Genomic DNA, 72,089 nt, shown 5'->3' with positions numbered 1-72,089 from the left:
ATTGCGCTCATTTTTATACACCCCTCCGGACCTGCCAATGCTACATTGAGGGGTACTAACTGTAGTTGTATCCTGGAGGTGACTCGCCAACTGCTGTAGCATCTCAGAGGAGTGGCAGGCGATATTGCCTTTAGGACAGCGTAGTCTACGTGCCTCTACATTTTCTGTGCAGCAACATCAGCAACATTATTTTGAGCTAAGTATCTTCTTCTCAGTTACTTTATTAGTAATATACCCAACAATATCAACACCCATAGCAACCCAATTTATTAAGATGATGATATAGCTATTGAGGAAGTTGGATCTGATGGTAACAGAAACTTAATGGAGTTTCATATGGATTATCAACACAATCATGGGGGAGAGAAAAATTGACAACTCACCTATGCAAACTGGAACAACAAAGATTCAACATGGAGATCCAGTCAATTGTGTGGTCATTTTTACAACCCTAGAAATTTGCCCTAGTTTTGATTTTAAATTTAATTTCATAAGTTATTTCTTGTTTATCATTCACATCTTGTTAAATTCTGTTATTACTTTACAACTAGAATTTTGTTTTCCTAAAATTGAGTTTGATAGCTGTTATTTCATCATTTAATGGTTTTATTTTGGAATTTGCTTGCTATTTATGCCCGTTTGTCTTTAATATAGAAAAATAAGAATTATTTCTTGGAATGTCCAATGATATGGTAACAAAGACACTAGAGCTCATCTTAATACACTAGTTTAAAACTAACGATCCTGCTATAATTTTCTTAGCTGAAACCAAATCCTACTATAGGAAGATGAAAAACCTTATTAGACACTTGAATTACCCAAATAATTATATGGTTAATCCTATTGGGATATCTAGGATTGTTTGCATAATGTTGAGGATGGATTGGATTTTAAGATTATTAATTCGGCCTATATAATGTGATAAACTGTGAACTTAAGATTGATGCTAGAGATAAAAATTTTCTATCTCGTGTCTATGATGCTTTGGCTAATGGAAATAAAGATGCTCAATGAGAATTCATAAGGCAAACTAGTCAAAATTTTAATGGTCCCTGAGTTTTGGTAGGAGATATGAACATTATTCTTGACAGTTCTGAGAAAGAAGGTGGTTTTCAAGTCTCTCAATCTGTTTTAGATAAGGCTAAAGATTTTTATTGATTCTTTTGGGTTGTATGGAATTAATTTTTCTGGAAATCCTTTTTTTTACTTGGTCTAACAAGAGGGATGGTGATGATTTCATTTAACAGAGACTTGATAGGGCACTAGTTAATGATTCTTGGTTTAATTTGTTTAAGAATTCTCATGTTTATCACCTTGTTCCATTTGTTAGTGATCATAGTCCTTTAGTTATTACCACCTCTAGAGATACTAATCATGTTAAAAGACCTAAGAAATTTAATAAGTGTTGGCTGAGGGATGTTGGTTGTAAGACTATTGTTGAGGATCACTGGAGGGTTAATATTCGGGGCTCTAAAGCTTTTAAACGTAATTAAGCATTCACTAAGACAAGTTAGGCAGGAATTAAGACAATGAAACTTCACTAATTTTAGTCATATTCAAACAAAAATTACATGTTTGAATGCCAAACTTGAGGATCTCCATGTTCAAGGTATTGTTGATCCAACTGATCCTAAAATAGTTAGCACCTTAGCGGATCTGAACCACTGGCAAACTATATATAGAAGAGGATTTTTACAAACATAAGGTTAAAGATGATGCTCTTAAACTGGATGATAGGAATACTAGGTATTTCCATTCTGGATCCAATTATAGGAAAAGAATGACCCAAAATGAAGCTTTGCAAGATGCTACAGGTGTTTGGATAACAAATAGGAATGAGCTTGCTGAAAACCTAAAACAACATTTCTCTAAAATAAGTAAAACTAGTAATCCGGTCTCTGTGGATAATTTCTTTGATTGTATCTATCCTTGTATTGATAATATTGATAATGAAAGACTCTAAAAAGTCACTTCTTATGATGAAATAAAATCTATTGTTTTCAAAATGAAGCCATAGACCTCTCCTAGTCCAGATGGATTTCCTCTAGGTTTTTACAGCAGATGTGGGACATAGTTGGTAATTACATTGTTGATATGGTTCAATTCTTCTTTCATGGTTAGTTTATGCTTAGGGAGAATAACCATAACTTTCTGTCTCTGATTCCTAAGATAGATTGTCCTAAACCAGTTGCTGATTTTAGACCAATTAGTCTTTACTAAATAAGATAATATCTCCTTATCAAGCTGCTTTTGTGCAAGGAATATTTATGATAGATAACATTGTAATGGCTCATGAACTTGTGGATACTATTAAAAACATAAATCTCAGAAAGGTTTAATGGCTCTTAAGTTAGACATGTCTAATGCTTTTGATAGAATAGAGTGGAAATTTTTATTGGATTGCTTAGCAAAGCTAGGTTTTAATTCAGATTGGTGTCAACTCATAAGTCAATGCGTTACCAATATTTCCACTTATGTCCTCCTGAATAGTGCTCCAGGGGAGCATTTCTCACCTCATAGGGGTCTCAGATAGGGAGATCCTTGTCTCCTTATTTGTATGGATGTTTTTTCTAGAGCTTTGATCTATGCTGAGCAGCAAAATATTATACAAGCTATTAAGGTGACTACTTCTTGTCCTAATATCTCACACTTTTTTTTGCAGATGATTGTCTAATATTTTCTCAAGCAAGAAATCTTAACTCTATTATTGAGGATTTTAGTAAAATCTCAGGTCAACCTATTAATTTTGATAAATCTGGATTGGCCTTTAGTCCCAAAACTAATAGTCAATCTATCAATAATGTTATTAATATTCTTAATATAAAGAGAATGGGGATTAAAGATAAGTATTTAGCAGTTCATTTGTTACTACAAAGGAATAAGACTGAATCCTTTAGTTGCATGACAGATGGATTTGATTGTAGATTAGGTAATTGGAAAGCAAAGCACCTGAATCTACCTGCTAGATTTGTTCTCTCATACAATTTTAGGATATCTTTCTACTCACCAAATGTCAGTCTTTCCCATGGCTAAGAAGCTGACAGATAAACACTATCCAAAAAAGGTTCATATGGAACAAAACTAATAGTACTAGAGGTATTACCTTAATCCCATGGACATCCACTGTTGGTCTAAAATGTAATGATGGACTCAATATTAGGCAGTCTGTTATCTTCAATAAAGCTCTCTTAACCAAACTTGCTTGGAGGCTTCCTAATGAACCAGGTAGTCTGTGTTTCATTGTCTTTAAGCATAAATATTTTATTGATTGTGATCCTTTATCTAATGATTTAAGCACTCATGATTCTTGGTTGTGGAAAGGTATCTGTCAAGGATTAGAAGTTATTAGAAATCATTATTGTTGGAAATTGCTAAAGGAGAAAATGTTCACATTTGGAAGGATGTTTGGATCCCAACACTGGGATCTAGAGTTGATGCTACCCTTAGCAGTTCGGGTATGAAAAGTATTAGCCAAATCATAAATAGAGGTGTCAAAAATTGGAAATTGAATATATTAAATACTCTTTTCTCTGTTGAAACTGTACAGGAAATAAATAAAATTAGGATTCCTATGATTGGCAAAGATCAGATTAGATGGAAAGGTTCCAAAAAATGGTCAGTTCTTTGTTAAATCAGCTTATATGGTCTTATTGAATGAAATCTACGCTAGGTACTAGCTCTGTGATTAATAATTTCCCATGGAATAGATTATGGAAGATGCAATTGCCACCTAAAATCCAATTCTTGTGGAAATGTTTACATAATGGATTACCAACTAGAGATAGATTTATCAAATATTTGAATAATATTGACTCTGTGCGTGCTCTGTGTGGCGTTCATGCTGAAACTATGAATCACTTGTTTATTGAATGTGACTTATCTAAGCGAATTTGGTTTGCCATGGATAACAATCTTGTTGTGTCTATGAATAATATTAATATGCTGGACTGGCTTCATCAAATGTTCATGTCACATATTTTCTTTCATAAGGCTTTACAGGGGAGATTCAGGTTTGTGTCTTATATAATTTGGTATATCTGGAAACTTAGATGTTCCATTGTTTTCGATAAAAAAAAATTCAGACAGGTTGGATTCATTTCCTTTTTACAACAATTCATAAGTGACTGTGAAACTTCAATTTTACCAACACAACAACATACAAGTAATGTTAGCAGAGATTCTGAAGAGATCAGATGGAGTCCTCCTCACATTAATTTTGTCAAATAAACTTTGATGTGTCTTTCATAAATGATTGCGTACCAAGTGGAGCTGGTCTAATTCTGAGGAATTGTGCAGGAAAATTTGAAGTAGCTAAAGGAGAAAGGATACAAGTAGTCAATAAGGAGCAAGGAGAAGAAGCTCTTGTTGCACCGGAATCCATCAAATGGGCTAACGAGCATGGAATAAGAAATGAGCTAAGGAGCAAGGAATAAAGAATTCGATTTTAGAGGGCGATAATAAATATGTAGTTAGTGCCATAAATGGAAACTTAAACTACATCAGCTGGACCAGAATCCAGGAGTGTCTTTTTCCATTAAAAACCTTTGTCAATTGGCCTTGTTTTTTGTTAAAAGAGAAATGAACTCTGTAGCTGATACCTTGGCTAACATGTTAGAACCAATGATAATGGTCTTTGGTACACGGTAACTCCAAATTTCCGTATCGGAGATTTATCAAAAACACTGATACATGTAATCTCCCTTTTGATATAAAAAAAGTTTCTTATCTAATAATAATATCAGGGGAAGAAATTCTTTAGATGGCTACTTGCCGCAAATGGTTTTATCGTCTGGTTGTAAGAGCCGATTCTAAAGATTTTCATCTGTAAGAATATTTCTTTTTGTGGGTGGTGTCACATGCCCCATTCGGTAACATTAGGCCAGTTCGAGTCAAAACCTAGGTAGCCAACTTTAGCGGAAAGCAAAAATAAGTAACCCGTTATAGGGGCGGCATGGTTTATTAGAAGGGCGGCATTCTAATAGGACAAAAAGGGTCATTACATGATCATTCAAGGTGTCCCTTATCAAAAAACTGGAAACGACAAATTAAACCTCATAATTGATAACCTAGTTTAGTGATGATAATCAAGTTTAATGTTAATGATTAATTTCACTTATATGAACTCAAAATCAAATTTTAGAGTTTAAAATTTATTTTTGGAGATGGTAGAGAAGTTTTAACCCAAGGTGAAGGTCAATCTCAATCAATTGAAGAAATTAACCAACAAAGTGAAAACTCAATGCCTGAAAATGATCAGGTATACTTCTAAATTAATCCCAACTAGCTTTTTGTTGCTCAAATACGTAAAAAAATTCAATTTCTTACATTTTCAGAGCTAATTAGGGTTGACATTTTTCCTCGTAACCAACCGTAATTCATAGTTAAGGTTCGTAAAAGATGAACTACCAACTGTAACTGGTTAAATTTGGGGAAAACCCAATTGTAAAACCAGTTACGGTTGGTAACCAAATGCTCGATACGAACCGTAACTGAGTTACGGTTGGTAAATAAAAATGGTTACCAGCCGTAACTGAAGAAAATTCTCAGATATAAGAACATACGGTTGGTAATTGAATTATTACCAACCGTAACAACATCAAATTCCCCAGTTACAGTTCGTAATAGAGTTAAAATCAACCGTAACTCACATAAACCCAGAAATTTCAATTTCAATTTTCACCTAAAACCCTTAATTTCTGATAGAAATTAAACTTAAATCGAACAAAATAAACTAAACCCTAACTGGGTTTTTCATAACATACCTCATATAAGTCATTATACTTGATTAATTTTCGAATCGCTGGTTAATCGAAGACGATGAAATTTTGAGTTTTAATGGAAGTTACGGTTGATGGGAGGAGAAGAGAAGAAGAAAGAAAACAGATTTTCAATTTAACTTTGATTTAAGTTAAAACATGGAGAGGGTAATCTAGAAAATTTACAAAACCATTTGGACACCTCCTAACCAACTAGAGGGACACTATTATCACACTGCCGTCCCTCTAATAAACCATGCGGCCCTGTAACAAGATACAAAAATAAACAAACAAACAAACAAAACAAAAAATCCAGAACTAAACTGAAGAATGCTTTCTTCCAACCAGCAAAACCCTAACAGACCTATAAATGAACGCATCTTATCAGTATTACAGAAATCTAATCATATCAACCATCTCAAGCAACTCCAATCATTCCTCATAACAACTGGTAATAGCCAGATACAATTCATAACATTCAAACTCGTTTGCTTCTGTATTATCACACTGTCAAATATTGATTACGCACGTCTCATTTTCAATGATCTACACTCCCCCAATGTGTACTTATACACTGCAATGATTACTGCTTATACTTCGCAGTCTGATCATAAATCAACTCTTCTTTTGTACAGAGATATGGTTCGCTCTGAACGAACTCGTCCCAGTGAATTCATCTATCCCCATGTTTTAAATGCATGTCTTGACGAAACCCATGGTGTTAAATCTGTTCATAATCATATTATGAAATCTGGGTTTGGTGGATACTCTATTGTGTTGGGTGCAATAATCAAAAACAAGGAAAAATAAAATAAGAAAAAGTTATTGATACTTAGCTCCTTTATAATGGAAGTGATCGATTTGATGAAACGGACGAGCTCCCCATATCTCCGCAACAGCAACAAGGCAAAAATTTGGAAAAACAGAGTGAGTCACGTGTTCAACACGTTGCCCTTAAGACATTAGCGCCCGACTACACTCAAGAGTGATGCTATAGCCCTCACAGGACGGATATCTCCAGGATAAAACACCCTACTACACCTACTAGCATATGTAGTAGATGCTCAACTTGAGCTTGGAAACTCCGAAAAAACCATAAAGGAAAATATCGAACACTTGAGAGAAGAATATAAATTTTTTTTTCCCTTAGGGGTCCCTCCAAATATAGAGCAACCCCTTTCCCATAGATTTTACAAAAATAGTGAATTTGCTTATATAATTGCCAGATACAACTTAAGAAGAAAAACTCCCCGATGTGGGACTAAAAGGTTTATATAGTTTCTTAAAACTACTAAAAATTGGAAACTCCACGATGTGGGACTAAAAAGTTTCCTTCACAAAATAAAACAATAAATTATAATTTTTTATTAAAACTTTAAAAAATTATTTTTTTATTAATCGTTTTCCAACAATCCCCCACATGAATGAAAACTCAATAAAACATGAAAACACAGATAGATCTTGGTAAATCAACATCCCAACCTCACGATCCAAACAGACTGATCGTGCAAGTGTTGAAATCATACTAGTCATTTCTACGTCCTCTCCCTCACACAAAAGTGTGTTGACCCCAGGGTCATACTATGGATTGCATAAATCATAATGGTATTGAGAGCTTTCATCTTTAGTTCTCACATGGTGAGACTATAGGTATCTTTCACCAAAGTGAAAAATCATGAACTAGTGAACCTTTAGTGACCTTTAGGTCCTAAGTTCCAGTAATACCAAAACCATCAAAACGAAAATCACATAAAAAGCGCAGGAAATACCATTTTAGGCAGAGGTGTCCATGAGATCTTGAACCTTTGCTTAGTGAGATATTACCAGAATTACTTACTAGAGACAATGAACTATGTATTGAACTGCTAGCATTTGATGTAATTCGCGATAACAACCACGGTTGATGTCTCCAAGGTTGCTGCCAAGCTCGTGCCATTTTGTCCAATTTGGCCCTGGACACATCCTGTTTCTCAGAATGCTCTAGAGAATCAAAGCTCATATTCTCATAGGAAGCGGTCCACTTCCTCATTCAGAAAGGTGAGTTTCCATAAAGAGTGTTACTGCTACACCCCACTTCGATCTTAAATTGAAACTATATAACTCATTAAGACTTCTTAAAAGTCATCCTTCACATGCAGTCACACTATCACGTCTACACCATAAGGAAGGGACAGAGAATAAAATTCTCTGATAGAGTTTACCTTTACCCACCATAAGTTAGTTGTCTCATTCGAAACCTTGATCTTGGCATCTCCAGTCAGCAAGGTTGAGTATCCTTCAAGTTTAATTCATGAGCTTAAGCCCCTTCCCCCTCGATGCATTTCTAACTATCTCTTGGGATAAACCTTTCGTCAAAGGTTGCGCAATATTCTCCTTGGACTTTATCCAATCAATGGAAATAACGCCGATTGAGATTAGTTATTTTCAGCTTTAGCTATTATAGCTTGGCTAACACAATGTATAGATATAGCTGGCACAGGCCTATGCCAGAGAGGAATGTCTTTTAAAAAAGCATCTTAGGCACTCGGCCCCCTCTCGTGCTTTATCTAACTCAATAATCTCAGATTCCATAATGAATTGAGCAATATATGTTTGTTTGTAAATCTTCCAAAAACAAACCCTCATGTTAGAGTGAAACATATCCACTCGTAGACTTAGACTCCTCTGAGTCAACTATCCAGTTTACATCACAAAGTCCCTCAAGGACAACAAGATACCTTTTATAAATCAAATAAAGGTAATAGGGTATTTTAGGTACCATAATACTCTACTCAGTGCATCTGAATGCTATTGCTCTGGACTACAATTATATCTACTTAACTTACTCACAATATAGGCAATGTCTGGACTCTTACAGTTCATTAAATTCATCAGACATCCTATAACTCTTGAGTATTCAAGTTAAGATACTCAATTACCCTTTTTTCTTGAGTCTACAAGAATAATCGTACGGAGTACAAGCAGGCTTACAATCACACCGATTGTATCTCTTAAGTACAAATTCAACATAATGAGAATAACTAAGACTACATATGTTAGATTATTTTCTAATCCTCATCCCTAAGATTACATCAACAGGGCCCAAGTCTTTCAAGTCAACGTTCTCATTCAGCGCATGTTTTTAGTGGAATTAATCACATCTATGTTTGTATCAAGTATAAGCATATCATCAACATACAAGCATACAATCACACAGGCATCCTTAACAAGTTACTTGTAAATATACTTGTCAGATTCATTAACTTAAATCCACTACACATTATCACATGATCAAATTTTCCATGTCACTGTTTACGTGCTTATTTTATAAGCCATACAAAATTTTGTAACTTACAAACTTTGTCATCATAACCTTTCACTACAAAGTCCTCAGGTTGGTCTATGTAAATTTCTCTATCTAATTCACAATTTTAGAAAAGTTGTCTTAACATCCATCTGATGTATCTCTAATTTGTTTATGACAGCAATAACAATTAGCATCTCAACGGAAGTAAATCTCGTCACATGTGAATAAGAATCAAGGAAATATACACCTTCTTTTAGTTTATAGCCTTTAACTACCAACTTAGCCTAATATTTTTCCACAGTTCCATATACCTAATGTTTCCTCTTAAAGACTCATTTACATCTCATGGTCTTACTCTCTGGAGGTAAACTAGAAACCTTCCAAGTCATGTTCCGACGGACTGAGTCCATTTCACTAAATGAAGCTTCTTACCAGAATGGGATTTCAGTAGATATCAAGGCTTCTTTACAAGTCCAGGGCTTAGACTAAGCTAGACATGTTATGAAGTCGGTTTCATAAGAAGTCTCAAGTCTAATTGTTTTACTTCTCTTAGGCTCAACCTTAACTTCATCTTCCTTTAAGATAAGTTCTGACTATTTGAAAATAAATCTAGGGGATCAACAACACATCTCTAATGAGGTACAGGTTTAAGAATAAACATGTTCAAAGAACTCAGCATCCCTAGATTATGTAATAGTATTCACAACAAAGTCAGAAAAATCACACCAAAAGTATGAAAAATCAGAACACACAACCAAAAATCTATATGTAGAAGTATACTCAGCATACCTTATATGAAGACACAATCACCATTTTTGGTTTCTATCTAATCTTCTAGGAAGAGGAATGACAATCTTAGTCAAACACCCCCACACTTTGACATATTCATAAGAAGGTCATCTACCTTTCCATAAATCATATGGAGTTTCATCTGATCCTTAAGGGTACTATATTCAGGATATACTAGTTAAGAGGACTTCCTCCTCCCACAAGACCGCAGGTAATCCTGAACTAATCAACATGGTAATTATGATATCCTTAAGGATACAATTAATATGTTCAAGTCTTCTAATTGGTTATCAACTTCAAGTTTATACATCTTAAGGCTTCTAAGGCATCATCCTTATCCCTAAGCAATTATACAAGATAGTACCTCGTACAATCATCTACGGAAGTTATAAACCATCTTTTACCATAGTGGTTTTGGGTTGAACTCATGTCAACTAGGCCTAACTGAATTAAATTCTAAGGGATTAGAATTACTATGAACATTTGTGCTAAAAGATTTTGTAGCATATTCATTTCACTTTTGTGTTCAAGATCCAAACTAAATTTGGGTACGAAGCCTATGCTAGGCAGTTTATACATTGACTTATAATTTTACGGTTCCAAGTCTACCATGCAAAACATTCAAAGACACACAAAAGAAAGCACAAGAATCAACTATGTTCACTTCATCAGATTTTCTTTCAAACTTATATAAACCCTAAGTCCTATAACTGTTTCCTAAAAAATCAATACCCTTAGTTATAACAAGTTTTCCATATTTAATTAAGATCTTCAATCTTTTACCATCTTCAAGAGAACAAGATACAATATTATTTCATATGCTCGGAACATGAAAACTTCATTCAGTGTGAGAATATTACAGATATGAACTTATGCTCGACCTTTCCCTTTTATGCAACCTCTGTCGCAGATGAGTTACTCATATAGAGTTTCTCGACATCCCTTATCCTCTGATAAGAGGTGAACATGTCTCTGTTTCAAGAAACATACTTAGTGGCTCCAGAGTCCACCCACCAGTCTCTCACATTGGTTATTAAAATAACTTCCGACATCATGGTTCATTTTGTTTCAACTAAATTAGCATTAACTTTCTACTTATTAAGGTTTTATGTTGTCTACACTTTACTGCCGTATGGCCAGGAATTTTACAAACATAACAATCACACTTAATTAAAGTAATGCCGGATTCAGTTTTACGAAACATACCTTTATCATGAAGACTATGCTTAGAGTTGTGTTTGATGTTCTCTCCTTTGTCAGCTTTGGAAGACTTTTGTTCATCCACATGCGCCTGGTAGCCATATTCCTTTTTAATTTCATGTCACAAACTTCGTTTATACTCTGACCACGGACACGGTAATTTCCCAATCACCTAATACACCGTATCTCACAAACCTTAGTTCAGGTAAAATATGAGTTTGAAGATAATATCTATATTTATAAACTTCATTTAAACCACCATATCAAAAAACTCATGGTTACCCCATAAAAACTACTTTAGTTAACAACAAAATTCTGCCCGTCAGAATTTTTCAGGAACGTTTCTCAGTTTTGTAAAATATCAAAAAAAAATACTCTTACAACTCCAAAATTTATGAAATTTTACGTGGGTAACTATCAGGATGTCTACTACTTTGTGTCAAAAGGGTTCATCGAAATTCCTTTTAGGTTAAGAGATAAACTCGAAACTCTACAGTTGACCAAAAATTCGTTTTTGTTTTTCACTCCACAATTAACATCCATGATTCACAAACCAACCAACCATTTTTTTATTATTACAAATACTAATGTCTTAAGATTGTTGGGTGCAATAATCAAAAACAAGGAAAAATCAAATAATCAAAAGTTATTGATACTTAGCTCCTTTATAATGAAAGTGATCGATTTGATGAAACGGACGACCTCCCCATATCTCCGCAACAACAACAAGGCAAAACTTTGGAAAAACAGAGTGAGTCACGTGTTCAACACGTTGCCCTTAAGACATTAGCGCCCGACTACACTCAAGAGTGATGCTATAGCCCTCACAGGACGAATATCTCCAGGATAAAACACCCTACTACTAGCATATGTAGTAGATGCTCAACTTGAGCTTGACAACTCCGAAAAAACCATAAGGAAAATATCGAACACTTGAGAAAACAATATAAAATGTTTTTTCCCTTAGGGGTCCCTCCAAATATAGAGCAACCCCTTTCCCATAGATTTTACAAAATAGTGAATTTGTTTATATAATTGACAAATACAGCTTAAAGAAGAAAAACTCCCCGATGTGGGACTAAAAGGTTTATATAGTTTCTTAAAACTACTAAAAATTGGAAACTCCATGACGTGAGACTAAAAAGTTTCATTCACAAAAAAAAACAATAAATTATAATTTTTTATTAAAACTTTAAAAGATTTTTTTATTAATCGTTTTCCAACATATTGTTCAAACATCTCTTGTTGATGCTTACTTGAAAACTGGGTCGCCTGATCTTGTGTTTGCTCGGTCCCTGTTTGATGAAATGACAGAGAGAAATGTTGTTTCTTGGACTGCTATGATAGCGGGGTATGCGAGACTGGGGCAGATTGGAAATGCGATATCGTTGTTTGAGGAAATGCCGGAAAGAGATGTCCCTTCTTGGAATTCTGTTATTGCTGGTTGTACTCAGAATGGTTTGTTTACGGAAGCAATCTCGTTCTTTAAACAGATGGTTTCATTGGATAGTGACTACAAACCAAACCAAATTACAGTTGTTTGTATTCTATCAGCTTGTGGGAATCTTGGAATGCTTCAACTAGGGAGATGGATTCATGGGTATATTTACAGGAACTGTATCACTCCAAGTCCTTTTATACTAAATGCTCTTGTTGATATGTATGGTAAATGTGGGAGCTTGAGAATAGCAAGACGGGTATTTGATCACACATCGACAAAATCCCTAACAACTTGGAATTCTATGATTAATTGTCTGGCTCTCCATGGGCAAAGTGAAACTGCAATTACTGTATTTGAGGAGATGATAAATTATGGAGGTTCAGTGAAACCTGACGAGGTTACATTTATTGGTTTGCTTAATGCTTGTACTCATGGAGGATTGGTTGAAGAAGGTCGCAAGTACTTTAAGTTAATGACCGAGGATTATAGAATAGAGCCGTAGATTCAGCATTATGGTTGTATTATAGATCTTCTTGGTAGAGCAGGTCAGTTTGAAGAAGCAATGGAAGTCATCAAAGAGATGAGAATGGCACCAGATGAAGTGGTTTGGGGTTCATTATTAAATGGTTGTAATGTCTATAGACGTATGGATTTAGCGGAGTTCGCAGTAAAAAAACTGATTGAGATTAACCCAGATCATGCTGGGTATGGAGTAATGTTGGCAAATGTATATGGCGATGTAGGAAAGTGGGATGAAGTTGGGAAGGTGAGGAAAAAGTTAAAGGAAATGGGAGCAACAAAGACGCCTGGATGTAGTTGGATTGAGATTGACAGTCAAGTTCAGCAGTTTTATTCTGCTGATAAAACACATCATAAAACAGAAGAGATATACAAGATGTTGGAAGTCAATGTTGGTTTTTCTTAGTCTGAACTGTAGGTACGTCTTGTACAGTCATTCTACTACGCCATGGAGATTCATCAATTCAAATCATTTTCATTTCTTCCATATGCAGGTATTCCCGTAACAATTACAACTGACTCAAAGTTCACAATAGAATGAGCTACCAGTGTTTCGTGTTTTATAATTTCAGTATTGGATTTGGCTTGTGCCAATTAGCCACTTATTTGGGGATGTGAAATTTCTCCTAATAAAGATCTGTAGGAAACCCAAAAACCTAACAATTTGACCAGACAAAATAGAAATAGAACCTAGCAGTGGCAAGAAAAAAATAATTCCATAGTAATATGCTCCTTCAAACTTGGTGTAGGTCTATTTCCTTACATTTGTTATCATTCTTATGTTTATTCAGATGCTGTTTTCACTCCTAAAATTCCTTCTGCAGAGACACCTCAAGTTTTCCCTTGAACTCAATGCGTTGTTCTTGTTTCCATCTCAAATTTATCACTAACTTTAACGTTTCACGTGCTTTGCGGTTATTGACGTATAATCCTCTTCGTTATCTTATTCAATGGCATCATGACCTGAAATCAATGACATTACTTTATTAGGAATGATCAAGCATCTATAGTTAACATTCTTGTGTGTGCAATAGTGCAGGTTGGGGTTGGAAACAACTATTGATTATCAAAAGTAGGATATTAACTAACTGAAAGTGGAGGTAGATGGAATGTAGAACAGCTGCAAAGCAATCCAGGTATACAGCCAACACTATTTTAACTGCCATGTTTCACAAAGTTTATAGAAGGAAAAAGGAAAGAACAACCAACTTCTGTATTTAACTTTGACATGGCAGATGCACCAAATCAACCGAGACACAGGAGTTCCATCATCAATGCCTCTTCACAATGGTTGGTAGTGACTCAATACACATTGAAAGAGAGTGCATTCATGTTCTGAATGGAACAACTTTTATCGCTTAAAAGACGAATAACATTGTAACTGATGGAAATCCAACAACGCATCCAAATGATAAATTACTCAAACTCTAAGACATGTTTAAGAGATTCAAATCAGAGTTCTTCTTATTATGAAATAAAATAATTATGATGATGGTAATACAGGTATACAAACTCACAAGAATTCTAACTTACTTTCTCTCGACATAAGCTTTCTGAGTACAAATTATCTAACCCTCTTTACAATAATCTAAGGTCTCTGACTCTCTATTTATAGGCAAACTAAATAGTGGAGTACAACTCATTTTTACTTCGCAGATAGTCACACAATCCACGTGATTCTATTTTTTACTTCGCCTGATCCATTTTCAATAAAGTTTTTCCCTCTCTTTCGCCGATAACCCCGGTAACTTGTCGGTACAGCTGTTTTGATTTCTTGTTCAACAATTCATCTTCGTCAAGAACTATCATTCACTTCGCTTCGCAACCCCTTCTTCGCTAACTGTTTCTTCATTCAGTTGTCTTTATCTCGTCTACTAATTGCTTCGAGGCACTCTTCTTTGTTATTTATTTCGCAGATCTATTTTCACGAGAGAGTTTTCATACTTCGCAGGTCCAATTTTCATAAAAATAGCTCTCACAATTTGATTTGACTTATTACTGACATTTATCCTCGAAGATCTTTTGATGAGATCTACTCGTCTATTTCGTGCCATCTCGTTTGACCATGTGGCGAGTAAGTTTTCTGTACCTACATTTTGCATTTTCTTATTTCATGCGCAAGAATTAAGTATGAAAAGAGAATCTTATGGTAGATTCATAACCGCCCCGTCTCCGACATTCCAGCCTCCACGTTGTCATGTTCTCTCCTCCACCGTTTATTGCCGGTTTCACTTCTTCCATCGTGTCTATGACCTGCCTTAGCCGGTGACTTGCTGCCTTACTATAAATATTTCAATCATCGATAACTTCTTTTATTTTCCCCTTATTCTTCTTCTCCCTTCTGTTGCTGTTTTTCTTTCAGATTTATCAGTTTCCCCAATCGCTATTTTCTTCTTTTTCTTATCTTTTGAACCCTCAATCTTTTAATTTCATGGCTCCCAAGAAAACTCCATCACCAACATCGTCTAAAAGCTATGAAGAATTTCAAGCCGAGTTTAGACATAAAGGTTTTTCTCTCTTCCCTGCGGTGGATTCTTCTGTCTGTTACTTCAGCAAGGAATATGGAGTTGAATTATAGATGGATTCAATCTGATACATGGTCTGCTAATAGAATCATTATCACGGCGGATCAGTTGAGAGCAGGTCTGTCTTTCCCCTTGTACGATCCTGCAAACCCTCTCTTCTACGAAGCTCTTACCAAGATCGAGCGAGGTATTTTTCAACTCAGTGGAAACGCCATTCGTATAGTGAATGAATTTGTTATTCGTTCAAAAGGTGGCTCTTCTCAGATTCCGAAATTCGCGAAGGAATATAATCCTTCGGATTATAACATCGACCCTTTCGTTGCTAACTATTCTGCCAAAACCATGAGCACGAGGAAATATCAAGAATGGGGTATTAAGCTCGCTCGAAATACTCTAGATGATCCTTCCAAAGCTTTTTTTCAAGATGTTGAACCTTTTGGTCGTGGGAAGAATGACCATCTTCGCTGGTCCAATGACGAAGACTGGATGATGTATCCTCTTGTTGTCGAGGGTCCCTGGATCTGGGGTATTGATCCTGATGGAAAATGTTCGTTCTGGTCCCCTTCCTGAGCATAGTCACTTTGCTGCTTATGAGCCTTGGAGGTTCAACTGGTCTGAGATGCCGCTTGGGGTAATTCTCGTTCTTTTTTGGCTTCAATTGTTTCATGATGATGATACTTTAACCACATTTCCTTGTTTCAGTACCCTACTCCTCCTCCTGGTTTCCTTAAGGACCGTAAGAAACGGGATCCTACAACTGAGTCTGCTGCCTCTGATTAGGTATTATATGGTTATTTTTACCTCGCCGCTTTTATTATCAAATTATCTTCTAACTTTGAGTGTTTGTAGGAGGATGACTCCGCTGGTCCTCAGGTTGCTCTCGGGTTGGCTATAGGTCGCAAGAAGCGTGATCGTCCTGTGGTTTCTCCTGTCTCTAATCAGGTATCTTCGTCGATCTTCACTTCGTAATTTCGTTCTCCGAGTTGTTTTCTAACTTTGCATCTCGCAGAATGATCCTATCAATCCTCCAACTGCTCATGTCCCTGCGAAGCGTACTCGTAGGACCTTGGAATTTGGCTGAGATAACCCAAGTCAAAGATTCCAAACCTCTTTCGCGAAAAACAGTTCCTCCTCCGAAACAACCATCGTGCTCTGCTGTCAATGGTTGTTTATGATTCCAATTCCTTCTATTGTCGATGTGGAGGAGTCAGCCGAGAAGCTTCCAAAGAAATGAGCAAAGGCAAAGGAAAGGTTTATGATTCTGAAGATCCTGCATACATCCCTGATCTTGGCTTTTTGAAGGATATTTATGTGGTTGCTCAGCAAAACCCTTGATGCATTGGTCTCCTTTTGCACTGATACCTTCACAGCTCGTGATCAAGCTTCAATGGAAGATGCTTCGTTAGCTTTATCTCTTCGTCAACACTCTGCTTTGATGGCTCTGGTACATTTACTTCTCCTTTGTGAACTACTTCTTGTTTTACACTTCTTCCTTATTGTCTCTTTTGTCTTCGTAAGAGTTCAATCGCCACTTTGCGAATCTTGTGGAGACTAGAGCGTCTCGTGCGAGATTGGAGGGAGCCAAGGTTCGTATCGCAGAATTAGACAAGGAACTTGCTGAAGAAAAGAACTTTTCAATGAAGCATGAACAGAAAGCTGATGAACTTCGCAGTAAGTCTTCTCGTCTGATGCATTCATCTTTTGCCCTAATCCTTTTCTCTGTTATTTTCTTATATTACTTTTCGTCAAGCTCGTTGTATGAAACGTCAAATGGATGCCGCTGAAGCAAAAGACATGGTTGAAGATATTCGTGTGGAGAATTTAAACCTCAGGACTCAGGTTGATAGTTATGGTATGGAGAATGAGATTTTAAAAGAAAAATTAGACATTTGCACTGATGAAGATATTTCCGGTAGATCGTTTAACTATGGAGTGTGCAAATACTGAAGAACTTAATCTCCATTTGCACGAAGACAGTGAGAATTTAAAGCTTGAACTTAGACAAGCCAGGAATTCACTAGCAACTCTAAATAATCTCTATTCTTCATCTGTGAACTTAGTTACCCAGTTGAAAGAAGAGAAAGTCAGAATCATCAAGAGAAAAGATAAGACTGAGGCAGATCTTCGTAAATCCCGCAACGAAGTGAAAGATCCAAGAGACGAGGTTCAACGTTTAAAAGATGAAATTGGTTTTCTTCTTCTTCGCCTGGAGAAACTCCAGTGTAAAAGGCCTGCCAATTCTTCTTCGAACAAAAAACAAGTAGAACCTCGCAAGAATAGATCCTCTATTACCATTCGTACTGATGAAGATATTTCCGAGTCTGGTCACGGCAAAGGATGGGATAATTCGTATCATGAGATCTGTTCTCAATTGGAGTCCGCGAATTTAGAGCTTGGGAAGCTTGATCACTATAATATGGATATTCAAAAAACTTCGAATTCTACCATCCTTTGCAAGGAAGGTAGTTTTTTGATGCTGTAGGTGATCTTTACTTCTCTTCCATTTTTCTTATTCTCTTTCCATTTTTGCAGAGTCCGAGCAGCACTTCAAGAATTAGATTGTCCATGTTTCTCGTGAAAGGGATAATCTTGCTAATGAGGTTTCCAAACTCAAGGAAGAGGTCAAATGTCTGAATGAAGATATGGACGAGATGGAGAAGGATGCTGCCAAAGTTGCAGAGATGACTCGGAAGAACTGTGAACTCGTGAAGCAAAAGCAATTCAATGAATTCTGCGACAGGCGTGGGATACCTCGTGAAAAGCTTGATCTTGAACAGTTCTCTAACGGCGAGCCATCTGATGACGAAAGGACTGCAACTGATGGTGAAGGTGGTGAAGATGGTGAAGATGAAGAGGTTGGTAACGAGGTTGATGAAGAGGAAGAGGAAGTTGAGCATGAAGTTCCCAAGGACAAAGCTTCTACTCCCGTGAATTCAGCTGGTCAACCTTCAAATCCTCCAAATTAATCTCAAGATACTGATGCCATCGAAGTAGAAATTACTAACGCCACTCCCATTCAGCAACTACCTCTTTAGTCTTGATCTCCCTTTCTGTAACTTGTTGGCTTTCTTGTTCTTGACATTTTGCTTCTTTTGACGTTTTCTTTGGACTGGGTGCTCCCAAGCTTAAGGGGCAAAACACTTTGAATCTCTTTCACATTTTCAATGCCATCTGTTTTGGTTACTTCTCACCTGTTTCAGAATTTCTATCGTATACTTGAAACAATATGATTAGTATGTTTGAGATATATTTCGCGTGATCATGACCTAATATCCGAGATGACTTGGTATGTTATGATGTATCCATATCTGCATGTGATTTAGAATATAGCTAATCTCATTCTTGGAAGTGAAAAATATTAAACTTGCCTCTACTATATACTTGCCTATATGTTTTTTACTTCCAAGAAAATGAGAACACTCATAAGAATAAAAAATTTAAAAGTAAATACTTGCCTCTTGTTCTTCTGTGTAGTACCAAAGCATACCTTTGTTACCTATTTTCTTCGCTGCCTCAGTTTAGTGTTAAGTTTGTTTCATTTTCACAGCCCTTCCCGCGTGTTGATTTGTAGTGGTTCCTCTCTTTTATCCTTCATACTTCGTCATTTGAGATTTTCCTGCAATATTAATGATAATGATGTACTACTTGTAAGAATTTTTTCTCTTGTTTTTGTTTCAAATATTTGCCTCTTGTATTCATTTTTCGTTAATTTGGATTTTGCATTTTGCTTTGGTTTTTCTCGTTTTCAGGTTGTCTTCTTTTCGAATCCAGTTATTCGGAGTCTTAATTTTCTTGACGAAGTCTTTGGCGCTCATTATTCTTGCGAATAATGATCCAGCAACCTCGTCTTAGTTCTCGTGTTCTTACCTCGTCAGGTTACTTCGCGACAATACGACATGCATAGTTATTCTCGTGAATAATAGCCCCGTGACATTGTCTTCTTTTTTGGTCACACAACTCCCTAATTTGGAGGGTGTCGTCTCTTTATATTCCCACTGATTGCCCCTTCAAGGAAGTTATCCCTAACATGCATGTTGAGCTCTTCCCATCCGATTATTACAACAATCAGTTGATTTCGTGACTTTTTATCCCTTCACCGATATGGCCTATGGATACGAAGTCACACCCTAAGTGGGATTTCTTGGGACCAAGTGCATCGTAGCCAGAACTTGTCATACGGTCATGGCCGGTAACGCTCCAGACTTCCTAGGCACCCGCAGCTCAACCGAATACGTCGGCGCCCTGGTCCTATTTCTTCACCCCTTACCGAAGGCCATCATATAAGGGACCCGCAGCGGATAGGTCTTATCATTGTTCCTAGTTCATATCTCTGGGAATTGTTCAGCATGACGTGCGTTAGGACTTACATATGTGCCTCTTGCACTTTCGTACGGACTAAGATGCACGCCATGAGTCCCCAGCCTTCCTAGGGGAAAGGTTTAAGTTTTTATTTTATTTCCTGGGTCTTATTAGCCCCCTAATGAGGTCTTACTTGCCTACTGAAAATGTCTTATTTTGACCAGTTGAACATGTATTTTCTTCTTAAACATTTGAAAAGATATTTCATTATGTATTTGATCTGCTGATGGGTACATATCTTTTTCCTTTATTCATTTGATACTACACTTTATGATTATAGATAATATTTATTGATATAAACTGGATTCCACGGATGATATAATCTTCGACCTTGCCTTTCCACCTCACCATATATCAGATTCCTTCGTCATTTATGTCTCTCCCTTGACAGTCTGCACGTTCGTAAGCTCCGTTGCCTACAACTCTTTTCACGAGATATGGACCTTCCCATATAGGCTCTAACTTTCCTCCTGGCCCCTTCTGATAAGGTAGGATTTCACGTAACACTAATTCTCCTGGCACAAATCTTCATTCGTTTACTTTTTTGTTATACTCCCGAGACAATCTTTGGTGATAATTTGTCATGTGTTGAAGTGCAGTTTCTCTATTTTCTTCCAAATCATCTAACTTCGCGAGAATCAATCTGAGCTTAGGCTCTTTCTCCATGCCTCTCTCTTAGTTGTGGGGATGACGATCTCGGCGGGTAATATTTCCTCTACTCCATATGTCAAGCAGAAGGGTGACATTCCTGTGGCATCTCGTCTCGTTGTTCTATATGACCACAACACATTTGGGACTTGTTCGCACCACCCTTTGTGGTGACTTTCTAACTTATTCTTCAATGTGGTTGCTATTGTTTTATTTGTCGCATCTGCTTGCCTATTACTCTGTGGGTATAGTGGAGTTGACTTTTCTGACTGAATCTTGAATGTATTGAATAGCATAGTTACATTCTCTCCTTCAAACTGCTTCCCATTATCAGAGACAATTTGCACCGGAATCCGGAATCTGCATATGATGTGCTCGAGGATGAAGTCATAAACATCGCCATCTCGAGTATGTTGTAGTGCTTTATCTTCGACCCACTTCGTGAAATAATATATTGCCTCTATTAAATATCTTCGTTGTTTTGTCCCAGTCACGAATGGTCCAATGATGTCTATGCCCCACATGGCAAACGACCAAAACTCAGTATGGAATTCAAACTCGTAGCTGGCGCGTGTATCCGTTTCCCGAATCTTTGACATGCTTCGCATCTTGTGGCAATATTCTTAGCATCATTATGTATATGTGGCCAAAAATATCCTTGTGCCTTGGTCTTAAAAGCTAATGACCTGGTGCCACTGTGATTACCAGCGTCCCCATAGTGCAATGCCTTCACTATTTCAATCCCTTCTTTATGCGATAAACATCTCAGCAACGGACCTAGGAATGATCTTCGGTATATGATTCCTTCTCTCAATTCATAATTCTTCGCTTTGCTTTTAATCTTATTTGTCTCAAATCTGTCACGAGGTAAATCTCCTTTCACCAAATATCTATGAATGGGAGTTCGCCAATCTTCCTCGTCCAATTCTGTTCCTACTTCTTCATTTTCTACGAGCATGATCTTTGTCTCATCTTCTTCTTTATTTACTGATGGTTGCATTAATCGTTCAATGCAGACATGTTGGATTTTGGGATCGACAATCATTGAGGCTATGAAAGCTAATGCATCAGCATGTCTGCTATTTCCCTTGCATATGTGCCTCCAAATTATATTTGGTATTTGAGAAGAGTGCTCTTTCACGAGTTGTAAGTATTTATGCATCGTGGGATTGCTTGTGTTGTATCTTCCTTCAATCTGCCGAACCAATAATTGCGAATCACTGGTTATCCTTACTTCTTCTAATTGCATATCATTAGCTATCCTTAAAGCATGTGTCACTGCCTCGTACTCTGTTTCATTATTGGTTGCCTTGTACTCTAGTCGAAAGCAATAAACTATTCTCGCTCCTCCTGGCGAAGTTAATACGATTCCAATGCCTCCACCCACACTATTTGATGATCCATCAACAAATATCTCCCATCTTCGCGCATGATTTTCTTTAAGCAAGTCCTCGGGGTCCAGACGATGTTCCTCCATATCCATCATTTCCTCTACTCCTTCATCTTCTTCGGATGGGGACTCAGCTAGAAATTCCGCAATTATGTGTGACTTCGTGGAAGTTTGAACTTCGTATTTTAGCCCGAATTGATCAATTTGAGTGTTCCACCTCTCGATTCTTCCTACTCTCTTCGTGTTTATCAAAACAGACTCTATTGGGACTCTGGTCAGCACCTTGATTTTATGGGTTTGAAAATAAGTCTGCAGTTTCTGTGCTGCATATACCAAGGCTAATATTAATTTTTCAATCTTTGGATAATTTGTCTCTGCGGAATTAAAAGTTTTGCCGACATAAAAGATTGGTTTCTCCGCGGAATTAAAAGTTACTAGTTGATGATTACTCCGTGCTTGCCTTCGATTCTGTGCATAGAACGTTTGATCGCAAAAAAGGAATCAAACTTATTAAGAAGGGGATTTCTTATACTCTTGTTGTTGTTTATGAATTCTTCTCTGACAAAAATACTTGTGGGTTGTTGGTTTTGTGTTCGAGTTCACTGGCTGCATACAGTGGAAACTCTGTTCGTAAGCTAGTTCTGGAACAAGGGTATGGATTAAAAATTTTGTATATGAATGTCGATGCATACATATTGGTTATAGGTTGTGACAGTGATACTGGCAGTAAACTACTTAGGAAAATGCCGCAAAGAATAAGTATATCCGAGAGTACTTTGACTCCCCAGTCTACAAGAGTTTTTAGAGTTCAAATATATTATCAGTTGTGTGGTCAAAGGCTTGTGATGTGGGAAGACGGTTTTTTCTTGTTGCAGCTGCAGTATCCATTGTTCAATGTTGCAATTTATCATCCTAGATTATTGAATATTTTTCAGATTGAATTGGAGGTTTTAAAGGTTTCATCGATTTTCTTTCATTTGATACCTTAGCTATAATTCATTATGGGATCTGTAAATTGAAACCTGGAACTTGCCCTCATCATGTGTTGCGATCCTAAGCTAATTGTGGTGTTGGTTTTGCTCGACACATGAAAGAAGCTTACATGCCGGTAACTAAATTTTCTCAGGTCATCCAATTCTTGCATTCAGCTAGTGATTTTAGTGGGTATCGTGACTGTTATCTTATGGCAATTCTCACAAATGTTGTACGATGCTTCAGGCCTTTAAGGATGGCTTTATTTCTGCATTGTCGACTACCCGCACCTGTGACTTATGAAGCTGTTACTAATTCAGAGATAGTTGAAATGATTCTTAAAATATTGCTGTGGGTAGGATACTTGAGGTGGAAATTCTGGTTGGTTTCAACTGGTTTGTGGAGTGTGCGCAATGTCAACTGGGTTGATCACAGTTTTATCTCCATGATGTGTACAGTGTTTCAATGGGATGCCACATCCTGGAATTCGGTGGTCATTCAAGTCCTAAATCATTATGCAGTTGAGCAGACAGTGGAATGGGTTGGCAGAAGACATGAAAAGTGTGTGTGGAGTTCTCTTAGAGTAGGAATCTGTATCATAACTGTTGCAGCCAATACTCAGTTAAAATTTTTGATCTCCACGAGATGTGAATGCAGTTGGCTATTTAGTGGGATACAAAATATGGGACTTCATCTCTTTGTTGTTATTTTTTCTGATCAAATGGAAATCTCAAAGGGGTCTACACTAAGTTCATCTCTCGCCGAGATTTCTGGTATCACTTTTGTCATGATATTCCTCTACGAGGGATGGATCTCTCCTGCGGTTCGGGGTGGTGACATTTTCTGTGTGGAATTCAGTTTCGATCTATTCTTCCTGAATCTATCTTTCAGCAAGACAACGTTACCACCAAGAGCTCCGAATAGCTTTGCTAAATTTCTAGAGTTTTCTAGTTCATTTGTGTTCGATAGGGGAAAAGTTTAGTTACGTGTGGGGATTGTGGTACCAACCGGAAAGTGATTATAGCTGGATAGAATCCATCCTTTTAACGCTAGTGCGAGTTCATTTCATAACTATTGAAGCTCATTTTTCTGGTCAGGTTGAAATTTCAGATGCGGTTGCACCAAGGCCATTTCTTACTGAAGTTTTTTCTGTCACTTTGGTCATAGTGTTCACATATGAGGCGAGGGTCTATACTGCAGCTCTCGAGCAACTAGAATGGCATGTATTCACGAGCTTATTTCCTTGTCCAATTCTGGGAGCTGAAGAAATGGTGAACCAGCTGCATCATCTCAGTTTGTATAGGGTCAAGACTAATGCAAGTGGTGCTTCTATTGGTGCCTCCTCAACAAAGAGTTGTGAAGATAAGGGACCAGTTTACCTTGGGGAAAGAACACGCAGGAGTTAACTCTACTGGTTCATTTTGAGAGTGTAATTACAACTTTGAGACTCACATGTAGTCTACAAAGAGGGCAGTCGAAGGCTGGGCTTGGTACGGTGGTGTTATGGGCCTCACATTGGATTTCAGTGGCATTATGAGTTCTGGTCTTCTGATGAATTATGGGATTGATTCTTTTCACTTCCATCCTTGAGGACAAGGATGTTTTCAAGGGGACTGGAATGTCATGTACCTGCTAATGAATGGGAGTGACCATATCTTATTATAGTTTGTAGTTAGCTTAATCGGTGTTTATCTGTAACGGGTGGTTGAGATGTAACCACGTGGCGGGTTCATAGTCGTTAGATATTTGAGAGAGTGAGTGAGTTATATATTCTCAAGTCTCTGTAATGAAACCCTAAGCAATTTATTAATCAAATTAGAACTTCTGTTCTTCTTAGGCTGTGTTCTTTGAACTCAGAGGCTTGATTCTCACGGATCACGAGAGGTTTATCCTCAAATTATCACCCAACCTTGTCATTTTACATCAGGTACATGACACCTTCATCCGAACGAAGCAAGACTGTTATAGCATAACTCAGTTGAACCCACCAACCGTTGGTATGTCAAGTTTGGTTGTCATATTTTAGTGAATCAAAACTCATTTAAAGATTCGTTTGATTATATACTAGAGTCAACTTCGTATATGTTAGCTAGAAAGTGTTAGGATATGAGACTTACAAGTATTACATGAATACTTGAAGAATGTCAAGAAGTATGGAGCTACAACGAAAACATCATCCTTCCTCTTGAGGTTAGTAATATTTGACTTGAACTGTTTCATCCCCTAACGTATCTTTCAAGTCGTGCATATTGAAAACATAACTGCTAAGCTGTGTATGATACTCTAGTTAGACATAGTATTAAGGAATACAATACGAGGTTTATTGCTTAACCATTAAACTTTGTATATAAGACATCGACATGATCATATGAATGCTATTGTAATTATGTATAGGTATGAGTGAAGATTTCATCATAGGAAACAATGTTTTACATTCGTTTAAAAGAAGTAAGTTAATAAACTCGTTTTGTGAATCGAAAGGGAAATCGATAGGCTTTTAGGTATTGTTATTCATTCCAAATCTATTTTGAATTACCAATATGTGTGTTTAGTGTAACCGCCCATAAACTTGTTTATGTATCTTGGTAAAACTATTCACAAGGCACGACTTATGTATTGGTATGACTTTTATTAGCGAAACCGATCTTATGTAATCACTCAAGATGGTATGATCGATGCCTTGTAAATAGAAACTTTTATCTAGTCATTGTGGAACCGATCCTAGTAAGAGGTGCAACAAATTCACAAGAGGGAATCGATCCTTGTAAGAGGTACAACACGTCTTTAGTAGATGGGTGAACCGATCCTATGAACATGTGCAACAAGTTTGTAGTTTTGGGGGAACCGATCCTATGGACAAGTGCAACCGAATACAGGTAGTTACCATAAGTTGTGGGGAACCGATCCTAGTACCTAGTCAACCGAATTTTGGTAACTAGCGTGACTATGCACAGTACTCACATGGAGGTAGAACCGAAATTTTTTTGGTAGAACCGTGAAATCCATAATTGGTGATTTGATAGGATAATCAATCACATAGTTCTTGGAATTCAGACGAACCAATTCTAAACTGGTTTGGAAGTGTGGAAAATCGTTTCCAAGATTATAAGTATGAAAAAGGACTTGCAAAGTAAAGATGTCGACATACTTTGAACATGTGCAGTAACTCTTATCATTAATTGTTCAAAGATATTCCTTAATAGCTAAAGGAGAATCCCAGGATCAAAATAAATTGAGAATCTTTTAATTAAAGTTTCTTAGTTTTCATATGCTATTTAATTTCCAGCAATTAAATGCATATCTTTAGAAAATAATAATTAGTAATGTGCATTTACTGATTATAGATTTTTCTATTGGGATTTCGGTCAATATTTGGACAGTGCATTTCCAGGAGTTATGAAAATCGATTTTGTGTTTATTGCATATCTTTGAGAACATTCGGTTTTGGAAATTCCTTGGTGTCCAAACTTCCTTGTAAAAAAATATTGAAGTTTGCATTTCTAGCAAACTAATCCTCAGATCCAGCAAAACTACCTCAGTTGTGTTGTTACTGATGGAGCCTCCTATCGGAGAGGAAAGTACCCTAATTAGGAGAAATCTCTTACGACCGCTCAGTTTAAAGACTTCTTTGGTATTGAGAAGCTCTATTAGTACCTTTGGTGGGAAACTAGATAATTACAGTTTATTATTAGTTTTCGATTGATTTGATTGACTAAGGGTTGTTGAACTTTGATTGCACCTAGTTTTCTTATGCTTGAGAATCTTCTCTTCTGATATACGATTCACTCAAACTAGATCGAAGTTTCGACGGGGATCTTTAGACTGTTTGTAGATCTAAATACGTCTTGTGATAATCCAACGTTAACAGACTCCGTTCTGTGTGTGATTGATCACAAGAGATTCATGTTGATTGTGTGCAGGTGCTGATTGAATATGAAAGAAGATTTGAAGACAATAAGACTTTTTGTGTTCATAATCTTTTGTGTACACAATACTTGTTTCGGCTGGAAATGGATCCAACTATAATCGGTTTATCTTTGTGATAGATTGGATTGATTAGTTGAGTAGCTCGGCATCAATACACTTCTTTGTGATTAATAGTATTGATTGCATAGTCTAACAATTACTTCGGTAGTTGTTGAGAGATTAATCTAAGGACCCGAAAAAAGAGTTTATTGGTTAAACGGAAGAGCCTTTGTCAAAATCATATCACGTTGTTTGAAAAAAGTTGTTACCGAACATACTTGTTGTTCCTTTACTGTTTGGAATACGAACCAAAGGAATTGTTCCAAGTGCGTGACTTATTAACAAGTTGGAGGCTCAGGGATACTGAGGGAACTAGGTGAAATATAGGTTTAGTTTCTTGGTCTCAACTATACGAAGTTAGTTTGATTTTGTATAGCGGCTTAATTCTGAGAGTATTCAATTCTGGACTTGGTCTCGGGGTTTTTATGCATTTGCGGTTTCCTCGTTAACAAAATCTTGCTGTGTCATTTACTTTTATTTTCCGCAATTATAATTGTGTTTATTATAATTTAAAGTAAATCGTACAAACGTTAATTCCTATTTTACTTGATAGACAATCCCTAGAGTTTGGTGAAGTCCGAACCTATTATCAAGTAAACATATTTCATTGTTGTATTGTCTCGATCTTGTATCCATAGACGATCACACGAAGTGTGAACCGATTAGTTGTATTGTCTCGACTTAGTCCATAGACAATCACTCTCGGAAAAGGACTTATAGGTGGAAAAGTTTTAGATTGAGGTATATTTGGGTACCCTCCTCTTTTAGATTGGTATCAGAGCGTCCAAACACGAAAAGATCTAAAAATTTGTGTTTGGTGCGGATCCAACCTATAAGAAATTGAATCCATGTCTGATTCAGTTAACTTAATGCAAGAGTATGAATATAAAATATTTAAGATGTTCCTATTTTGTTAACTCATGATCCAGGAGTTACGAAAATTGAGAGAACATCTGAATCTATCTCTGATGAAAAGGAAGATGCTAATAAAGAGTTGGTAAAACTCTTAAAGACAATTAAATCTCTGTCTACAAGAATGCTAATATTAAAGACAGAGTCCAATCTTCTTAAACATGAGATCAGAGATCAAGATATTCAACCAAATCTTTTAGCCAAAGAAAATATGGATCTCCCTGTCTAACTAGAAGCTCTAGGTAAATATCTTACTCATGATAAAGAGAATCATCCTATGATCCTGACTAAAGATGTTGTTTTAATTTCTTCTGATAATGAGGAAACAAAAATCCCTAGCTCGACTTTTGAATATTGTGATAATCTTGTCACAACGAAAACAGATCATGATGATGGTAGCCCACCGAACTACATCAAGTCGGGAGAGGATAATAAACCAGCTTCTAGATCTACTAATGATCAAAAGAAATCTTGTCCAGAGGAAACTTTGAACCGATTCAGTAAAGGTGATCCTAAGGAGTACAATTTTCAGTCTCTTGACAGGAAACTCATACTTCTTCAAAAGATGGTGGTAAAAGTATTGAAAGAAGTTTCCTGTCTTAAAAAATTGAAAGATCACTCCTCAGTAGAAAGACATAATTTATTTCTACCCGATAAGATCAATTAAAAGGAATCAGAGGAAAGAGTTGATAATCACTTCTGGAAAAAGGTTCCTCCTCACCCATATCGAAACAATTCTTGTTTTGATGAAGAACGAAACCAGAAGAAAGAGAAAGAAAGAATCTCTGCCAAAAGAAACAATCAGGAATTCCCAATAATTATTTCAGACAATCTTACTGATGTGCATCATAAGGAAATCCTTAGAATGAGAAAATCTTATGAAAATCTCATTGATAGAATTAAGAGAGATTTAACTATCCTGAAGATTCTCACATTAGTACATCTTATCCACATGATCATATATCTAGAGTTAGAAAAGATCATTATTTTGGGAGAAAATATTTTTGGCAGAAATTCCCGAGGAGAAACATGAACTATGTTTATGATGCTCGTTGTAAGCTGGAAAAAGCTTACCACGATAAAACTTAGTTGTATCAATACTGTGCACTCTCATCCTCTTCCGTGCTCATAATTATTGGATGGGAAAAGCACATAAAATTAAGGGCACAGGTTCATGGTAGCTTCTATTTTCAGTATTAAGAGATATTTAGAGATTATCCTCCTTTCAATAAAAAGAGAAGTTCGAAAATATGTCGTGAAGTTTCGGAAACCCTGTTTTTTTCTCTTAAAAACTAGATATACATATATTCTTATCAAAATAAGAAAAATCTTCTCTTAGGCATATTGCCTTCCCTTAGTAAAACTTTTTGAAAGTATGTCTCCTATAACTCGCAGTGTTACAAGGAGTAGTAAAAGGGAAGCACGAAAGGTGAGAAACTGTCAAGGTTTTGTCTCAGAACTAAGAATCAGGAAGATTATCTCAAAAATTGGTTCTGATCCTAACTATGAAGAGTCATATCTTTTTGCTCTTAATGATTCAGATCTTACCATGTGGTTTTCCACAGATGGTATGCTTGAAGTTATGCATGGGTTTGAGGAACTCGTAGAAAATCTCTTTACTTTGGTTCAAGATCGGGGTGAACTAAATGTTAAAATAAAAGAGATGAAAAGTGAACTTGGAGACTTTAAGCTTCAAATTTGTGGTCTCGAAGAACGGAAAGTGGTTGCAGACAAGTCTCTTGATACATGCTTCAAAAGTTTGAGTACTGATGAAACGTCAGTAAACAATAAGAGCACCACTAAAGATTAAGTCTTATGCTGAAGACTTAATTCAGAAAAATAGAATTCATTTTTTGATTTCTTTCAATAATTGTAAAGTCTATTATGAATAAAACTATCTTATTATTATGAATAAAATTATTATAATCTAATATTTCTTGTGATAGTTTTCGGTTACATAGCCTGTGCTTGAATGCTTTATTTTATTGCTATGTATGTTTATGGGATGTTTGATTTCGGTTTTATTACCTTGATATTCGATCTCATAATGTGTGAACCCTTATGGTTTGGGTGACTTTTTGATTTAGCGGGATCAAGTTCTAGCCCATGTTGGTAGGCTTTATCAAAGGATCATGAGGGGTTCCTGTAGAAACAATATGTGAAAAAGTCACAATATGTTGAATCATTTTGTTTAGCATAAAAGCATATGTGTTTCGAGATTTCAACTGTTGCATCGCATAGTTAAAACCGGTTTTCAACCTTTCTCTGGTAAAGGTTGCTTTTTGTTGTTGTTCTTTTGTTTTGGCGGGAGGATGACAACTTTAATGGGAGGGAGTTCTAAGTGAACTTGCGCTTAATGACATATCTTGAGGGGAGAAGAGGATGCGGAATTCGAGGTAACAATCTTGTTAGTTAATTGTTTTTCCAGTTTAAGAAAAGCATGATTTTATTTCATATCCTTATTGCTTTTGCTTAACAAAATTTCGATACAATTTATGTTGATTCCATTATTTGTATATGGATGTTTGATTGTGATTCAATTTTTTCCGATTAAGAAAAACTATTGTTATTTTTTGTTATTGTTTGGTATCAATTGATTAGGCTTACAAAATTGCGGTGCTATAATGTCTATGTTTGTTTCAATTGCTTCTGATAAGATAAATGATTATGCAAGTTGATTTATTTGGTTTGTATGGATTGTTTATGGCTTACCAAAAGTGTTTCGGGATCATTTGTTTAGTCCAAGTTATTTCCGGATAAGAGAAACTAAGAGCCTGTTTGGTACAGTTTTAAAAAAACAATTTTCCACTGTTTTAAAAACATACCCTTTTTTCCTTGTTTTCATTTTCTAAAAATTATTTGGTAAACTGTTTTTGAAAACAAGGAAAATCAACTAAATCCGATCAAATGTAAAAATTCGTCTAAGAGATATTGATATTAGCCATGACTCACTTGCAGTCATTCCCCCGATCTCTTACTTTGTTCTGAAAAGAAAAAAGGAACAAAGAACAGAAAAAACAGGAAACACAACAATAATTTGTTGTTTTCATTTTTTTTGTTTTCTAAAACAAAAAACAGATAGAAAACATTTTCTGAAAATGTCCCTATCAAACGCGTTTTCTCCTGTTTCTGTTTTCTCTGTTTTTGAAAACTATACCAAAGAGGACCTAAGTTTTTCGGATCTTAGTTAGACTTATCAAATGTGAAGGTTTCGGTTATTCAAGTCTAACCGAATGCCTTAACAAGAATTATTAGTTAACTAACCTAGTATTTGTCTTGTTTAAAAGTGAAAGGTCTAAGTTATTTTTGAGAATAATTAAAGCATGATGAGAAAAATAAAGTTAAGTCTGATCTTTATTTTGGTTTTATCGAACAAGCGATTGTATTTGTACAATCGGTTTAGCACAAGAACTAAGGTGCTTAGTCCCTTTTTGATGTGTTAAACTATTAGGGAAAATTGCTTCAGGAAATTGTTTCCTAGATAACATGTTAAACCAAATTACTTGTAGTTTCGGTTTTGATATTGGTTATCTAAAATGGTGTGTAAAACCTTCATGCTCAACTCTTACAGGTTTGCAAATTCTCTTTGTGAGATTTGTAAGATCCTTTCGGTTTGTCCTTTATTTTTCGTTTCTTTGTCATTTTGTGATAAAAAAGGGGAGAAATATATGGAGTAAACAAGTGATATTGACTTGTTGTGATACCACTAAACGAAAGGACATTTGTGCTAAAACGTTTATTCTAACGAAAAGAGTGAAAGCATAGACTAAGGGGGAGTCACATACCATATGATATGTAGTTATGAGGAACTACATGAAAATAACAAAGACGTGTGGATTAAAAATATACTTATCTTACCTTTAGGGGGAGTATTAGCTTTGTTATTATAATGTCAGAAGCGGCATTTAAGGATTGAATTTCATGCAGGTTTTGTGCTGTTGAACTTGGAATCAAGCGTATGTGTAAAATGAATTTTTGTAATTTGTTTATCCATATGATGTAAGAGTTTTGTCACTAAAATTGACAAAGGAGGAGATTGTTAGAGCATAGCTCGGTTGAACCCACCAACCGTTGGTATGTCAAGTTTGGTTGTCATATTTTAGTGAATCAAAACTCATTTAAAGAGTCGCTTGATTATATACTAGAGTCAACTTCGTATAGGTTAGCTTGAAAGTGTTAGGATATGAGACTTACAAGTATTACATGAAGACTTGAAGAATGTGAAGAAGTATGGAGATACAACGACAACGTCATCCTTCCTCTTGAGGTTAGTAATATTTGACTTGCACTGTTTCATTCCCTAAAGTATCTTTCAAGTCGTGTATATTGAAAACATAACTGCGAAATGTGTATGATACTCTAGTTAGACATAGTATTAAGGAATATAATACAAGGTTTATTGCTTAACCATTAAACTTTGTATATAAGACATCGACATGATCATATGAATATTGACTTGTTGACGACCTTACCAACACTCAACTCGGCCTGAGTCGTGCTCTGCAACTCGACGACCGAATCGGAGAATTTTTTTTCTCAACTTTTTCATTTCCAGTGCTTCGTTCTCATTAATTCAGGTGTTTATCCTGAATCAATCGTTAGTTAATATTTAATTCATCATCATTTACTTCAAGTATTAGCATTAATATGTCTGAAAATTGAAGTTAAATGGAGAAATTCTCAAATTCTAGATCTGAATCTGAGGTTTCAAAAAAATTTAGTTCAGAAGATAATTTTGTTCCAATAGCTCTTAATCCATCAGTGTTCATCCCTGATGAGATGATTGATGAGAGTGTAAACGAATGGTGTTTTAGTTTGATCGGAAGGCTTGATTTCGTTAAGTTGAAGATGTCAGTTGCTGAAACAAGTTTGAGAAAACAATGGAAGCTTACAGGTAACTGTCAGTTCATCCCTATTGGTAAAGGATTTTTTATAATCAAATTAGAGAATAAGGAGGATATGAAGTTTGTCTATGAAGGTTTCTGGGAAGTAGAATCTCAATATCTTAACTTAGATTCTGGGAACGAGATTTTAAACCTGAACTAAAAAAATCTTCCAGTGCTTTTGTATGGATGTTATTTCCAGGTCTTAGTATTGAATATTTAAAAGAAGACATTCTTATGTCAATGGGTAAAGCAATTGGTAGACCAGTTCGTGTTGATGATACAACTCTGAAAAAAGAGATTGGATATTATGCTAGTATTTTGGTGGAAATTGATCTTGCAAGCACTATCCCTAACAAAGTAGTAGTGGAGTCAAAGTATTGTAAATTTGAGCAAGAAGTAAGAGTCTCGAAATTGCCAAAGTTTTGTAGTAAATGCAAAATAGTAGGACATTTGGTAATAGAATGCAGAGTGGCAAGAAGGAACATCATCAAGGTGTGAAAAATAACAATGTGCATAAACCTCAATGGAGATACACACCAAAAAAAGTTTCCACACAGAACTCTGGAGGTTTTGATATATGTTTTCCTTCTACTAGCAATCAGATTATGGACTCAACAAATGACAATGCAGTTGAAGAAAATACTGCAATCATAAATCCAAACATAAGTGATACTCATTTGGCTCAGCATAAGATTTTTACAGATCATTCTTCTCTAAATAAAAAAAATGAAGACTACAAGGGTATTTTAGAATCTCCTACAGATTTTCTTGCTTTATCTATAGGAAGACTACTTGAAGTAGGATCAAGTATCCCACCTAGTGCTTATACTTCTATTTTAAATGGTGCACACAATACTTCAACAGAAATAACTGATTTATATTGTGGTGAAGCAAGTGACTTATTAACAGCTCAAGTCTTAACTAATATATCTGCTACAGAAGAATGGCAGGAGGTGGAAAGGAAGAACTCTTCAGCTAAAAAGTTTAGCAATTCTCACATCAACAATGGTTCTGGCAATAAATTTCAAGCTCTGGTAGATGTTGTTGAAAAACAGGATCACACTTTCTCAAGAGTGGTGAGCAAGCCTATTAAAGGTAAAACTACTAAGGTATGCCTAATGTCATCACTAGAAAACAAGCTAATAATTCAGTAAAAACAAACAGTAGAGTGGGGGGGTTCTAATACTTCTCATTCAACTACTTCTCAATGAGAGTCCAATACTGGAATGTCAGAGGCTTGAACAGAATACAAGCCAAAGACAAACTGGTTAATTTAGTTAGGAATTTTAGACCTTCTCTTTTATGGATTGCAGAACCAAAAATAAAAGTTTCTAATAATGGATTAAATAATTTAAGGCTTCCTGGTATGAATCAAATGATTATACATAACTCTACTGATACTGCAAAAGGAAATATTTGGTTGTTTTGGCATTCTTCCTTATCAAGACATGTAGTGGTATCAACTTCAAAGCAAGCCATCACAGTTAAAGTTGGAGATGTTCTAGTAACTGGTATTCATGCAGCATGTCTCACTGTGCATATAAGGCAATTATGGGAAGAGCTAAAAGACATTAGTGAAATGAACTTACCATGGATGATAATTGGTGATTTTAATGTGGTTTTGAGTTGTGATGAAAAAGTTGGTGGCAGAAGGCCTCTCAAAGTGTCAATGCAAGACTTCAGAGACTGCATAGAATCTTGTAATCTAATACAAGCCACAATAACATGAATCAAATTCTCTTGGTGCAATAATAGAGCTGGAAAAAAAAGAATTCTGTGTGATTTAGACAAAGCATTTTACAACACAAAATGGTTGGATAAATTTGAAGGGTGGAGTTATAAAGTAGGAGTAAGGGGTACTTCAGATCATGGTGCTCTCTTTGGTGCAGTAACAAACTCTAATAAACCAGAGAACTCTCCTTTCTGATATCAGTCTATTTGGTCTTCTCATCCAGAATTTATAACTCTAATCAAAGAATCATGGAATGAAGATATTGCAGGGAATCCAGCTTACTCTTTCATGGCTAAATTGAAAAGATTTAAGCAAATTATTAAGAAGTGGAATTGGGAAGTTTTTGGTGACTTGAGAATAAAAGTTAAGACCACAGAAGATGAAGTTTTGGAAGCTCCTTTGATATCTGATAATGATCCTGAGAATACCGAACTCCTAAACAACCTAGTTACAACTAGAGGGAAGCATGAAATTGTTTCTCAACAATACAACGAACTAATGAGGGCCACATTTAGAGTGAAGTAGGTCAAGGAGGGAGGTGCTAACACAGCTTTCTTCCACACAAGTATAAAGATTAGACAGTCACAGAATAACATCATTGAACTTGAAGATGAAGATGGTAATATGGTGACTGAACAAGCACAAATTGCAAATGTTTTAGTGGACCATTACAAGAAGAAATTTCAAGCTCAAACTGTAAGTCTTTATTCTGATATTTTAGATGTTATCCCCAAGATTTTAACTCAAGAGGACAATTACTTCTTAGATGTTGTTCCCTCTGCATTGGAGATTAAATAAGCAGTATATGGGATGGATCCCAACAGTGCACCAGGCCCAGATGGCTTTCCTGGTAGTTTCTACAGATTTGTACGGGAGATTATTGGTTTGGAGTTAATTGAAGCTATCCAATTCTGCTGGAGTCACAGGTTCATACCAAAAGGACTAAATTCCAACTTTATTTTCTTACTACCTAAAGTGCAAGGAGCCAAGAAAGCTGACAAGTTCAGGCCAATAGGAATGGCAAACTTCAATTTCAAGATCATCACCAGAATTATTACCACAAGATTAAGTACAAAGATTGAGAATTTGGTTTCTATTCAACAGGGGGCTTTCATCAAAGGTAGAACCATTCATGACAAGATAATGTTAACTTCTGAGATGATAAATGAATTAAATATAAAAATAAGAGGTGGCAATGTATGACTCAAAATTGATATATTTCAAGCTTTTGATTCACTGAATTGGGATTTCTTATTTGAAGTACTCAGAAGATTTGGTCTTTCAGAAATTGGAATTAGTTGGCTCAGAAAGATTTTTAATTCAGCTATGCTATCAGTGCTTGTAAATGGAGGTCCTTATGGTTTCTTTGGAGTTGAAAGAGGGCTCAGACAGCGTGACCCATTATCTCCCATTCTTTTCATCCTTGTTGAAGAAGTTTTAAGCAGAAATCTTACAAAAATGGTGTAATAGGGGAAGATACAAGCCATGGTAAATAGAGGTGGATGACAACCTTCACATCTGATGTTTGCAGATGATATTTTTGTCTTTTGCAATGGGAATAAGAGAACATTGGATAACTTGATGCATTTGTTAGGAAAATATCAAGTCTCAGCTGGACAAGTTATAAATAGAAACAAAAGCAAATGCTTTGTAAATGGTGTGTCTGATACAAGGAGACATGGAATAGCTGAGTACTTATAAATGAGGTTGTCAGAGTTACCAGATAAATATCTGGGAGTTATACTTAATTCAGGCAGAGTTAAATCTTATCAAGTATGGGGAATGGTTGAAATGATGCAGAAAATGCTAGCTGGATGGATGGGCAAATTGTTGGCTCTCTCAGCTAGGCTAACATTAATCAAGCATTGTTATGCAGCATACCTATCTATAACATGTCAGTCTACAAGTGGCCAAAAGCAGTGATCAAGGAATGTGAAAAAAATTATAAGGAATTTTTTGTGGTCTGGAGACCCTGCTGTAAAGAAATTAATCACAATAAAATGGGATGAAGTAGATGCTCCAATTTCAGAAGGAGGTTTGGGTTTGAGGAGATTAGAAGTTATGAACAAAATTATTAATGAAGCTGCTACGGAAAATTGAAACTGAAGATGTTGAATGGACTCAATTTATGAGAGCTAAATACAAAAACAAGAAAGGTGAATAGATTGCATATCACAAACAATCATCTATATGGCCTGGAATCAAATGGGTAATTCCTAAATTTAATGAAGGGAAAAGATGGTTAGTTGGAAATGGAAAAAATATCTCAGTTTGGCATGACAAATGGATCAAAGAATATTCTCTGATAGAAAGACATGCAGATGATGATTATGTGTCACAACATCCAGATTTAAAAGTTGAACATTTGATTGTCAATGGGATATGGCAAATTCCAATGGAGATGTATAGGTTCTTTGAGGGAAATGAATTACCTGCAATAAGTGGGGAGCAAGATAAGTTGATATGGGCAGCTGATTTAAAAGGCAAGTTCACTGTTTTTAATGCAGCTCAATTGGTAAGAAAGAAGTATCCTGAATATCCTTGGGCCAACAAAATTTGGAGTCCAAGTGTGCATCCTTACACCTCAGCAAACTTATAGAAAATTTTGAGAGGAGCTTGTGCAACTGAAGAATCAGTCAGGAAAAAAGGTTTCACAACTGTGTCCAAATGTTATTTGTGTGGAAATGGACAGGACATGATGAAACATATTCTATGGCATTGTGATTTCAGCAACAAAATATGGGACTGGCTGGGTGGCATTTTTCAGTTTGTGAATCCTTTAAAGTTTGAGGAAATTATTCACTTTGCAAAAGGCAAGAGTACTGCAATTAAAGCAATATGGTTCAACTGTGCTTTTAATGTAATGGTGGAGCTATGGCATACAAGAAACAAAGTGATATATGATGAAGAAGAACCAAATTTCCACAAGTTCAAACAGAAAATCATCACCTTCACAAGAGAATGTACTATAAGGATAAATGGTACTAAATGGGGGAGTATGTATGATTTAAAAGTTACATCATATTTTGGTATCCCTGGAATCCCAACTCAGGTAACTGGTGTGAAGCAATGCTTTTTTAAACTTCCTGCTGGCAATAAAATTCTCATTTGTTGTGATGGTGCTTCCAAAGGAAATTCTGGGAATGATGGTATTGGTTTTATAGCCAGAAATCAACAAGGAGATTGTATGGGAGCAGCTACTGGAGGGCTGGGAGTAGCTTCAAATTATATAGCAGATATAATGGCTTTGGTAATAGCAGGGGAGTTGGCAATGAAAAAAGGTTTCACAGAGGTATGTTTCAGCCTTGAGTCCTTAGAAGCTTAAAAGCTTTTAGCAATGGCAGCATTCCTTGGATTGTTAAGAACAGGTGGAGCAATATCAAGAGAAATATATGCAATATCACATTCAGGCACTCATACATAGAAATCAACTTCTCTGCAGATAAAATGGCCAAAAATGGAGTTCAGCTTGCAAGGGGAACCATTCTTTATTATGATGAGAAACCAAACTTTCTGGGAGAGTTAGAAAAAGAGGATGGTTTATATTTCAGATCCATCAACTGAATTTCTTGTAATTCTATTTTCACAGCAAGTCTTTGGGCTTTGTTCTTTCTGGTCCTGTTTTACTTTCCTTTATCTATAAGGTTGTTTTTTAGTCACTTTTTGTTACTAGGCCTATCTAGTAAGAAGTTTTTGTACACAAACAATTTAGTTTCCTTTTGGTAATAAAATTTACATGATTAAGCAAAAAAAAAAAGACATGATCATATGAATGCTATTGTGATTATGTATGGGTATGAGTGAAGATTTCATCCTAGGAAACAATGTTTTACATTCGTTTAAAGGAAGTAAGTTCATAAACTCATTTTGTGAATCAAAAGGGAAATCGCTAGGATTATTGGTATTGTTATTCATTGCAAATCTATTTTGAATTACCAATATGTGTGTTTAGTATAACCGCTCATAAACTTGTTTATTTGGTAAAACTATTCACAAGGCCTGACTTATGTATTAGTATGACTTCTATTAGCGAAACCGATCTTAAGTAATCACTTAAGATGGTATGATCGATGCCTTGTAAATAACAACTTTTATCTAGTCATTGGGGAACCGATCCTAGTAAGAGGTGCAAAAAATTTACAAGAGGGAATCGATCCTTGTAAGAGGTACAACACGTTTTCAGTAGATGGGGGAACCGATCCTATGAACAAGTGCAACAAGTTTGTAGTTTTGGGGAAACCGATCCTATGGACATGTGCAACCGAATACAGGTAGTTACCATAAGTTGTGGGGAACCGATCCTAGTACCTAGTAAACCGAATTTTGGTAACTAGCATGACTATGCATAGTTTCACATGGAGGTAGAACCGAACTTGTTTTAGTAGAACCGTGAAACCCATAATTGGTGATTTGATAGGATACTCAATCACATAGTTCTTGGAATTCAGACGAACCAATTCTAAACTGGTTTGGAAGTGTGGAAAATCGTTTCCAAGATTGTAAGTATGAAAAAGAACTTGCAAAGTAAAGATGTCGACATACTTTGAACATGTGCAGTAACTCTTATCATTAATTGTTCAAAGATATTCCTTAATAGCTAAAGGCGAATCCCAGGATCGAAATAAATTGAGAATCTTTTAATTAAGGTTTCTTAGTTTTTATATGCTATTTAATTTCTAGCAATTAAATGCATATCTTTAGAAAATAATAAGTAGCAATGTGCATTTACTAATTATAGATTTTTCTATTGGGATGTCGGTCAATATTTGGACAGTGCATTTCCAGGAGTTATGAAAATCGATTTTGTGTTTATTGCATATCTTTGAGAACATTCGGTTTTGGAAATTCCTTGGTGTCCAAACTTCCTTGTCTATAAATATTGAAGTTTGCATTTCTAGCAAACTAATCCTCAGAGCCACCAAAACTACCTCAGTTGTGTTGTTATTGGTGGAGCCGCCTATCAGAGAGGAAAGTACCATAATTAGGAGAAATCTCTTACGGTCGCTCAGTTTAAAGACTTCTTTGGGATTGACAAGCTCTATTAGTATCGTTGGTGGGAAACTAGATAATTACAGTTTATTATTAGTTTTCGATTGATTTGATTGACTAACGATTGTTGAACTTTGATTGACCTAGTTTGTTTATGCTTGAGAATCTTCTCTTCTGATATAAGATTCACTCAAACTAGATCGAAGTTTCGAAGGAGATTTTTAGACTGTTTGTAGATCTAAAGATGTCTTGTGATAATCCAAAGTTAACAGACTCCGTTCTATGTGTGATTGATCACAAGAGATTCAAGTTGATTGTGTGCAGGTGCTGATTGAATATTAAAGAAGATTTGAAGACACGAAGACTTTTTGGGTTCATAATCTTTGGTGTGCACAATACTTGTTTCGGCTGGAAAGGGATCCAACTATAATTGGATTATCTTTGAGATAGATTGGATTGATTAGTTGAGTAGATTGTCATCAATACACTTCTTTGTGATTAATAGTATTGATTGTATAGTCTAACAGTTACTTCAGTAGTTGTTGAGAGATTGATCTGAGGATCCGACAAAGGAGTTTATTAGTTAAACGGAAGAGCCTTTGTCAAACTCATATCACGTTGTTTGAAAAGAGTTGTTACCGAACAAATTTGTTGTTCCTTTACTTTTTGGAATACGAACCAAAGGAATTGTTCCAAGTGCGTGATTTATTAACAAGTTGGAGGCTCAGGGATACTGAGATAACTAGGTGAACTATAGGTTTAGTTGCTTGGTCTCAACTATACGAAGTTGGTTTGATTTTGTATAGCGGCTTAAATCTGAGAGTATTTAATTCTGGACTAGGTCCCGGGGTTTTTCTGCATTTGCGGTTTCCTCGTTAACAAAATCTTGCCGTGTCATTTACTTTTATTTTCTGCAATTATAATGGTGTTTATTATAATTTAAAGTAAATTACACAAACGTTAATTCCTATTTTACATGATAAAAAATCCCTAGAGTTTGCTTAAGTCCGAACCTATTATCAAGTAAACATACTTCGTTGTTGTATTGTCTCGATCTTGTATCCATAGACGATCAAACGAAGTGTGAACCGATTAGTTGTATTGTCTCGACTCAGTCCATAGACAATCACTTTCTGAAAAGGAATTATAGGTGGAAAAGTTTTAGGTTGAGGTATATTTGGGTACCCTCGTCTCTTCAAAGAGTGCACTGAGAGAATTTGGTGCAGCTGTGAGACCAATTAGTAATTCTTCTCCAGGTTCTAGTTTTCTGTAAGATGGACAGCTTGGTGAGATATTCCTTGATGCTTTCCAATGCATGTTCGCCCTCTTGTGTCCATGTGAACTTCTCTCCTTTCTTCAAGATATCAAAGAAGTGTTTACATTTGTCTGATGATCTTGAAATGAATTTTCCTAAGGTTGCTAATTGTCCAATTATTTTTTGCACATTTTTTATGGTAGCTGGGGACGGCATATCCAATATGGCTTGAACCTTAGTTGGATTCACTTCGATTCCTTTCTTCGAGACTATATGACCCAGGAAATTCGTTGATTCTACTCCAAAGATACATTTCGCAGGATTTATCTTCATCTTATACGCCCTCGTCTGTTCAAAAATCTCCTTCAAATCCTCTACATGATCTCCAGATTCCTTGGTCTTTACGAGCATATCATCGACATAAACCTCCAAATTCGTATGCACCCATTTGGGGAAGATCTTTTCTACCATTCGCTGGTATGTGGCTCCTACGTTTTTCAGTCCAAATGGCATTCTTGTATAACAATACAATCCTCTTGGAGCTAAGAAAGCTGTATGTTCTTGATCTTCTTCTGCGAGCGGTATCTGATAGTAGCCTGAATACCCGTCCATCAATGAAAGTCGATGATATCCCGATGTTGATTCCTCCATCTGCGGTATATTTGGTAAAGGGAAGTTATCCTTCGGACAAGCCGTATTTAGATCACTGAAATCAATGAAAATTTGTATCCCCTTATTTTTCTTTAGTACCACCACCATGTTCGTAATCCAGTCTGGGTACTTGCTGGTCGTATAATTCCCGAATCCATCATTTTCTGGAGTTTTTTTTCTATTTGCTCATGATATGCAGTTGCTATTTTTCTTATCCTCTATCTTATTGGTTTTATTGTTGAGTTTAAATCTAACTTGTGACAAGAAACAAGTGGATCAATTTCGGGCATTTCATCCATACTCCACGCGAATACATCTTGATATTCTTGTAACAGCTTCGTCAGTTTCTTCTCTTCTTCCACCTCTAACATTGTTTCAATCTTCACCATTTTTGGCTCTTGTCACTTCCCAAGTTTATCTCCTTCGTGGGATCCACTGCTGCGAATTTCATGACTAGCTCACCAAGTGGAAATGGTTCCTTTAACTGCTATAAGGGGTCTCCCCTCCTTCTCGGGTATTTCACTTGGTATGGCCCATATTTCTTTCGCTTTGGTCATGTATACCATCAACTCTTCTTCCTTATTTGCTTCCAAAACTCTCTTCTTCAGTTCCTTTTTTTTAGCTTTTCTTCGTAGTTATGAACATCCTTTTCGCTGCAATCCTTCGCATCCTTCAAATCTCCTTTTATCTCGCCTATTCCGCTTGGCATGAGAACTGAATTTCCTGGTGAAAAGTTGACGCTACTCATGTTATTCCATGCACCCATGGTATGCCTATTAGAACATTGTAAGTTGCATTTACATTTACCACACATACGATAACTTCCGTCTCCAATTCTCCCGCGAAGATTTTCATAATCAATTCACCTTTTGGTCTCGACGCAACTCCATTGAAGCCATATATATTGTAAGTGGATGGTATGATATCAGAGTCGTTGTACCCCATGGTCTTGAATGCATGATAAAAGAGAATATCTACCGAACTCCCCGTGTCCACCAATATCATATCCATCGCTCAAGTCTTCCTATCTTTTGAGGATCATTCTCCCATCGCGAGTGTCTGCCGAAGGTCAAAGTTATAACCAACAGATATGTATGTGAAGTTCCTCTTTCGGGCGCATCTAGAGCTGAAAACGAAATTGCCTTCTTTTTCCATTCCGCCAATGGTCATTTCTTCGCAATACTAAATATTTCGTTCTCGTTGAAATCTCTTTTGTGTACCCTCTTTAACACATTATCATGAAAATTCTCAATGCTCTTCGCAGAATGTATTATGAATTGCAATTCAATCTCTTCACCCATATATATATTTCGATGCGATATAATGGTGCAGCCTGTTGGTTTTGATTATTTTCACGAGCTGGAGGTGGGGGTGGTAATGCCTGGTTTTCCAAGAAATGGTCCAACTTTCCCTGTTCTATCAGATGAAGTATTATTCTTCGAACGTTTCTATAATCATTAGTATTGTATCCATGAAAATGATGATATCTGCAAAACTCGTGACTCCTTCTTCCCGGTGGTGGTTTCATCCCCATATTTGGAGGGATAGGAATTTCTTCAATTAACACAATCGCTTCCCATACCTTTTCTACAGTGGTATTAAGTCTGGGGAGTTTCACATCTTCGAACACTAGTGCATTTGGCCTTCGTTCTCTGAATCTTTGATTTTGGTTATTTCTTTGCTGATCTCCTGAATTGTTGCCTTGCTGTTCATATCTTCTTTGTAGATCGATCCATTATTGGTCTCCGCTCGACACAGCCACTAGCTTAGCTTGATTTTCATTTGAAGGTTCTCCTTTTTCATACTTTGAGTCACTCTCCACTGCATGTGTCATTCATGGAAAAAGACGCGAAGAACCTTCTTTTGACGGAATTTGTGTCTCATTAGCTTCCTTTTAGTTCTCTTCTAGCGCTATATACTATTCTTGGTACTCCCTCAACTCATTCATCCCCAACGAGTTTCGAATTATGAATATTAGAGTATGTAGGAGATCAGTCGGGATTAGGGAATTCACGAAATCCAAAATAAAATTCTTCTCAGCTAGCCTTCTTGTGAGTTCACTACAAACAGTCCCCCATCTCGTCACTAAACTTCACAGACTTTCGTTGGGTCTTCGCCTTAAGTTAAACAAGGTTTCGGTTCCCGTCCTCAACAGGTTGTTGCTTATATAAGTTGTTATGAATATCCTATGCAAATCTCTGAACGGAGAAATGGACCTTTCTGGAAATCCATCAAACCAAGCCAATGCCTCTCCTGTCAGACTGGAGGGAAAGTATTTGCACATCACTGTATCATTTCTCCCCCACTACATCAACGAGAGAGTGTACTGCTTCAGTTGTTGCACCGCATTTTCTGTCCCGCTGAATATGCTTCCGAAGGTTGGAAATACACATCTTGCAGGAATCCTAGAATGCAATATTTCATAAGTGAATGTTGATTTATCAGCCTCTTCTATCGCTTCTGCTAATTGCACCCGTCCTCTTGTACGTGAATTACTTATCAGCGTCCTCATGTCTCGCAATTCATTCAAAACTACTTGATTCAAATTTCTTCCGCCTTTCTCAGGTACATTTCTTCTTTCTTCTTCGTATATTATTTCTTCTTCGCGTCTTCTTTGTTCTTCTTATATTCTTTCATCTTCGTGTCTTTTTTCTTCTTCGAATATTCGTCTATGATCTTCCCATCTAGTTTCTTCCAGTGCTCACCTCAACTCTCTTTCTTCGCTATTCTCTCTTCGGCGTCTACTCCTTCATTTTCTTCTTTCTTCGTCTCCGTTATCTTCGTGTATATGATCTCTCAAGCGTAAATGCCTCCTTGCTGAAGATCTCATTCTCATCCTTGAGTCTGAATCTTCAGCTCGTGAGTCATTGATTGTTCTTTCTTCATTCAGCTGACGGTTTTCCTGCATCAAAGTGGCGTTCTGTCTTGCGAGTCTTGTTCGTTGCTCCACCAGATCTCTTTCTATTTATCTTTCCTGACGAAGTGTTTCGCTCAATTTCTCCAATGTCATATTCTCTTCATCGACATTTTCCTCCCTTTCCTCATGAACTTGTTCTCCTCCCACAACAGTTTCTATATCACTAGTATGGACCGATCCTTCCGGTTAGAGTATTGCTCGGTCGAACTCACATGCGTTGATATCTCAAGCATGTTTGTTAATGTTAGTGATCAAAACTATAAGTCTTGATTTCTAGCATATTTATAGATGGCCCAGACTAGGACATAGTTTGTGTAGTGGAGCTTATACTTCACGGCGCTTATCACTTGAAGACAAAGAACTACTAAGGAGAGCTTGTGGAACTTCATCGACAAAAGGTATGTGGAGACTTAAACTCATCTAGCACTTGGAAAGTCTAGTTCTACTCTATCTCCTATATTGAGACATAAGTCGTGTTACGATATAGTTTTCTCTATATACATTTGAGATTTCGAGTTGAGTATATCTCGCTTACATATTTCTCGAAATATGTGTTGGTAAGCTTTTGCTTCAACCAAGTTCATCTTATATCATGAGAACATTTCTGAGTAACATCTTACATGGTTTGTATGATACAATCATTTGGTGTAAGACTTGGAATGTTTCGATAATGATTATTTCAATATCTTGAAAATTGCTTTGATGCTAATAGTGTGTGAAAAAGAATATTTTCAATATAGAAGAATGTTTTAATGATTGAAATAAATAGTTTAGAATATTGTAACCATCTTTGGATATAAGCATAGTGTGTTCGCACATTAGTGTATAAGTCCAAAACCGGGAACTTAAAGTATGCATACTTGTATGTATACAAAAAGGTTGTATGAGACATGGTAAGTATGCGTACCCACACACATACTGGAGGAAGTTCACGTCCGTGAATTTATGCTGGTTTTGAAAACCAAAACCAAACTCATCAGGTTACCTAAAGTACGCGTACCCGTACGCATATTGGCAGAAAGTTCACGTCCGTGAATTTCTGCTGAGTTTGAAAACTAAAACAAACTCAAATCCGGTTACTTAAGTACGCATACCCTTACGCATACTTAAGTGGTTAATTTCTAAAATCGGTTGTACATGAACCTAAAACGTTTATCAATAAGGAATGCAATCTTCGCAAACCGTGGCTATAATGTTCATGTATCGATTCGAGTGAATCAAACCGATTTTGCTTCAATTGTGTTCTTGTATAAATCCATGAGAATATAGCAATTGAAAAACTCTTTAACTAGTTTCATTTGAGTCATTTGAACTAGTTATGGTTAAGATAAATAAGGTTGGTATGAGAGTAATCATATGGATAACCTAAGTTAACTATTTGTGAACCAACATTGTGTACACGTTTGGGTACGATTACATAAAACTAAATGAGGGTACATTTCATTTGTGTGTAACAAGTTAAGTTCGATCTAACAGTTGAAAGATATTAGCTTGGTTGAATCAGGTTTTTCATCTAACGGTGAATATTGAATGTTTTGTTACCAAGGTAACTTAGATTGCAAACGCTGATTTGAAAACTATATAAAGGAGAACTCTAGAAACTGGGAAACATAATCCTTACACCTTATTTGTGCTACTAGTTGCATAATTAGAGTCGATTCTCCTTTAACCTTAGGTTTCTTCTCGAGACCCTGTAGGTTAACGACTTGAAGACTTCATTGGGATTGTGAAGCCAAACCCAACTATTCTCTTTATAGTTGTGTGATCTGATCTTGCTGTTTCTATTGTGATTGAGTGCAATTGTAAAATTGGCTTGAGATTTATATCTCCGATAGGAAAGATAGAAAAGTAATCACAAACACCTTCGTCTCATTGTTTGTGATTCCACAATAACTTGTTTCGCTAGTCGATTAAGTTTATTGTGAGATGATTAATAATACTAGGTTGTTCTTCGGGAATATAAGTCCGGTTTATCAATTGGTTCATGTTCACCTTGATTTATCAAAAGACGGAACAAAAACTCTTGGTTATTTCTATGGGAGACAGATTTATTCAATCCTATAGACTTTTCTGTGTGAGACAGATTTGTTTATCAAGTCTTCGACTTTGGGTCGTAGCAACTCTTAGTTGTGGGTGAGATCAGCTAAAGGTATCAAGTGCATAGTATCCTGCTGGGATCGGAGATGTAAGGAGCGCAATTGTACCTTGAATCAGTGTGAGATTGATTAGGGTTCAACTAAAGTCCATTCCGAAGTTAATTGGTAGTAGGCTAGTGTTTGTATCGGCTTAATACAGTGTGGTGTTCAATCTGACTAGGTCCCGGGGTTTTTCTGCATTTGCGGTTTCCTCGTTAACAAAATTCTGGTGTCTGTGTTATTTCTTTTCTGCATTATATTTTGTTATATAATTGAAATATCACATGTTGTGCGTTAAGATCAATCAATTAGAATATCCAACCTTTGGTTGTTGATTTACATTGATTGACACTTGAACATTGGTCTTTGGTACCGTTCAAGTAATTATCTTATATGCAATCGGGCTCGCAGATTTCTATTTGCTGATTGCGGATTGAATTAAGAGTTATAGATATTAAACTCTTTGATATACCTTATTCTAGATTGAGTCTGACTGTCTAGTTGATTTTCTAGAAAGTGTATTGGAGTAAGTCCTCTCATATGGCCAAACGAATTGTAGGGTGTGGTTTTTAGACCCCCGCATTTTCAATTGGTATCAGAGAAGGAAAACACGTTAAAGACCTTACAAGTCTATGTTTGTAGCGATCTGATATGGACATAATTGATATCTCGATAAATGCACCACCAGATCCAGGGATTCCAGAAGTTGCTTCCATGTATGATATAATTAAATCCGTTTAAGAAATTCTGTCTAAACCTCCACCAGGTTTAAAATCCCTTGAAGTTCTTTCAGGAATTGTAAAGAGACTTGAAAGCATATCATCTGACGTTGATCTATATCTCCAGAATGAACAAGAGTCTTTTGACAGGCTAAATCAAGTTATGATGAACAATAGTCATGTTTAGGTTGATATTGATTGGTTAATCAGTAGGAGCACTGCTCCTCCTCTGTGTAATCCAATCAGTTGTAATAAACTAAACGATTTACAAGAGGAGTCTAAATCTCAGTCATCTGAGTATATCACCCTAAAGCATGAATTGATTCAGTACTCAATTCCTGACACTTACTATCAAGATAATAGTATTGTCTTCATTAAAGAAGCAAGGACGTCTATTTTTATCAAAAGAGTTTCCCTTTGCAATACTAAAAACTATCTGCAGAAATTATTTCTCATAAGGTTGAATCTATGAAATCAGAAATACAATTTTTATTGTGCTCTCTGGAGGTTCTTCGAAAAATCTAAAGAAAAAATTCCTCGGGTTTTCTCCAATACTGTAAGATGTAAGAGCTGCTGGAAGGAGGCTCTCTATTGGTGCCATGGTGTTGTATACTTCATTGTTGATTGACTATGTTGGTCGTTTGTAAGAATATTCGTTGAGTTCTACTCTGAATATGGTTTCCTTTTTATCCACAAAAAACAAACATGCCCTTGTCAGCACACGTGCGGTTCGCATACCCTAAGCCTATCCTTCCATTTTAAAATCGTGTTCCAGGACGTGTGTAAACTAGTTCGGGTTCCACCGCTATCACTTAGAAAAGAGAGAGTGTTCTCTTCGTTCTCCACGTCTTTCTCTTCCTTTTCTTCTTCAGTTCGTGTACGAAAAGGAAAAACCCAACAGTTCATTCTTCTTTGATTCCCATCAACCTTGGTTCTCAACCTCTTTGAGCGCTCTTGGCCTTTTTGGGATCAAAACGAAAAACTACTTCAGGGGTTGGTGTTCGTTTTCCTCCGTGGTGCAGTTTTGGTACTTCACCATTGTTATCAGTTCATGAACCAAGTAAGTTTCTCAAACTTCTCATTCACTTCTTTACCAGAAATATTTTCTAGGAAGAGAACTAATCGTGGTGAGAGTTCGGGTACTCAAAATCGTGGAGAAGAATTCCTTGACCCGAGCTTAAGAATTTGGTTCTTTAATCGTATTACTATGTGGAATATAGTACTAAGAAACCTATCATGGAAAGGATTTACAATCCCTCTGTTCTCAAGGTAGATGGTCTATCTAGGTTCTTTGAAAATCATGAATGGGGTATTGTTCATCGTCCCATGGGAACTGCATACATGGAGCTAACTGCTCAATTTTGTGCAAACCTTCATGAGTCTGATACTGTCAACTGATCCTTCAAAACTATTGTCGAGGGAAGAACTTTTATTGTAAACCGACAAATAATTGTTGAATTGATGTGCTTGCCTCTTACTGGTGATCTTCTCTTGCCTCCTCCTGAGAATTTGAGACCTTCTACTGAGGCGTTCTCAGACCTTCTCATGAGTAAGAATGCTCCTCGGCACGAAGGGAAAATTTATTTTCATGATGCTTATTTGTTCCTCAGTGTCAATGGAAAACTTCTGGTAGCTAACCCGATGCCCAACACAATTGACAGACAACTGTGGACCAGACCTCTTGCAGAATTGGTGTACTATGTTGTGGAAGGGAGAAATATTGACTTTTATGGACTTATTGTTCGTCAGATGAGTCAGACAAATTTCAAAGAAGACTCCGAGTTTTTCTTGTCTTATCTCAAGGATTTGCAGTCAATTTGACATTGTTGCTGTTGGAACCAATCTTGGAGGACCAAAAGTATTTTCCATGAATAGCGTCAGAAAGATAGCCAGAACTCCTGCAGCACCCAGCTCTGAACTTATTCGTCTTCAGCAATAAAATGAAGTCTTGAAGGAGAAGTTGGACTATGCTCAGACAACTCACCCTGAATTGACTGAAAAATGCTATGAAATTGAAATGGATTATGATGGGCTGAGTGATTAATTTTTGTATTTGCAATATCTTTATTTGCTGAACTCCTTGTGATGATCTATCTTTGAAACTTTTAATAGTTGTAACAACTCTTATGTTTAGCCTTGAATGACTTTCTTTCAATTAAACCGCTACATATGTTAGATCCATAAGGAGTACAAATAGTTATGGTCAAAATTTATCTTTATTATGTCGTCATGAAAGTATTAATAGAAGATAGAATGAACTTTTGACTTTACAAAAGTTGAAGCCTTTTATGTCATTGTTTTTATGGAAGAAAGGATAAAACTTTTGTTTACGTATATTGTATTGTACGTCATTGTGAAAATAGTGATGGAAAATAGAATGAATCCTTGTCTATTCAACAGTATTGGTCGATCTCCGATCCACATTTTTGTGCATATACTGTGTTGATCCATAAGTTTTCTTATGTTTGAGCATGACCAATCGAATTGATCATTCTCTTGTGGTCAGTTTAGTGTTGCTCTGTAAGTTTTCTTATGACGAGCATAACCAATTGAATTGATCGCTTTCTTGTGGTTAGTTTAGTTGTGTAATTCCAATTGAATTAATCATGGGTTTTCTTGTGGTTAATTCAGTTGTGCATTTTGATTGGATTAATCATGAATTCTTTTATGAATAAATCAATTGAATACTTTGGAATCAAATTCATGTTTTCATGTGATTTGGTTATGTCCAAAGAAATCCTTCTTTCTTGTGAAAGTAAGGTCGCCTTTGTTGTTCTTTCGGGAATGACGTTTTATGGGGGAGAGTTATTTTTGAACTTGTGCTTAATTGCCAAATCTTTGTGGGGAGTGAAGCTATGGAATATTATAGGGGTAATCTTGTATCTTTACAAACTCCTTGATGAATGCATTTAGCTTCGGCCTTATGATGGCATCTAAATAAGTTGATATGGTATTCTCTTTTGGTCATGAAGTATCTATATGAAAATTTCATGAGGATCCCACTAGTTTTCGTACCTTTGCCAATTTATATCGACAAAAAGGGGGAGAATTAATGTGTTGTGTGATACTACAAATACATATGGTTTATGGATCATTATGTAAGGGGGAGTGGTTTTCATGTCGAGATGAAGTATTGACTAAGGTGGAGTGATACATATCACCATAGTGTTGTTGTCAAAGTTGTGATACAATTGAACTTTGATGTTGTGTAATAATACTATGACACTGTATAAGGATGATTGTTAGCATTTGTTTTCTCATTGTTATCGTAACAACTATGATGCTGAACTTACAACCTTTAGGATCATGGAGTACTTGGAAGTAACAAAGATTTCGATTCGCGTTGAAGATGCCAAGGAGATCAAGCATTTGGATGAGAAACTACAATTTTTGTTTATTTTGTAATCCATATGTATTGATAGTTTTGTCACTAAAATTGACAAAGGAGGAGATTGTTAGAGCACTGCTCGGTCGAACTCGCATGCGCTGCTATCTCAAGAATGTTTGTCAATGTTAGTGATCAAAACTATAAGTCTTGATTCCTATCCTATTTATAGATGTCTCAGACGTTATATAGTTGTTACACTATTTCTCGTAAAATCAATTCTCAAGATGATTGAAACATATCATGACTTTCGTCACATGGTAACGATAAACTTGGTTAAAGCGAAAAGCTTACCAACTCATATTTTTAGATATAGATAGGCGAGGTATACTCGGATCGAAATACCAAATGTGTATAATAAAGTCTATATATATAGCATACAACTTCTTGTCTCAAATAGTAGGAGATAGAGTAAATAGACTTTTGAGTGATAGATAAGTTCAAGTCTTCACATACCTTTTTGTCGAGAAGTTCCATCGGTTCCTTGAGTAGTTCTTCTACTTGTATGATGAATCGCCATGAAGTCCTTGAGCTCAACTACACTTTATATCCTAGTCCGAGACTTATCTATAATAGACTAGAAATCAAGACTTATAGTTTTGATCACTAACATTGACAAACATGCTTGAGATAGCAACGCACGCGAGTTCGACCGAGCAATGCTCTAACAATCACAAACACCGTCGTCTCATCGTTTGTGATTCCACAATAACTTGTTTCGCTAGTCGATTAAGTTTATTGTTAGGTGATTGATAATACTAGGTTGTTCTTCGGGAATAAAAGTCTGGTTTATCAATTGGTTCCTGTTCACCTTGATTTATCAAAAGACGAAACAAAAACTCTTGGGTATTTCTGTGGGAGACAGATTTATTCAATCCTATAGACTTTTCTGTGTGAGACGAATTTGTTTATCAAGTCTTAGACTTTGGGTCGTAGAAACTCTTAGTTGTGGGTGTGATCATCTAAGGGAATCAAGTGCGTAGTATCCTGCTGGGATCAGAGATGTAAGGAGCGCAACTGTACCTTGAATCAGTGTGAGACTGATTAGGATTTAACTACAGTCCAGTCCGAAGTTAATTGGTAGTAGGCTAGTGTTTGTAGCGGCTTAATACAGTGTGGTGTTCAATCTGGACTAGGTCCCAGGGTTTTTCTGCATTTGCGGTTTCCTCGTTAACAAAATTCTGGTGTCTGTGTTATTTCTTTTCCGCATTATATTTTTTTGTATAATTAAAATATCACAGGTTGTGCGTTAAGATCAATCAATTAGAATATCCAGCCTTTGGTTATTGATTGACACTTGAACATTGGTTCAAGTAATTCTTTTATATTTAATCGGGCTCGCCGATTTCTGTTTGTTGATTGCGGATTGAATTAAGAGTTAGAGATATTAAACTCTTTGATATACTTTATTCTAGATTGAGTCTGACTGTCTAGTTGATTCTCTAGAAAGTGTATTGAAGTAAGTCCTCTCAGATTGCCAAACGAATTGTTGGATGTGGTTGCTAGACTCCCGTATTTTCACTTCCCGGAATTTGTTTCCATTTGGATATCCGTTTTGTTTCTGAATCCTGCCACGCCTTCCTCCTGCAACTGAAGTTTCTCCTACCTCCATTCTTCCTCCTCTTCTTGCTTCTAAACGTTTACTTTTTCTTGCTGTTATTATGTGTTTTTCTCTATTTGGTACTCTTGCCATTAGACAACTTCAAATGATGCTTTCAAATCAACTCTTAATTCACTATATTGTTTATAAATCTTAACTAATAAAGTTAACTTTGTTATGAACCCTAGAATGAACTTTCCTTTGAAAATCAAAATAAAATTCTCAAGAAAACTCAAAGACTATGTTGTTTTCAGATCTCGAACATGAATGAAATTCTAAGACTCTTGAAACCATATATTATGTTCAGCTAAAATATGAATAACTTATTAAAATATTTCAATAACAAAACCCAATTCTAGATCTCAGGTGAGCGTAAACTCTCAACCCAATTCCCCTGTTTCTAGCGCCAAAATGTAACTACTGGAAATCCAACAACATATCCAAAGGATAAATTACTCAAACTCTAAGACATGTTTAAGGTATTCAAATCAGAGTTCTTCTTATTATGAAATAAAATGATTATGGTGATGATAATACAAGTATACAAATTCACAAGAACCCTAACTTACTTTGTCTCAACATAATCTCTCTGAGTACAAATTATCTAACCCCCTTTACAATAATCTAAGTTCTCTATTTATAGGAAAACTAAATAGTGGAGTACATCTCATTTTTACTTCGTAGATAGTCACACAATCCACGTGATTCTACTCTTTTGCTTCCCCTGATCCATTTTCAATGAAGTTTTTCCCTCTCTTTCGCCGATAACCTGGTGACTTGTCGGTACAGCTGTTTGGATTTCTTGTTCAACAATTCATCTTCTTCAAGAACTATCATTCCCTTCGCTTCGCAACCTCTTATTTGCTAACTGTTTCTTCATTCAGTTGTCTTTATCTCGTCTACTGATTTTTTCGAGGCACTCTTCTTTGCTATTTATTTCACATATCTATTTTCACGAGAGAGTTTTCGTACTTCGCATATCCAATTTTCATAAAAGTAGCTATGACAGTTTGATTTGACTTATCACTGACATTTATCCTCCAAGATGGTTAAAAGATCTTTTGATGAGATTTACTCGTCCATTTCGTGCCATCTCGTTCGACCACGTGGCGAGTAGGTTTTCTGTACCTACAAGCATCAAATTTGATCTCATCATAATACATGCGCCAAAGACTAGCTTCATGGGATTTATTGTATCTATATACTTTGATGGTGGTGTTTGCCGGATTTGTAGCTTGTTAAACTTTACTCCATTATTTCATAACATGGTTTAGAGCCTTTTTCTAATAATATGTTGTAGTATTGTAACTTGGTGATGCTCATAATGGGGTAGTATAGTGGTATACATTAAGATTATAGTTTGTACAGTGTCGTGGTGGGTGTGATGCTTTTGACATGCAATAGTTGTGCGTCAGGGTTGGATATGCTGTGGTTTATGTCATAACCCCGAGGGATTAGATCCTTGCTGAGTCTGGATCTTGACCCATATAGGCGGGATAGCAGGATGTAACCTCAAGGGTATAAGCTCTCTTTAGAACATCTATGCTTTCACAAAAACTTCTGATCAAGGATTACTTTTTTTTTGTTATTGTTATTTCATCCATTGATTTTTTTTCTTCGTTATTACTGGACTGTACTTATCTTCCGACATATTTCTTCGTGTTAATGGAAATTTTCTCTACTATGGTAATTCTTTCATGTCATTTATGGTTTGTTATCTGATTTATATTGTTGCAACAATTTTATATTGAAGCTTATGCAACACCTAAAATTCACGTCTTTTCCAATCCAGATGTTATGGGATCATCTGTTACTACTTAATCGATCAAAGTCAACGTGTCAAATTAACACTCAAGCGTGTAAGAGAAATGGATTCCCTAATATCTTGTTTCAGTTCCCACTTACCACTGATATAGAGATGTATTGATAGTTATTGGATACACAGAAGTTAAGCACTTCAACTTCTCCAGAAGTAAAAACATTTCTTTACATAAGGTTAATTTCTTTATACCTAGATTCTAGAAGTTACTCTCAAATTGTATACCCAAACAAAATTCTAACTTTTTTATTTCCAGAAGCCAACAATCTACGACATTTTTTAAGTGGTATCCAAACAAGATACTTAGGCCTATTCCTATGCACATGTCAAATAGCTGATTTTGCCATTTTAGCACCCATTATAGCAGATCCATCAAATTCTTCACCCGATACCCCAAAAAACCCAAATGTCAACTTAGTTCTCAAAAATGATGATGGTAAGAGAAAATTTCTAGGGAGGAATAATGAAAGACTGGCTAGAAAATTAGTTCATGAAGAAGGAAGTTCCGATGGATTTAACATGGCGAAGTTTATGGAACATTAGAAGACCGTCGATAAGCAAAGAGCAGTTGATAGAAAATTTCAAAACAGTGAGAGTAAGAAAAGTCGCCTATCTAAAGAAAAATTTGTGAATGACTATGACAAGCATAATATTCTTCAAGCTGACACTTCAATTATGAACCCCCGGCAAAAACATTTGTGGAAAATCGAATTTGACAGGATTCAAGCACAGATTGAATAACAAGATGGATTTAATAACAACCAACTTGGTGGTGATGATGATGAGGATGAGTTCGATGTAGTAGAACCTCTTGATAATTGATGTATTAATTTAAGTTCTAATTTGAAGTGTTGAATTTTAATTTGATATGTTGTTATTTCATTCTACTTAATATTAGTTTGAAATGAAAAGTTGATTAATTTGAAATGTTGTTGCAATCTAATTAAACAAGTTTCGCTCATTAACTTAAACTAATCAACTTAATCTCAGGACTAAAATACATAACTTAATAATTAAACCAAAATACATAACTTAATGATTAAACTATAATACATAACTTCATAATTACGTCCACCGCTCTTCCATACTCTGCCCAAAGATTCACTTTCTAATCTTCTCTTAAATTGTCATACAAGTTCTGGTTCTGAATGTAACTAGTCATTTGAGCATAATTTCTTGCAGGCACGCCTCTTTGTGGCTAAATCATAAGAAGAACAAAAAAAGCGTGTCATATCCAACAATCATAAGAAGCAGCAACTTCAAGGATAACAATTGGATTTGGATAATGACCCTTATATTGACCGGTCCAATAAACAGGGCATCCTTTCCATGCCCAATGCATACAATCAAGACTACCTAGCATTCCTGGGAATCTCCATTCCTTATTCTCCCTCAATATTTGTCTAACATCTTTCTCGGTTGGTTTTCGTAAATATGTTGGACCAAAATGATTAATCATTACTTCACAAAACAATAAAATGCAAGTGAATGAAGTTTTTTTACCTATACGAAGGTACTCATCGTTCACATCCGATGGTCTGTCATAACCTAGAATCCTTAAAGCCGAAGTAACTTTTGTTCAGGACTATGACCTCTAATATTCAGTGCATCAAACTGATAATTAAATTGAGGTTCCACTCGACAAAAATCTTCAAGGCATGTAGAATCGACCTTGAAAATTTTGATCAGAGTACACACAATTGGGAAGAAAATAATCGTGCATTAGTTTCTGATGGTAAAATTCCCTCCCTCGATACATATATATTCTTGAGAATACTTCTTTTGGCTCTGGAACTCTAGGTATTTAGCCCGAATGTATGAGCATCAGAGTGTCGATTAGTTTATTATCTTCAACTTCCTGTCGTCAAGTTCTTGCAACCTCTTCTGATGCATTTCTTCTTGTAAACTAAACCGATTCATAATAACATTCCTCTCTTCATTGGATCTCTTCATTAATGATTTTAAATTGCGGATACAAATACAAAAATTGGTAAAATATACGTAGAAGTAGGTGTGAGTGATTTGAAGAAATATATGGGCGCATATATAGAAAAATGGGGGGGAAACAGTCGTTGAGCGATATAGTGTCAAACGAGCGATAAGATGCAAATCGAGTGGTGGAATCTACTACGCCATCTATATTCACATTATCGCCAACGATTTAATGAATTTCGTTCACTAGAAACTCTGTCTCTCAGTGGTTTTCCCATAGTGGCACTACTCGTTTGTCATGTTACCTGGTATATCAAGCAAGTTTTTTTACCCATGCGCATAGGAATTAGGGGTGAGCATGGGCCGGTATAGGCCGGATTTTACCTCATAAGCATCCAATGCAATCCATTACGGATTTTAAATTTGGCATCCGCATCCAATCCAACATCCAACGGATGCACGGATGAGCGGATTGGGTATAGATAATCCAATGGAGTTGATTTGAAGAAATAAAACGAATATAGATGACTTCTTATAAAACTTACACATTATATATATAAATATATATATATATATAAAAGTTTCATGGACAACACTCCAAGTAAACACTTTAAGAATTCCTAAATTATCTATGTATTTTCTAAAAATTATAGAAATGTCCTTAATCTAACGGATATGGATGTGCAACGGATTTTCAAGGTTGCATCCGGGCCCAATCTGTATTCCATTGGATTTCAAAAATCTCATCCACATCCAACCCATTGACGAACAGTCCGTGCGTCAATCGTTAAAAATACGGTTGGTCCCGATTAAATTCGCGGATTATGGGCCATATGCTCACCCCTAAATTAGGAATAGGCCTTGAGAAGTAAGAAATAACATCCTCTAACTTCTAATTTCTACAAGCAAAAAAATCAGAAACTAGGGTTGGGAACAAACACCCTCTATATCGGCCCATTTCTACCCCATTTAGATCAGCCCATTAAAAAATAATAACCCGACCGGATACATTCACTGGCAGCCAGCATCCCTAGACCCTAGCCCCTTCATGAAATTTGGGCAACACACAGTATTGGATAAGAAACGGAGGTAACCCCTCTCTAAACCCTTTCTCTCTCACTTCCTCATAGAAACAGAGCCTCCATGGCTGCCCATTCTTCCATAACTCTCCTCACCATTACAGAGTAAGCTCTCCCTCTTATACTCTCTATAACCATTGACTATTTTGGTTTCATTTATTCATTTTCTTACATATCCCTCTTTTCCTCTTATCTCCCCTGTAGTTCATTTTGTTTCTCCTCAGCAATTAAGAAAATTTAGTACAACAAAGTGTTCAATTCTGTTTCAAATTAGAAATAAAGGAAAAACTATGGACTCAGTTTTACCTATAAAACTAGGCTTTTCATCAGTTAACAACTGTGTCCATAAAGATACCTTCAGGGTTAGCTCTCTAGGGTTTAATAATGCTTGTTTTTGTGTTTTATCTTCTGATTGTGATGTGGGAAAATCTAATAACCCTTATAGAAAGTACAGAAGAAACCCTAACCCTGTTTTAGCAATGGATGGTTCTAATGGGAAGTTGCCAACACCAAGTAACACTCATTTGAGTGATAATGGTCATTTGAATTCCATGTATTCAAAGAATAGTTATGAAGATTTTCAAAGTAATAATCATCTTCGTCGATTAGTTAGAAATGGGGAATTAGAGGAAGGATTAGTGTTTCTTGAGAATATGGTTTCTCATGGAGATATACCTGATATAATCCCATGTACAAGTTTGATTCGAGGGTTCTGTAGGGTTGGTAAAACTAAGAAGGCTACGAGGGTTTTAGAAATTCTTGAGAATTCAGGGGCTATTCCAGATGTTATAACTTATAATGTGTTGATTAGTGGGTACTGCAAATTGGGTGAAATTGATAACGCATTGAATGTTTTGGATCGAATGAGTGTTCCTCCCGATGTTGTTACTTATAATACGATATTGAGAAGTTTATGTGATAGTGGCAAGTTGAGACAAGCTATGGAAGTGCTAGATCTTCAGCTGCAGAAGGAATGTTACCCTGACGTAATTACATATACGATTTTGATTGAAGCGACTTGTAGAGAGAGTGGGGTTGGACAAGCTATGAAACTCGTTGATGAAATGAGGAGTAAAGGTTGTAAACCTGATGTTGTTACTTATAATGTTCTTATCAATGGGATTTGCAAGGAAGGAAGATTGGATGAAGCTATGAAGTTCTTGAATAACATGCCTTCCTATGGTTGTCAACCTAATGTCATCACCCATAATATAATTCTTCGGAGTATGTGTAGCACTGGAAGGTGGATGGATGCTGAAAAACTTTTGTCAGATATGCTGCGAAAAGGATGTTCACCTAGTGTTGTTACCTTCAATATTTTGATCAATTTCTTGTGCAGGAAGGGTTTATTAGGTCGGGCCATCAATATCTTAGACAAAATGCCAGAACATGGTTGCACTCCAAATTCACTAAGTTATAATCCATTGTTGCATGGGTTCTGCAAAGAAAAGAAAATGGATCGAGCAATTGAGTATTTGGATATAATGGTTTCTAGAGGGTGTTATCCTGATATTGTGACTTATAATACACTGCTTACGGCTTTGTGCAAAGATGGGAAGGTAGACGTTGCAGTTGAGTTACTTAACCAACTAGGTAGTAAAGGTTGTGCCCCAGTGTTAATAACGTATAATACAGTTATTGATGGGCTGTCAAAGATGGGAAATACAGAACGTGCATTGGAGCTTCTGGAGGAGATGATGGCAAAAGGTTTGCAACCAGATATTATCACGTATTCTTCGCTAGTGGCTGGGCTTAGCAGAGAAGGGAAGGTAGATGAATCAATTAAGTTATTTCATGATTTGGAAGGAATAGGTATCCGACCAAATGCAATCACATACAATTCTGTAATGTTAGGGCTTTGCAAGGCTCGTCAGACTGTTCGAGCGATAGATTTTTTGGCTTATATGGTATCTAAGGGATGTAAACCTACTGAAGCTACTTATACTATTCTCATTGAAGGTATTGCTTATGAAGGTTATGCTAATGAAGCCTTGGAGCTACTGAATGAGTTGTGCAGAAGAGGTGTTGTTAAGAGAAGCTCTGCACAGAATGTTGCAGTCAAAATGTAGGGATTTCCAAGTAAACTTTATATTTATGTATGGCATAACTTTTCTTTGTTCTTTTGTTTTATACTGCCTGGTTGAACAAGTATTGGTATGTAACTTGGTAGCTCCCCTTTTCCCTGTTCTGACAAGGAAAGTCCTGGATCAATTTTGATAGAATGAACTACTTTGTGAACTTGTACTCGATTTTCTGTCAAGATTCAGGAGTGTAATTCTAATTGAATCATTCTGATTTTGAATAAAAATGTACATATTGTTTTTCTTTCATGTGCAACTTTGACCTTGTTAACACGGTTTCTTTATGTGGGGGTTCTCTAAGGTGAAGTCCCAGCTCCCTAGAACAAATGATAAATTACAAAATTAAAGAACGGCAGCAAAACTTGTTTCAGCTGTAGATTTAAAAACGATTTATATAGTTTCTCTGGCAGTATAGCTCAGTAATTTACTATTTCTGCAAGTCATAATGAGATCCACCTGCCTGAGTTTACATGTTAATGAAGTTGAGTGTATTACACAAATATTAGCTTTGTATGCTCACTTTAAACCTATCTACTACCTTGGCTCTGGAGGAGCCAAAGCTTGTGAGATGATAGGGGATGGTTCTGTTGTAGATGGAGTAGTGGGAGCAGGAAGGACAATCTTCTTGTCTGCAAAAGACCATCGATGAGATCCCCCAAAGCTGTCAATGGACTTCATGTATTCAGATGCATTAATCTCTATAATTAGGGCATCCTCTAGCTCACGTGTGATAACTGACATGCATGGTCGGTAAGCAGAGAAGGGCTCAAGACAAGTTATTGCAACTTCAACCACCCTCCACATTGCTTCTGCATTATACCCTGCTTTTATACTTGGATCCACCAAATCTTCTATTCTTGATTCCTGGACTAATGGTTTTGCCTGCGCATGGAAGATATATAACTGAGATCACGGTAAACCTCAAAACCTAGAAAACAGAATTTAAGGCCACCCCGCTTATGAGAAAAAATAAAAATATATTGCTTCAAGTGCACCATTCTGAATCACCAATGACAGTTCTTTCAATTCAGACAATGACACGGTTCTTTCAACTCTGACATTTTGGTTTTTCTAACTAGGAAAGGTTTCTAATTTTAGCATGAAAATTTAATGGTCAGGGATCTGGCTGCACCCCTAATTCTTCACCATGTTTACACAGTGCAGATTTATTTTGTGAGAATATTGTTATCACCATGCAGATTCTTTGCAGAAAATCAGCTCGTCTTAAACCTTTTAAATATCTGAGATAACTTTTGATGGGATCAAATATCTTTTGGAAGATGAGCTTTAAATCATCCTTTGAGTAACCATTTAGATCCTCCAGGTGGTGCAACAGTGGGGGATGCAGATGCTGACTTCTTCCCTCCCCCCCACCCACACACACACACTTCACAAGGAAGAGTGAGAAAACATGACTAATGAACACAAATATACAGACCTTTGGTGTAGGATAGCATGAACTGAATACCTAGGCTATGATTTAACAAGGGAGAGAAGCTAAGTAGTATATAAGACCATACCCATTCAACTAAGCTCCATTCACTGCGTGGTCTGTGTATATTTAGTGGCTCCCGACCGGTTATGATCTCCAGGAGCACCACACCGAAGCTAAAGACATCACTTTTTGCAGATAAATGCTGGGTCGAGTAGTACCTGAGATGAACAAATTCAAGATAGTATAAACCATGGTTGGAAGAGGTTTCGGTTTTCATTAAAATTTTATCTGATGAATCATATCAACAAGTTGCATACCAAAGTAAATGCCACGTTTTGGTCAGTCAAAAACAGAAAAGACCGTCTAATCCTAACAAGTTAAAACAACATATTGGATGATGTTTTCACGAGACATTTGTCATCCCATGTTTAAGAAATGAAGTAATACCAGTCAAGTGGTTTACTTCTTCAACTTACCAATTGTGCAGTCCTCTATATTCTTAAATAAATAGAAGCGGCGTACTAGGGTAGGATTTAACTTCTCAGCAAAATATGGTACATTCTTAAAGAAACTGAAGGGTCATAATGGTGTATTTTCCACTATGGTAAACTAGAGCAAAATCAATAAATCTGGTTTTTCAGGGCCCAACTTGTATTTCTTTTTAATATAAAATGTTTTATAGCACAAAGATAAAATATAAAATATAATATTTAGGTGAAATAAAATAGGATGAAGCGAGATGAAATAGGATAAAGTGAGATAAAATAAGATAAAAAGTAGTAAAATAAGTTTTGGGAATCGTGAATTGTACTTGGCGTTGAAAGAAGAGTCGCTAGCGTTGAAGGAAGAGTCGCTGGCATTGATGATCATCCAACTCAATGAACAAACCAACAAATTTGTTGGTTTGAACATCCATTTTTCATGTTTGTTGAGTCTATAGTGGGAGCATAATGAACAAACTTGATGGTTTGTTCATTCCAGAGGAACTGGTCTAACTACTTAGGCATATTGTCATGGACAACTAACATTCAAGACTCAACCACTGTGACAAAAGTGTGGCGAAAAGTCCAACTTCCGTTTTGCGTTCAAGCAACTGCTTGAACGCAATCTTGATTTAAGTTTGTGGCGCCAAATGGTTTGGCGCCGGAAGATTTACTTTTTGTGCCAAACTGTTTGGCACTTTTAATTTCAGCCAAATTATTTCTCATTTTCGACATTGTCAGGCCATCTATTGCTGCAGTTGAACACCTTGAACTTACCATTATTGAGAATGTTACAGAGGGTGATACTCCTTGTTTTCGTTCTCTTGAATTGTTGAATAGTGTGTTTCATAGACATTTCACCACAATCGCGAGCATCCCCCTCCCTGTAGGCTTAATTTCTCTAGAACACTAAAATCATGTTTGGATAAGTGTTAGTTAATCCCAGAGATACTTCCTCTTGTATTCAGCTACTGTTACTGCCTATTTGCACACTTAATTTATACTTTCCTAAGAGCCCTCGGAAAGAGAAGTCAGGTGTCAGAAAAAAACTACGCACATCTTCAATTAATTACGCTTTGTCTGTACGGAAGGAGCCTAATGGTTGCATCTCCATTCTTAACAGTATGTTACAGCTACCAGTACTTAAGCCGCGGTATAAACATCATACTAAGAAGAGTCGGGACTCGGCTAATATACATGCTTGCAGAAGAAAATTGAGCTTTGGGCATTATACGGCAGCCATCCGTGTCATTCTTCCAATGACACTGCTCCCAGCAATGAGCCAATGATGATGCACTCATGGACTTACAAAATAAACGGGTTAAGTGGCAAAATTTCCCAAAATGGACCACAACGTTGTGAAAATGCCCGGACGTTCGGGAAAAGATGAAAATGCCCCAATCCGTTAGATTTCCTATTCAAGAGATTCTGGTCAAATGGGGACATTTTGACTAGTCAACTCCTGAGTGAAATGTCAATAGTAACCTTGCTACTAATTCACGGTTGGAGATTATATTTGGGGACACATGTCAGTATCTTAAAAAGTATAGATCTCGAAGAAAATTAACGGCGACAGATTAGAAGGTCTGACATGTGGGCGAATGACATGCTTACACGTGGATATGTGATAAATACATTTGAACCTTTGATGACGCAACACCTGTGCCACGTGGTTGGGTAGAAAATGGACACGTCACATATTTTTGCACGTGTGGACCCGTACGTGTCGGCAAATATCTTATCTTCTCTTTATCGAGTCGAGTTTCCTCCACAAAAACTCAAAACCTGAAAAGGAAAATAATCCAGAGAGAGACAGATCGAGAGAGGGAGAAGAATTGAAGTAAACTGAGAAGATCGAGAGAGACATGTCGAGAGAGAGACAGGTCGAATAGTTAGGTCGAGATCTGAAATCCCATGATTTTTTTTACGGCGTGAAGAACTGAACCGAGAAGATTCAAGGATACTGAAACAGGTTAGTAATCTAAAATCCTTAATGGTTAGTATAATCTTGACTATGTTAATGGTTATTGTGACTTAGTATTTAGTTTTCTGAATCTATGTTTACAGAAATTAGGGTTTATAAAAGTTGGGTATTTTTATTTCTGAAATTAGGGTTATATGATGATTGTAAATTTCACCGAAATTTGAAACTGTTTGAGAAATCTTGTGTTTGGGGTTGAGTTTTGGGCACCGAAAATTCATTAGTTTAGGTCGCTATTTAATGAGTGGGTGGTGGTGGGTGTCACAGCATCTCATGGACGACTAATGACAACAGAGTTTATGATTATAGCTAGGAGAAAGAAATGATAAGGTAAAACAGCCCTTTTGTTCTTTATGATTATAGGCCATTAAATGAGTGGGTGGTAGTGGGTGTCCCTTTTCTTCTTTGTGAAAATGTTTAGGCCTTGTTTTGTAGCTAAATGACATATGCCTGCAGAAGTCTAACTGTTGATTATTAGTTCGTTGTTTGCATCGAAGCATAACGAACTTTGGGTGTTTATGCTTGTGGAAAACATGTAAATTCCTCTAATGGGTATTTTTTTTTTCGTATATTATGACCCAAAATGCTGCACTTGTTTGTTGGTTTCGTCATTAGACAATTATCTGTAAAATTGGGTCATACTTGAACTTGTGTTCTGGTTTGTTATTTTGTTTGTGCATAATCAAATTTCATTTTTAGTGGTGTCTCAGCTGCTTTATTTGTTGAGACCCTCAGACTGCATTTGTATAGCTGTTGAAAATGTTCTTATTATGTACAGGTTTGTGGAATGCTAGTGCATTCATAGATAAATATGACATACCTTCTTAAGTTATTATATTTGTGGCAAAGCATAGTATCTGAGATGTATATTAAATTTTTATATTGCTGTTATTTTGTTAATTTTTGTATTTATAGTTTTGATCATGATTATTAATTTGTTTTGTTTTTGTTAAATGTTTCGGAATGGGTAGTGAGGGTAGGAATTTCTGGATAACTGATATAGGTGGTCGGTTTAGGAACTTGTATTGTTTTGGTTGTAAAGCTGGTACCAGTGGAGAAGCTTTCATGGCTATGCTAAAGAGCAGGTTGGTGAATGAACAGGGTATGGATTCTACACTTGAACTGTTTTTATTCAATGATGAGAATGGGAATGCATGTGATAAGTGTGAATCAGTGGCAGTGTGTATTTCATTTTGGAAAAATGGGAAACCAGATAAGGACAATTTGGTAAGACTGTGGTTCACTCCAATTATTCCTACACAAACAGAATGGGGTTTTGTTTACGATACTACTAGTGTTAGTGGGGTAAGTGGTATGACTAATTTTATCATCTGGTGACCTTGTTCCTGCTAGGAAAGATCTCATTCAGGTGATGTGAAATCTTAGAGGTAACTTCCATTGTGATCCTTCTGAAGAGCGCAAAGGTATCTGGTTGCCAACAAAGCTACCAGCAAAGTATTTGTTGTTCGGGTAGAAGAATGATCTTGTATATGTCGACAATCGCAGTTGAGGCAGTTCTAATGCTTACATGGTGTGGTTCCATTGTTTAAATTGAATCCTGATTGGTCCAAGTGAGTAAATTTACTACACCTAAATAGTTGAATGTGGTTATGCGATAAATCAATGATGAGTGATTGCATCAATAATGTGTGCAGGTACTGCAGTAAATACTACACTGTGTGCAGGTACTGCACAAAATACTCCAGTTGACCCCAAGAAGAAAGGAGTTAGAATGGAAGGCCTTGTCTGCACCAATATCTGCATCAAATAAATCTGTTGATGTACCACCATTGTCAAAGGGAAAAGCAGCTGCTACTACACCTACTTCTTCTTCAGCTGGTTCCCAGAAAAAGAGTAAGACAACTGCACCATCCTCTTCCACTGCAGCTGATGTTGGTGCTAAAAGGAAGGTAACACATCCATCTACTTCTTCCGCACCTTCTTCTACTGCTTGTTTTAACCAGACTTATAATGGTACAGTCCATATTTCTAGCCAAACCATTAACATCACCGAACCATCATCAAAAAGGGTTAGAAAGCCTAATTCTAAATATCAGAAATGTCGGGTTCCAGTTTCCTTTTTTCTTTTAGCATTTCTAGACCTATGCAATATGTAATGGCAGACATACTAGTCACTTCATGTTGGCAGTCTTTTATTTATACATCTATGGTTTAAAAAGACAGTGGTGATTTTATTTGTTAATTTATCCCATTTCTAGACATATGTAAAAGGTAATGGCAGACATACTAGTAGTCACTTTATGTTGGCAGTTTTTTATTTATACATTAAAATGCTTCCAAAAAAAATCTATGGTTTAAAAAGTATGGAGACAGTGGTGGTTTTATTTGTTAATTTATCCCATTTCATTTTTAAAAGTATGGAGATGGCTTGTCAATTTGAAATTACCGAAATTGAACTTACCATTTTCATGCTTGAGCTAGTAGCCATTATGCCCAGTATACTGTTTTTTGCCTTTGGATGTTCCTAATTTACAAGTCATAAGAGTCCAGGTTGGGAAGAAGATTACCGTTATAACACACGTACATGTCAGCCCATTTGACAGAAGGATATAAATGTAAATTATCACACGTACGATGCACATGCGTGCCAATATTTGACTACTTAACTATGTCTAACGTACAAAGTAACAGACTGGGGCATTTCAATAACGGATTGGGGCATTTTCATCTTTTCCCTAACGTCTCGGGCATTTTTACAACGCTGTGGTCCATTTTGAGGCATTTTGCCAGTTAACCAAAAATAAACACCCGCAAGATTCTCCACCTTCAATACATGCATATAGGCTATCAGCACCGAGGCTGTTTCGGTATACTCTAGAGCTCTGTTGGGTGCCCTTAAGAGTTTTTTGCCAGTTAACCAAAAATAAACACCCGCAAGATTCTCCACCTTCAATACATGCATATAGGCTATCAGCACCGAGGCTGTTTCGGTATACTCTAGAGCTCTGTTGGGTGCCCTTAAGAGTTTTCCCAAAGGAACCTCTTGTGGGAGGGATGATTTACGCGCACAACATCTCCTCGATGCCATGAGTGGGATGTTGTTGCAATCGCGAATGATTTGTTGTCGTCCATAACCGGGAAGGTCAATCTTTGGCTAACAGGGAAGTGTCCATTTGCTCTGGAGAATTTATTGTTGGCGTACCACTTACGCCACTCGTGAAACATGATGGGAGCCTTAGACCTATAGTCGTGGGTATAATTTGGAGAAGGTTGGTTTCCAAGTTAGCTGCTTCTACGGTAGAAAGGAGATGACGACTTACTTGTGTAACTATCAATTCAGGGTGGGCATCCCCTGCGGTGGTGAGATATCCTTCGTTTTGTGACAGGCTTTTGGAGTTGAAAGGTACTAGGAATGACACCTTTATGCTTCTTATGGATTTTTTAATGCCTTTAATTTGGTTGACAGAACAACACTCATCAAGGTAGTTAAGCAGCAATGTCCGACTATTTCTAAGAGGGCGGAATTTTGTTAAGCACAGGCAGCTAGATTATACTATAATGAGTTTCTTCTGTCTGCTCAAGGGGTGATGCAAGGTGACCCGCTTGGTCCATTTTTGTTTGCTTTAACATTGCACACTCTGGTGAAAAAAATTATCTCTCAATGTAGTTTGGATTTACAATCTTGGTACTTGGATGATGGCACATAGTTGGTGACACTTTGAAAATATCTAAAGCCTTACATATTCCAATCTGAAGACGGCAACGGGGGCCTTAATCTTAATATCAAAAAACCTGAGTTGTTTTGGCCAACTAAAGATCTCATAAGTCTTGTATAAGATACTTTTCCTAGCAATATTATTAGACCGTCTTTAGGGATAAAGCTTCTTGGTGGGCCTATTAGCTTGGATTTCCAGTTTTGTAGCGACATGGTTTTAAGCAGAGTCAACAAGAGTATACAGTTGATTACATCTATCAGAAAACTTAAGGATTCACAAAGTGAGTTTCCTCTGTTACACAATTGCACAAGCGTTTCCAGGATACCAATCCGCAAGCCTTACAACAAGACATATCTTTTTGGTGATCATTTGTTCTTGTACTTGTGGCAGCTGATTACCGGGGATGGGGCAGGGTTTGGACCTTTGCAATAACTGATTTATACGCTTACGATTAAAGAAGGTGATCTTGGCATTTATACCATGTCAGATACGAGCAAATATTGTTACTTGGCCTCGCAGAGTCAAACTCATTTTGTCTAACGACTTATTCTGAATATTGTCTCCCCTAAAGTCAACTATGTCCCATACCAGCTTTCTTTTCAATCCTTCATTCAGGTGTGTGGTTTGTATACTCCTTACCGTATTGAAGATACTTCCCCGCAGTCCATGCATTTCCTGGAAGTTACTTACTTTGAGGCTATAAAGAAGCAGATTCCCACCACTTTTCATATGTCCGAACGTGATGCAGTCTTATGGAATTGTAACAGGGTTAAACATGCTCAAGATTATTTGTTAGCTTTACCCATTTGTGGACTTAATCAGAATCTTGGGCCGAGGCATTTCAGGGCTGTGGTCAATTATAGGCTTGGTATATCGCTTTTGCGGATGGTAGCTTATGTTCTAGTTGCAATAGGGAGATGGATATCTTCGTTGACCATGCACTACATTATGCCAGTGATGTGGGGCATAAATAAAGACATGATCTAGTCCAAGATGTTTTTGTTGACATCTATAAGGCTGGTGTACCTTCCATGAAAGAAATTTCTTTGGGTTTCTTGTTGGATGGAGATATTGCTTTGAGATCCACTGATATTCTTGTTTATAATTGGGAAAGTGTTCAAGATGTATGCATAGACGTTACTGGTGTTTCACCTTTCACAGGTAGTGGCGTCAAGTCTTTTACACCCGGGAAAGCCATTTCCCATGCGATTCAACGCAAGCGGAGCAAATATCTGGATAAGTGTGTGTCTCATGGTTATGATTTTGGTATCCTGGATTTTTCGGCCTTAGGTGAGCTTGGTGAAGACACTATAATCTTTTTTAAGAGGATGAATAATTGTTTAACTAATATGATGTGAATTGTGGTTCTGGTAGATTTTTTTTCATAGAATATGTGTGGCTATTCAAAAGGGTGTTGGAGCTCGGCTTGTAGCGAGACTCCCATCCAATTCAGTATGTTACGTTCATGAGTTATTCTGAATTAATTTTCATTTTTAAATTAAAGTTACAAACAAAAATAAATAATATTTTTTTCAAAATAAAAATCTTTTAGATATTTTATTATTTGTCAATAATTCAGATTCATACAAAGCTTTTGGTAGGCAACCTAGCAACAAAAAAATAATTATTCTTTTATTATTTGGTTGTCAATATTTATTCTTTTAAATATTTATTTAATTTAAAAAAATTATGTTAAAATTTAAAATCTAGCAGTTATGTATTTTGTGCCAAACCGTTTGACGCTTTAAATCTCGGCCATCAGATTATTATTATCTTTTTTTAAATCTAACGGCTCCAATCTTTCAGCGCCAAATCATTAGGCGCTTTCTTGGATCACGATAGTGCTTGGACGTTAATTCAAGCCGACGTGTCGAGCCTTAAATCTTGGATTCTGGGCGCCTACCAAAGTAAACCTAAGAATGGTTTTAATCTTGGTTTGCTTTTGGTAGACCCCGACTCGAAAGCCAACTGTTAAAACTGTTTAATATCCTCGTTTAATTGAGGGCCATGGATTTTAATTAGGGGTTTTGACATTTTATTTACACCCCAAATAACAACTCTAGATTAACGACCCTTCAAAGACAATAACGATTTTAAGGATCGTCATGGTCGTATTCAATTCTATTACGACCCTTTAACGAATTTCTACCATTAATGACTCTTCAAAGATAACGACTCTTTTTAGGGAATAACGACTATCAATAACACGACACTTCAAAAACAATAACGACTGTTTGGAGTCGTCATATACAAAATAAAAATGAAACAACTCTTTCAAAGGGTCGTCAGGGAATTGATTATGTATATGACGATTCCAAATTGTAGTAAATTTCCGCTACTAATGACTCTTCGAAGAAGATAACGACTCTTTTATAGGAAATAACAATTGTTTATAGTCATCACTGAAACAGTCGAAACATTAACGACTGTTTAGAGTCTTCACTGAAACACTTCAATACCATGACGATTTTTCATACAAATCTGGGCCAAAAAAGAAAAAGAATACAAACAAAAAATTGAAGAAAAAAAATTAAACTCTAATTAAGTAAGATTATCACTAATTATTTAGGGGTATTTTAGACATTTATAAAAAAAAATATTATAAAGGGTGATCCAAATAAGGGTAAGGTGACCTTTTCTGTCCTCTAGTGGGAGGCCCCCAGTTAAAATCTATGGCCCCCAATTAAACTAGGTTTACTATAGGTTCTTATATTCTTTTATTTATATCTTCTAGATCACGACTTAACCTAATTAAGTCCTTAAAAGAATCACAATTCATGTTGTTGTAATACAATGATAAAGTCATTGAACAGTGATACCAGTGACTTAAATTCAAAACCCGTAAACACCAAACTTTTTACAAATCAAAATCAAAACTTTAAACAGAATCACATGACAAAATCACGTATGGAATTGGCTATATTGTAAATTATTATCGGTTACAAAAGAGAGAATGTTTTTATTCGTTAGTTTTTAATTGCTATATTAATTACTCCCTCATCCCATAAAATTTGATGTATTTCAAGTTTGCACGATTTATAAGGAATACATGAAAGAGAAAAGATAATTTTTAGCACTCTTTCCTCATATGTCGTTTTGTATTATAAGTTCGAATTGACATATCTCACAAACTAAAAGCCGGGAATTTGTAAATATTATATTGTTTGATTTCTTTTAAAGACCTATACGATGAGTATATACATGACTACCAAATTCTTTATATTTACTATAGAAATTTTAACAAAATTGGTTATTAATAAGGATTTATGTAGAAAAATAACATATAAAAATGAAGAGGAACATTTATCATGGGGAAAAAACGGTTAAAAATGACCATCTTTCAGTGGATGATGGGAGTATTTTGATGTGATTTTCAATTGAGTTGTAGTAAAAAGTTCGTTGAGACTTGTGAAAGCAAAAGATTTTAGATTTAATGAAATTTAAAAATAAACAAAACTTAATTCAAGATTATTAGGAATAACCAAGACATTGATTCCACTATCACACATGAATAAATTATGGCAAATAATCCAAAACTCTAATTATCTTTTAAGTCTCTTATTTCTTAATTCACAAATAATCAAACATATTCTCAAATATTAATTGTATTCTCCAAGCATAGACTATCAATTGATTAAACAAAGTATAATCTATCAAATTGAATCACAAGTAATTAAGAAAATTATGTAAACATTTAAAAACTCTGCAAAAGCAGTGATTGAGTGAATTATAATTAAAAAATAGAGAAAATGAAATAGTTACCCATTATTCATGCATGAATAGCTTCCTCATTGCCTTGGTTATGGGAGAATTAGCTCATCATCATGTTGGAAATACACTCAAAATTCATTTTTATTGCTCAAAGGGTGTTTATAAAGATGAAATGGAGAAAAACTATTAAACCGGGTTTTCTAACAGTTATATTTGTTACAAACTGAAAAGAACGATAGAACAGTACTGTCGCTGATTTTATAGCTCTCGACCCACGCCTGTGTGTCGTTTCCACTGTTGAGAAACGACTGTTGTTGCGCGCCTTATGTTCTTGGTGTTCTTCACAGTAGTAGAAATGGTGATTCTTCTGCAACTCGACTTTCACAGCTCTGTAATCTCCCAAACTCTCTGTCAACCTTCTATGATATCCCAGCACCTATTTATAACCCAGTGACAGCAAAATCTCACGTAATAACTTCATATAATTCTCCATTATTCTTCACGGCCAGTTTAGGAAATAATTCATATTTTTGATCTCTACACGCGTTTTGAAGCTTCCAAATTGCCATATTTAACTCCTTCACACTCCAAATAGTTGTCAGGGTCTTCCAAACACGTGCAAACTCCTCTGCTACTCGCGCAAATCCTGTGATAACCTCTTCCGAGAATAAACTCCCATGTTTTCTTCTCGCGAGTTATCTAGCCAAATTTAGTCGATCAAATCACTCATGATAGTTTTGTTGGGACATATCACAACTACCCAACACATTTCATCCCTTTAATCTACCCAGAACTCCTTCAAACTTCGATCGAAAATTACACAGTTTTGTTCTTCATTTTCCCGCCAAAAATCAAATTCAAAATAAGAAGATGGGTGCTGAGGATGAATTTGGGCTACGCATAACCTTGGGTGCCCCTTAGCCAAATCTGGGTTCCGTATAGCAAATGTCCTCCAGGGGTCCAAATAGCACTTTTTGAGCAACTTTTTCCACACAAGTGTATTTCTCTAAAAACACCTACACAAACATAAAAACACCATAATAAGTACAAAATCAAGCACTAGCAATAGAGACACTGAGGACAATTCAGACACAAAAATGTGTCTATCATATACCCCCAAACCTATTATTTTCTAGTCCTCGAGAAAAACTAATAAAAATAAAATCCTAACTCACTAGGTGGCTCTGGTGACCGAGATATAGTCTCAGGAGGGTTTACCAGAGGTGTACCCACAAAACCATGACTTCTAATTGGTCACAAGTATCCAAAGAGCTATGAGGACATACAGATTCTCAACATATCTCCAAGTAACTAGAATGCCAGAGAAAATAAAGGTGCCAGCTCTAAAGCTGAACAAATAATAGGGGAGACACATCTGCAACACTGCTAGATAAAGAGATATTCGCTACACAGCTAGATAAACATTGTAAGATGCGTCCGCTTTACAGTTGGATAAGATTAGGAGAGAGATAAAAATGAGAGGGACATCTGATACACAGCTGGACTAATTACGTGTGATGAGTTGAACCAGTGCTAGAAAGATCTTGTGCCAGATGGAAAGCGGACTAACAAAGCAACCAATATTCATCTCTCTTGGACTCTCTCATAGTGCTCAATAGAAACAACGTCTTCTTCGGCTTCAACTGTTGATGATAAACTATCAAACCTCAAAGAACCCTGACAATTAACTCTTCTCCTTAATTTCTTGCTTGAAGCTTCCTTATAGATTTCTACTTCCCTACGGCCTTATTGAACAAAAAGCTAATTATGGAACAAAAAGAACGTAATGATGGGTTTTTT

The 72,089-nt window shown here is 36.3% G+C and overlaps 2 protein-coding genes, 1 long non-coding RNA gene and 1 pseudogene across 5 annotated transcripts; 3 read left to right on the top strand and 1 right to left on the bottom strand.

The window, feature by feature from the left end:
• The first annotated feature begins 12,267 nt into the window (after positions 1 to 12,267).
• LOC113330508 lies at positions 12,268 to 13,397 on the top strand (annotated as a pseudogene).
• A 43,491-nt stretch (positions 13,398 to 56,888) lies between these two features.
• On the top strand, positions 56,889 to 59,252 carry LOC113330571 (pentatricopeptide repeat-containing protein At1g09900-like). Its single transcript, XM_026577377.1, has one exon. The coding sequence runs from the start codon at positions 57,213 to 57,215 to the stop codon at positions 58,989 to 58,991; it is 1,779 nt and encodes a 592-aa protein (XP_026433162.1). The 5' UTR covers positions 56,889 to 57,212; the 3' UTR covers positions 58,992 to 59,252.
• A 200-nt stretch (positions 59,253 to 59,452) lies between these two features.
• Positions 59,453 to 62,221, bottom strand: LOC113330507 (nodulation receptor kinase-like). Its single transcript, XM_026577310.1, has 3 exons — positions 62,118 to 62,221; positions 60,524 to 60,656; positions 59,453 to 59,885 (listed from the first exon to the last, which is right to left on the bottom strand). The coding sequence occupies exons 1-3, from the start codon at positions 62,219 to 62,221 to the stop codon at positions 59,538 to 59,540; spliced, it is 585 nt and encodes a 194-aa protein (XP_026433095.1). The 3' UTR covers positions 59,453 to 59,537.
• A 484-nt stretch (positions 62,222 to 62,705) lies between these two features.
• LOC113330572 lies at positions 62,706 to 65,123 on the top strand. 3 transcript variants are annotated; one of them, XR_003350338.1, is made up of 4 exons: positions 62,706 to 62,892; positions 63,873 to 64,003; positions 64,255 to 64,472; positions 64,557 to 65,123. It is a non-coding gene; the product is annotated as an uncharacterized LOC113330572 (long non-coding RNA). The 3 variants fall into 3 exon arrangements; XR_003350336.1 differs by having other exon boundaries at positions 63,873 to 64,472; XR_003350337.1 differs by having other exon boundaries at positions 63,169 to 64,472.
• Positions 65,124 to 72,089: the final 6,966 nt, after the last annotated feature.

The sequence above is a fragment of the Papaver somniferum genome, unplaced genomic scaffold (assembly GCF_003573695.1).
Source record: "Papaver somniferum cultivar HN1 unplaced genomic scaffold, ASM357369v1 unplaced-scaffold_118, whole genome shotgun sequence".
NCBI lineage: Eukaryota > Viridiplantae > Streptophyta > Magnoliopsida > Ranunculales > Papaveraceae > Papaver > Papaver somniferum.
This window is presented reverse-complemented; position numbering and strand designations above follow the sequence as displayed.

Bases quoted from the DNA above. Each gene is read 5' to 3' on its own strand.
- LOC113330571 (XM_026577377.1), top strand. From the start codon at position 57,213: ATGGACTCAGTTTTACCTATAAAACTAGGCTTTTCATCAGTTAACAAC.
- LOC113330507 (XM_026577310.1), bottom strand. From the start codon at position 62,221: ATGAGTGCATCATCATTGGCTCATTGCTGGGAGCAGTGTCATTGGAAG. The intron at 60,657-62,117 runs GTATATTAGCCG...TGTTCATCTCAG, and splicing joins CAATTTTCTTCTGCAAGCAT to GTACTACTCGACCCAGCATT. The intron at 59,886-60,523 runs GTATGGTCTTAT...TTCCATGCGCAG, and splicing joins AATGGAGCTTAGTTGAATGG to GCAAAACCATTAGTCCAGGA.